This window comes from Tasmannia lanceolata, unplaced genomic scaffold, assembly GCF_043159265.1.
Source record: "Tasmannia lanceolata isolate RefF3 unplaced genomic scaffold, GAP_Taslan_0.1 ptg000012l, whole genome shotgun sequence".
NCBI classification, from domain to species: Eukaryota; Viridiplantae; Streptophyta; class Magnoliopsida; order Canellales; family Winteraceae; genus Tasmannia; species Tasmannia lanceolata.
In genome coordinates this window covers 53,011,626-53,083,714 of record NW_027518689.1, presented here as the reverse complement: position 1 = coordinate 53,083,714, position 72,089 = coordinate 53,011,626, and the positions used below count along the sequence as shown (strand labels likewise).

At 38.4% G+C, this 72,089-nt stretch overlaps 2 protein-coding genes across 3 annotated transcripts; both read left to right on the top strand.

Moving 5' to 3' along the window:
* The first annotated feature begins 25,994 nt into the window (after nucleotides 1–25,994).
* LOC143888936 (uncharacterized) lies at nucleotides 25,995–58,500 on the top strand. The gene is made up of 3 exons (XM_077393316.1): nucleotides 25,995–26,054; nucleotides 56,111–58,419; nucleotides 58,491–58,500. The coding sequence occupies exons 1-3, from the start codon at nucleotides 25,995–25,997 to the stop codon at nucleotides 58,498–58,500; spliced, it is 2,379 nt and encodes a 792-aa protein (XP_077249431.1).
* A 6,077-nt stretch (nucleotides 58,501–64,577) lies between these two features.
* Nucleotides 64,578–69,276, top strand: LOC143887452 (co-chaperone protein p23-1-like). 2 transcript variants are annotated; one of them, XM_077391533.1, is made up of 6 exons: nucleotides 64,579–64,757; nucleotides 67,535–67,715; nucleotides 67,791–67,941; nucleotides 68,058–68,095; nucleotides 68,671–68,728; nucleotides 68,988–69,276. In XM_077391533.1, the coding sequence occupies exons 1-6, from the start codon at nucleotides 64,753–64,755 to the stop codon at nucleotides 69,065–69,067; spliced, it is 513 nt and encodes a 170-aa protein (XP_077247648.1). In that variant the 5' UTR covers nucleotides 64,579–64,752; the 3' UTR covers nucleotides 69,068–69,276. The 2 variants fall into 2 exon arrangements, with proteins under 2 accessions (XP_077247649.1, XP_077247648.1); XM_077391534.1 differs by lacking the exon at nucleotides 68,671–68,728 and having other exon boundaries at nucleotides 64,578–64,757.
* The last annotated feature ends 2,813 nt before the right edge of the window (nucleotides 69,277–72,089 follow it).

Here is a 72,089-nt window from a genome sequence, read left to right as displayed (position 1 = left end):
GGTGCACTTAAGCTAAGCTACTTATGCCTAACTCAACTAAGACACCGACCTAGACGAGATTGACTGTTTCAACAGTTTTAGGAGAAGTTATTTAATTCAAGTTGAGGATTTTATTATCCTAGGATTTCATCTAAGATGCTATATGATTCTTATCTAAATGCAAGTTATTCCTTAGACTAATGCAGGTTAGCCTACATCCTAGTTTACTAGGCTTGTCCTAGGGAAAGATTGGGCGACTAGTGTAACTAGACCTATGGTACGGTTGCTATCCATAGAAAGCGTCCGTGATGAGGCTGGACTCCTAACTCTAGGACTCCCTAAAACGTAAGACTCCCTAAAACCTAAGACACGACCTGACACCAATGTTCCTAAATTGGGCTCTAATTGTTCTTATATCGGAAACCATAATCCAATGGTTCCGAAAGACTCGAGACAAATCGATTCAAGTTCTTGAAGTTAATGAATTTCAAATTTCAAGGATTTTCAGTTTATGGACAATTAAGGAATACCAATGGTTCTAGGATTCACCAATTTCGGCCCAGAATGGCATCCAATGGAGGGAATCGTGCACTCTTTCCTTGCGCAATTTAATACTTAGGTTATAGCATCTTATTGCCTGTCATATCTCAAGATTTTCGTGGACAGTAACCTCGGAGCCAACAACATGCTATAGCTTAAATATTCAAATTGTCAAAGATCGAGTGCAATTGGGATACGATTATGGATGCGCTGGCCATTTTTCCAGGGAAATCTAAAGATCCTAAAATTTCTGTTTTAATGGATTAAGGAGTTAATATGTGACAGAGATTTAAGGTTCTTTAGAGATTTTCAGATGATTTTCAATTAATTTCGGATTTTCAATGAATTTTATCAATTTTAAACATATGAGTGATTTTACAAGTGAAACTGTTGCAAACGAATTCGAAATGAGTTGAAACTTCTACAGCAGCAAGATATGATGAGATGTAGCTTACTGGAAGATTTTTACATATTTTTACATTAAGGTCATATTTAATTTTGATTTAACAATTAATTGATCAGACTGCAAAAATAACACAGAAACTACTAGAAATAGGAATCTAAATTCAATGAAATTTCTACAGTAACAAGATATAAGTAAAACTAGCATTCTGTGAGATTTTCATGAATTCTGGAAATCATTTACTATCAGTTTCGGATTTTTTAATTTTCAGACAAGATTATGAATTAACAATACATCCCATATGAAACAAGATCTAAATCACTTGAAAATTTTACAGAAATTAGAAATATGGAATATAAGACTACTGTAATAATTTTGGGAATTTTACCTGTGATCTGATATCTGTAAAAATTCTCTCAAAATCTGATAATTTTCAAAGAAAGCATAAAATAATATACCAACCCAATTCCAAAAATTCTCAAAAATTTATGGTAGAATGTATCAGCAATATCTTATTTTTCTATGAAATTTCATTAATTTTGGAATTTTTTTAGTATATATTTTATTTTTCTTTGTCGAAGAGATATTTTTAAAGAGTTTTCTATTTCTAAAACACGATTTTCGAGAAAATTACGATTCCGGAAAACGTCCTCCAACCTTGTGCTGATGTGATGAACACAAGAAAAATTTTAAATTCCAAAAAATAGATCATCCTGAGATGGCTATTTTTTCGAATTTCGTAATTACTCAGCCAATATTTTAAATAAAATACTACTCTTCACTCATATTCTAAAAAACCGTTGATCCAATGTCCAATCTGATCCGATAGTTATTTTACTCTATTTAGATAGATCGTTGTATTAAATTTCGGGACGAAACGGAATTGAAACACCCATGTAGATCATGATTTTAAGCACACACATTTAATATTTAATTAAATTCATTTAAATGCTTAAAAATCATGCAAAAATCCGAAAATATACCAAATAATTCTGAAAAATTCCGAGAACAGTGTACCTACCTACGGTGAAGATCCTCGCCGAATCCGAGAGCCGCAGAGTCCGAAAATCCCGCCGAAGCTCGATCCGACCTCCCGCTTTCTTTCTTTCTTTCTTCGTTTTTTTTTTCTTTTATTTTGCTTGTTGCCGAGAGAGAGATTGATAGAGAATGAGAGAGAGGCCGAGAGAATGATAGAGGGAGACAAGGAGCGTATAAAAGAGATAGAGAGGGAGTTGGAAAGAGAAACAGAGAGAATGAGAATGGGTGAGAATGGGATAACAGAAAGGGTGGTGGGGAAGGTAAAGAAAAATGGAGGCTGGTGTGGGAGAGGGACGAAAGAATAAGGAGAAATGGAGAGAGATGGTAAAAGAGAGTGGGGTAAATGGTGAGAAAAAAACAGAGACAAGGGATCAAGAGAAAAAAACGCAGGTGAATGAGGAAGAAAAGAAAAGAAAACAAAGGGTGATGGGGAGCGAAAAACGATACTTTGCTCTTGGTGTGGAGAGAGCCCAGGTCACAGAAACCGATCCTCTGCTTTCTTCTTTTCTCAAACAAAACCAAAAAAAAACCCCCTCTTATTGTAACGATCCTTCCTTTTCACAGAGAGAGGAGAGAGAGCTTTTAGAGAGTGAGGAAGATGGAGGGAATAAGCGAGAGAGAAGAAAAAACCGAAAAACAGAGCCTCTTTCCTTCGGCCAACAAACCAGAGCTCTTTTTTCTTTTTTTCGTTTTTTTCCTTCTGTTTTAGAGGAAATATGGATGAGAAAGATGAGAGATCGGGAACGTGAGAATGGAGAACAAGTTCCCAGAGAAATCAAAACCGAGGGAATAATACTGTCCCCTTCCCTTGAGCCAGCAGATCCTCTCTTATGTAAACCTTCAAATTTATCAACATGCCATCTTGGTTGAAGCATTCCTAATTGTTATTACCCCGTATCCCATGCGAGAATAGCTTCGGCTCATGAGAAACTGGCAATTCCTCCTTCCATTCGGCAGCTTTTTTAAAAAAACATTGGGAGGAATTAACAATTGCCATTTCTGCTAAGTTGCCGAATGCAATAACTCTAATTAAAGAAACGCATGATCATCCCTCCGATTAGCCAGCCTCTCAAGCAATGTAACTATGGAAATTAGTCCATACCTTAGAAATAACATAGCAGCAGATCTTCACATAGGAAATTTATTTCCAAGTGAGAAATAACTCTAAGGCCCACACGTCCAAATTGTTGGAGGTTCTCAATTCTACATGACCGAGATCGAATTCACCGTGCCCTTAAGATTAGAAAACTTCAAACACCAATCCCCCCTACCAAGTTGGTCACACCCCATTCGAAATTTAAATTTCCGACAATGGCGGGCCTCTTTCCCGATGGCCCAAAAATCCTTGGAAATAAACTTCAACAATTAATATGGCGAGCCTCATTTAATGTGGACAAATATCCCAACACATTTAATCAAAAAACTTTTTTAATTGCAAATGATCCCCAATGTTGACCGAATTAACACTCCCCTAATAATTGAATTTCCCGCGGAAAAGTGAGGGAAACAAAAGTGCAGGAAAATTAATGGAATTGTCTACGAAACCGACTCAACATGATGAAAACTAATGGAACTCTTTGTTGGATCAAGCAAAGCAAAATGGGGGTGTCTACAGATGCCCCTCTCTGGTAGAGATGACGTAGTCATCGAATACCAAAGCAAAAGTGGCAGTGCCATTTTGTGTAGCTTTGATCGACAAAGGACTCCCTAGACACAATGCAACCTAACTTAATGCAAAACCCTAGATGAAATCCTAGAATTCGAACATATAGCAAAATCATTTGCTCTAAACACCGTGACATGGCAGTTTAGAATAACGGAGAACCTGATTTGCTCTGGGTGCAAAGATCTTGCAATCCAAAACAAAAGATGGATATAATGCGGCGCCGTTTTTGAACGGGCAATGAAGGAATGGGATACCATTTTCAAACGAATTTTCGGAGGGAAAGGAATGCCGTTTTTGAACGGTTTCTGAGGAAATGAGACACCATTTTCAAATGGTCTTAGAGGGAATAATGGATGGCTTTCGAAAGATTTTTAAAGAAAACGAAGTTTCATTTTTGAATGGGCTTGGATAAGATGAAATACCGTATTTATGCGGATTCCAAGGAAATGAGACATCACATTTGTGTGATGCTCAAAAGGAATAAGAGACCATAGTAGTATGGTCTCGAAGAGAATGGAATACCATATTTATACGGATTCCAAGGAAATGAGATATCACATTTGTGTGATGCTCAAAGAGAATAAGAGACCATAATTGTATGGACTCGAAGAGAATGAAATATCGTATTTGTACGGATTCCAAGGAAATGAGACATCATAGTTGTATGATGTTCAAAGAGAATAAGAGACCATAGTTGTATAGACTCGAAGAGAATGAAATACCGTATTTGTACGGATTCCAAGGAAATGAGACATCATAGTTGTATGATGTTCAAAGGGAATAAAAGACCATAGTTGTATAGACTTGAAGAGAATAAAATATCATATTTATACGGATTCCAAGGAAATGACACATCATATTTGTATGATGCTCACAGAGAATAAGAGACCATAGTTGTATGGACTCGAAGAGAATGAAATACCGTATTTATACGGATTCCAAAGAACTGAGACATCATAGTTGTATGATGCTCACAGAGAATAAGAGACTATAGTTGTATGGACTCGAAGAGAATAAAATACCGTATTTGTACGGATTCCAAGAAAATGAGATTTCATAGTTGTATGATGTTCAAAGGGGATAAGAGACCATAGTTGTATGGACTCGAAGATAATGAAATACTGTATTTATACGGATTCCAAGGAAATGAGACATCATAGTTGTATGATGTTCAAAGGGTATAAGAGACCATAGAGTTGTATGGACTCGAAGAGAATGAAATACCGTATTTGTACGGATTCCAAGGAAATGAGACATCATAGTTGTATGATGTTCAAAGGGTATAAGAGACTATAGTTGTATGGACTCGAAGAGAATGAAATACCGTATTTGTACGGATTCCAAGGAAATGAGACATCATAGTTGTATGATGTTCAAAGAGAATAAGAGACCATAGTTGTATGGACTCGAAGAGAATGAAATACCGTATTTGTACGGATTCCAAGGAAATGAGACATCATAGTTGTATGATGTTCAAAGGGAATAAAAGACCATAGTTGTATGGGCTTGAAGAGAATGAAATAACGTATTTATACGCATTCCAAGGAAATGAGACATCATAGTTGTATGATGCTCACAGAGAATAAGAGACCATAGTTGTATGGACTTGAAGAGAATGAAATACCGTATTTATACGGATTCCAAGGAAATAAGACATCATAGTTGTATGATGCTCACAGAGAATAAGAGACCATAGTTGTATGGACTCGAAGAGAATGAAATACCGTATTTATACGGATTCCAAAGAAATGAGACATCATAGTTGTATGATGCTCACAGAGAATAAGAGACTATAGTTGTATGGACTCGAAGAGAATGAAATACCGTATTTGTACGGATTACAAGGAAATGAGATATCACATTTGTGTGATGCTCAAAGAGAATAAGAGACCATAGTTGTATGGACTCGAAGAGAATGAAATACCGTATTTGTACGGATTCTAAGGAAATGAGACATCATAGCTGTATGATGTTCAAAGAGAACAAGAGACCATAGTTGTATGGACTCGAAGAGAATGAAATACCGTATTTGTACGGATTCCAAGGAAAATGAAACATCGCATTTGTGTGATGCTCAAAGAGGTAATATCATTTTCAAATGGATTCAAAGAGATATGATGATTTGAGCTTTGAGAGAAATCGAAATTTCCAATTAACAACTTTAGAAGCAAAGAATTTAATAACACCATGCAGCACAGGACTTTCAGGGCTTAAATATGGGATGCCACTTCATTAGCAACCTGCCCCAGTTTGAGGCATTCTAACCTCCTTCTATTCATTGACTAGAGATCATTCTTGAAAGATTTTTCGCCATTCACAACAGTGTCACTTTTTCCCAGTTTCTCAGAACCTGTTAATGAACCTGCCGTCAGAGTGATTGCACCCTACAACAATTCTAAAAAAAGAGTTCGTAAATTTTTCTTAAAAAATTGAACCACAGACATTTGTAATAGTAAAAAAAATAAAATAAGAAAGATTACTCCAGTAATCTCGTGATGCTTCTGACTTATCAGTATTTTCTTTTGGGGTAGGCTGGCCTCTTTAAAAGAATATTTCTCCATTGATCCAATGTCCGATCCGATCCGATAGTTATTTTACTCTATTTAGATAGATCGTTGTATTAAATTTCGGGACGAAACGGTATTGAAACACCCATGTAGATCATGATTTTAAGCACACATATTTAATATTTAATTAAATTCATTTAAATGCTTAAAAATCGTGCAAAAATCCGAAAATATACCAAATAATTCTGAAAAATTCCGAGAACAGTGTACCTACCTACGGTGAAGATCCTCGCCGAATCCGAGAGCCACAGAGTCCGAAAATCCCGTGAAGCTCGATCCGACCTCCCGCTTTCTTTCTTTCTATCTTCGTTTTTTTTCTTTTATTTTGCTTGTTGCCGAGAGAGAGATTGATGGAGAATGAGAGAGAGGCCGAGAGAATGATAGAGGTAGAAACCGAGGGAGACAAGGAGATTATAAAAGAGATAGAGAGGGAGTTGGAAAGAGAAACAGAGAGAATGAGAATGGGTGAGAATGGGATAACAGAAAGGGTGGTGGGGAAGGTAAAGAAAAATGGAGGCTGGTGTGGGAGAGGGACGAAAGAATAAGGAGAAATGGAGAGAGATGGTTAAAGAGAGTGGGGTAAATGGTGAGAAAAAAACAGAGACAGGGGATCAAGAGAAAAAATAGCAGGTGAATGAGGAAGAAAAGAAAAAAAAAACAAAGGGTGATGGGGAGCGAAAAACGATACTCTGCTCTTGGTGTGGAGAGAGCCCAGGTCACAGAAACCGATCCTCTGCTTTCTTCTTTTCTCAAACAAAACAAGAAAAAAAACCCCCTCTTATTGTAACGATCCTTCCTTTTCACAGAGAGAGGAGAGAGAGCTTTTAGAGAGTGAGGAAGATGGAGGGAATAAGCGAGAGAGAAGAAAAAACCGAAAAACAGAGCCTCTTTCCTTCGGCCAACAAACTAGAGCTCTTTTTTCTTTTTTTCATTTTTTTCCTTCTGTTTTAGAGGAAATATGGATGAGAAACATGAGAGATCGGGAACGTGAGAATGGAGAACAAGTTCCCAGAGAAATAAAAACCGAGGGAATAATATCGTCCCCTTCGCTTGAGCCAGCAGATCCTCTCTTATGTAAACCTTCAAATTTATCAACATGCCATCTTGGTTGAAGCATTCCTAATTGTTATTACCCCGTATCCCATGCGAGAATAGCTTCGGCTCATGAGAAACTGGCAATTCCTCCTTCCATTCGGCAGCTTTCTTAAAAAAATATTGGGAGGAATTAACAATTGCCATTTCTGCTAAGTTGCCGAATGCAATAACTCTAATTAAAGAAACGCATGATCATCCCTCCGATTAGCCAGCCTCTCAAGCAATGTAACTATGGAAATTAGTCCATACCTTAGAAATTTCTTTGAAGGCAACAACTAATACAATTGATTGAGACAAAGAGCATCTTCCCTATATAGGACCATCCAACACCCTTGAGGTAACATAGCAGCAGATCTTCACATAGGAAATTTATTTCCAAGTGAGAAATAACTCTAAGGCCCACACGTCCAAATTGTTGGAGGTTCTCAATTTTACATGACCGAGATCGAATTCACCGTGCCCTTAAGATTAGAAAACTTCAAACACCAATCCCCCCTACCAAGTTGGTCACACCCCATTCGAAATTTAAATTTCCGACAATGGCGGGCCTCTTTCCCGATGGCCCAAAAATCCTTGGAAATAAACTTCAACAATTAATATGACGGGCCTCATTTAATGTGGACAAATATCCCAACACATTTAATCAAAAAACTTTTTTAATTGCAAATGATCCCCAATGTTGACCGAATTAACACTCCCCTAATAATTGAATTTCCCGCGGAAAAGTGAGGGAAACGAAAGTGCAGGAAAATTAATGGAATTGTCTACGAAACCGACTCAACATGATGAAAACTAATGGAACTCTTTGTTGGATCAAGCAAAGCAAAATGGGGGTGTCTACAACCGCTACTAGCACATCTTCACGGTCTGTATCTTCTTGTTCTTCAAAATGGTCTAAAACTAGCAACTCCTGCCAAGCTACATCAGGCTCATCTTCTTCAAACAAGGACTCCAACATATCTGGCTCAAGAAAGACTAGCCAGTCTTCAACAATTTTCTCAACATAATGCACCGGCGGTTCTGTTTCTGGGAGAGCAAGGCCACTAAATATTTCAAAGCCAGGTTGATTGATTCCTGTCACCGAGTCATACCATGGTTCGAAAAACCCATAGTATGGTGAAGTCTCGCCTTCCCTGACAAAGTGTCCATTCATCGATAAGGAGTATGGAGCCATTGGGAGTACCCTTCCAGTGCGGCGGATTTCTTCCCTCAATTTCAACAATTCTTCCATGCTTCTTCCTCTTCCTCAGTAGGTACATATCCAAGACCAAAAGCTCCATGGTTTGCTTTGATTGGGCACCAGTGAGACGCCTTGCTTGGATCACAGCCCAAATTCATGCCAGGAAAGTAATTCATTTTCTCATTATCTTGGCAACCATAGGACTGATGGCAAAAGGTAAACACAACTCCTCCTGAGAGGCCTCTTCATAGGAAATAGCAGCAACGTCGAACGCGAAACCATTCAAGTTGTAGTCTTCTGCTTTTGCAACTGGGAGGATCAGAGTTTCTCCTGTTATTTGTCCTATTTCTGGCTCTCCATCACCTCTGATAATGATCAACTTTCTGATTTTAATGAACTTCAATTTTTGATGAAGGGTTGAAGCAACAACGCCTTCCTTATGCAACCAGGGACGTCCCAGAAGCATATTAAACGAGGCCTTGATATCAATAACTTGAAACTCAACTTCAAATTCTTGACCACCTACAACAATCTTGGTGGTAAGGACCCCGACTACATTTCTGCGGGTATTGTCATATGCGAGGATTCCAAGGGTTGATTCGGTAAAATCAGTGGGGCCAAAACCCAAGGTAATGGCAGTTCTCAACGGACACACATTCAACGCAGATCCGTTATCTACTAACACAGATGGTACTTTCTTGCCTTTACAGACAATGGTGACATGAAGAGCTCTAGCATGATTCCGACCTTGAGGAGGCAGCTCCTGATCTGAGAAACTGATGACTCTGGCGGCCTGGGTTAGAGCAACAACTTCAGCCAGTTGCTCTGGAGATATTTCCGAGGATACCTGTGTAGTATTCATTCCTTTAACACGGCTTCTCTGTGTTTCTTTGATGCTATCAATAATCCCCAAACAGATATAATAGCCTGAGTTTTCTTCAACTGCTGCACAACCTCATCATCTGGGTCTTTCACATATTATGGCTCTTCTCCTCGAGCCAATGCCCCTGGATTTTTGACTCTCAGTTCAGCAGGTTTGAAGATCCTTCCTCCCCTAGTAACATGTCTGACCTCTTCTAGCTCCGGCTCGTCATAAGTAATAACTTGAGGAACTTGTGGCTCAAATGTGATCACCAAGGGAGAAACACTCTCTTAGGTATGACTCATCACAGAAGATGATTTGAGGTTCAGAAACGGGTTCTAAGGCACAGATGAGGGTGAGAGGGTCAAACTCAGAATCTCCTATGGTTATGGCATTAACGGCAGCAGGAGGATTGGCATGACCAGGTAGCGAGTTTTGGGTAACATTGGGTCTTGGCTGGAATGCAATGCCTTTCTCATCAATGAGTTTCTGAATTCTAAATTTCAAGGCAATGCAGTTGTCAGTAAGATGACCAAGACCCCTGTGATACTCACAGTGTTGGTCAGCTCGCCAATTTGCAGGTAGAGGATTGGGGGGAGGCCGGATGGCGGGTAGGGTTATGCGACCTGAGGCAAGACACTGCTTAAGTACCTCTGAAGATGAAATAGGGAGAGGGGTAAATTCTACCTGGGTTCGTTGTCGAGGTGCAGCCGCGGGTTGGGCATAGTCCATCACTAGAGGTTCCTGGGACCTAGATGACTAAGCATTGGAACGAGAAATATTACTAACTTGGGCTGGGGGGAGACTTTTTGAAATCCCTGGTGTTTGGGTTACTACGGTTGAATACACCTTGAGCCATAGCCTCCTCTATTTGGGTGCCTGCCACGATGAAATGTTTGAAATCCGGATAATACTGTAAAGACATGTGATACTGGAGTTGGGGGGAAATATTCTTCATAATTATTTGGACCTGCTCTTCCTCAGAAGGGCGCTCCATCATTTGCGCTGCTAGTCTCCTCCATCTTTTCACAAAGGTTAGAAAAGATTCCTTTGAGTCTTGCTTGGTTCTCTCCAAATCCTTTCTAGTGATTTCCGTCTCATCATCATATTTGAACTGCTTGATGAATTGTTCACCGATGTCTTTCCATGTCTTATAACGGGTTTTGTCTAGGACCATGAACTATCTCCTAGCAACTTTAGTGAGCGAAACAGGGAATAATTGGGCCATTTGCTCAGGAGATAAGCCTTGAGGCTAACACATAATGGTAAACATCTGTAAATGGGTGATTGGACAACCCACACCATCATATTTAGGCAATCCTCTAACAATGTCTTTTGAGGAGAGGGTTGAAATGAGATCCATTCCGGCATGACCCAACCTCCTATGCCACAACCAAGAATCTTCACCAATGGCATTAAGACAAGTCACATTTTGGAGTCTAAGGTCATCTAGTCCAATAGTGTAAATATTATTGTCTCTAGAACCTATGAATTTTACTTTTCCATCTATCTTATTTTTAACAATGCATTTGTCATGGTTGAAGACTACTTCAAAACCATTGTCACACAATTGACTAATGCTAATAAGATTATGGGATAAGCCATCAACAAAAAGTACATCATGAATGGGAGAGGTAGAGTTACCTATGGTGCCTTCTCCTTTGACCTTTCATTTCTTATCATCTCCAAAGGTAACGTCTCCACCATCCTTGAGTGATAGGGATGCAAATTAAGTGAGGTCTCCGGTCATGTGTCTAGAGCATCCACTATCAAGGTACCATGTGTTATTCTTGTTATGGCTTTTAAGGCATACCTACATATGAATAGGCAAGTGAGATCCTTTAGGTACCCAAATCTTCCTAATCTTGCTATGTTCATTTACTTTCACTTTAGAGTTCAATTTGATTTTATCTTGTTTAGCATGCATGCAAGCAACTTTATAATAACCTTCTAAACCACAATAAAAGTAAGTTTTGGTACTACTAGAAGAAGCCTTTAAAAGTTTGTTTTTATAGTTGGATATTGTAGTATTCCATTTATATCCAAGTCCACTTTTATCATGTGACATTCTTTGAATATTAACAAGCCTATCCAATTTCAATGAACTATGTTCAAATTTTTCAAAAAGTTTCTTTAGTTCATCATATTCAAAAGATAGTTTACTATTTTCATGCTTTAGCTTATTGTTTTCAATAGATAGTTCTTGTCGATTTTCATTTAAGATTTTGATAGTAGCATTTAAATCATGAATTTCAACTTTATATTTTTCATTTTCATCATCTAGAAATTCCTGGTCTTTCTTTAGCCAACCAAATTCTTTTGTCATGTTAGGAAGAGAATTTTCAAGTGATGCATTTTTCTCAAGTTCAATCTCAAGTTCATCATGTGCATTTTGCAAGGAATCTAGAACTTCTTTTAAAACAATGACATCATTTAAAGTATTTACCTCTTTATTGTCGTTTGTTGAGGCCATGAAGCAAACGTTTTTTGCTAACAAGCAATCTTCTCCATCATTTTGTTCGCCTTCACTTTCAATCTCCTCATCCCATGTGGCAGTCATTCATTTCTTGCCTTCTCTTCTCTTGAAGCGATTATTTGAGGTAGGCTCATTGTTGAGTGGACAATCCGGGCGAATGTGTCCTAGCTTCTTGCAACCGTAGCATCGGGGTTGAGAGGATCCGTCACCGAGCTCTTCTTTCTTCTTGAATGGAGGATTGGTTCTTCTATTTTTCATGCCTCCCATGTTCCTTTGCAAGAATTTGATCCTTCTTGTTAGGAGGGCAACTTCATCTTCCATGTCTTCCTTTGCATCTTCATTATCACTTACATTACAAGCAAATCCAACTCCTTTTTCTTTTTCAATTTTAGTTTCAATTTCGGGTGCTTTTATTTTGAAAATCATCTCATGGGTTATCAAGGACCCTATTAGTTCATCTAGGTTTAATGTATTCATGTCCTTGGCTTTGGTGATTGCGGAGGTTTTGGATTCCCATGACAAAGGTAGGGATCTAAGGATTTTGGTTACTAAATCTCTATTTGAAAATTGTTTTCCAAGTCCCCTTAATCCATTTACAAGGTTTGTGAATCTAGTGTACATGTCGGCAATAGTTTCATCGGGTGTCATTTGAAAGAGTTCATATTGCCTAAATAAGTGATTCATTTTAGATTCTTTAACTTGGTTGGTTCCCTCATGGGTGACTTCTAAGGTGTCCCAAATTTCCTTAGCCGAATTCAAATTTGACACTCTATTGAATTCTCCGGGTGATAAAGCACAAATTAGGAAATTCATGGCTTTGGCATTGTAGTTTGAGGCTTGTTGTTCGGCTTCGGTCTAATCGTTTAGATTTCTAGTGGGTAATATATATTCATTATTAATGGCTCTCCACATTTGGTAATCTTGGGTTAAAAAGATTTTCATTTTGGTTTTCCAAAATCCATAATTTGTTCCATCAAAGTAGGGTGGCCTAGTGTTTGAGTAACCTTCATGGTGTTGAGGGTAGTTTGCATTTTTAGAATCTTTACTCTAGACCGGTTAGGGTTTTTTTTTTAAAAAAAAATAGAGACGAGGCTCTAATACCAATTGAAATAAACAAGAAGGGGGGTGAATTGATTTTAACACTAAATTAGGCCTTTTGAAAATTAATTATGAAACCTAATTTGAATTTTCTTCTCTTGATTAGTTCAAATGAGATCAACACAAATAGAAACCAAACCAAAATTAAGAATGAAACTGCAAGAATAAGAAAGAACACACCGATATATAGTGGTTCGGGCAAAGCCCTACTCCACTCTTCTTAAGATCGTCCTTAAGGATTTCCACTATTGGAGACCTCCACGATGCCCGGCTCCGAGGCGATTACACTTCCAAGGGATATTAAATAAGGATGCCCTTACACCTTTACACCGACTCTCCTTCTTCGCCGAGTTCTAAGCGATGCTCCCTAGGTTATTAAGGTATGCTGCCCTAGCCACCTTTACAAGAAATTGAAGATAAATAGCTTGGCTTCTTCTTGAAAGCTTGATGCTCTTTGAAGTCCCTTGATTGCTCTTCAATAGTGATTGCAAGTGAATGCTCTAAATCCCAACTCAATAGATTTGCAAGTTGCAAGGTAAGTTTGGAAAAAACAAATTCTTAAGCTCAAATGGGTTGCAAATGTGTTTGAAGGCTTAAGGAAGTTTTCCAAATATTCAAGAGGGGAAAATAATCCTCTTGAAGGTGTATATATAACCTCTTGCTAAAATATGACCATTTGGGATTAAGAAAAAAAATAATAATTCAAAGCCCAACGGCTATTTTTTGATCTATCGCGAGGTTCTCGGAGTTCCGAGAACCATTCTCGGAGTTCCGAGAACCATTCTCGGAGCTCCAAGAAATTCTCGGAGCTCCGAGAAATTCTCGGAGCTCCGAGACAAATTCTCAGATTCCGAGAGAACAGCCAGAAGGTGGAAATATTCTACTGGACCATTTCTCGGAGTTCCGAGTATATTTCTCGGAGTTCCGAGAAAATGACCAGAGTATGAAAAATACTACTGGACCATTTCTCGGAGTTCCGAGCTCGGAGCTTCGAGAAAAATCTCGGAGTTCCGAGAAGCCTAAAAATCAGCAGACTTTTTATTTTTATTGCTTGTTTGATTTTTGGGCTTTTGGAACTCAATTCTTATGATAAATTTGGAATGTTTATGAGGGTCCCAACATGTTGGTCCACCACATAACCATTCACTAAACCATTTTAGTTCTTAAGTGGTTTTAGAAACTATTTTAAAAACCTTGCCTTGAACTTATAAATCTAAAGAGAAAGGATGTATATGTAACCTTCAACTTCTCTTTTGTCTTGGTCTTCAATTGATCTTCCATCTTGTGTATGCTTGCTTGAGAGATGATGTGAGCTCCACTTAGCTCCTTTGACTCTTGTGTTGGTACGTCTTCAAGCATGACCATGTAGTGTGTTAGTTTCTTCAATGATCAATCCTATCTTAAACACAACACTTCAAGGCAAATTGATTAGTATTCAATAACACAATCAATTATGTTTAGAATCATCAAAACAAGATAGGAGAGTAGACCCTTGGGCTTACACGGCCCTCAGGAGGTAAATCGTCATCAGCGAATGACAATGTTTTTGCTGCTCTGGCCATGGCTACGAGACTGACAAGCTCGTCAGGTGAGGTATTAACAGAAACTTGTGCTGCATTAAGCTCTTGAAGGACCAGCTTTCTGTGCTTTGATGAGGCCATGAGTAAACCCTAGACTGAGATATTGGACTGAGTCTTCTTCAGCTGCTTTAACAGGCTCTCATCTTCTTCATCTGTGCTCACTTTATTCTGCCTCTGGTTTCCTGCGTTTCGCGCAACCTCTGCCGGATTTTCTGCGCTCAACTCAAGAGGTTTGAATACACGCCCCCCTCTGGTCATGTGACGCATCTCGTCACATTGATCGTCTAGTAACAGCAGTTCGTCTTCCTCCATTCTACAAACATATGGTGCATTACTGACACCCTCTTCAAAGTCCTCAATCCTTAGGACATAGGTGGCTTTCTTTGCTTCTTCCAGACCAACACTCTGAAGCGCATACGACTGGGCTGAAGATGACTCAACGAGCTCAGCGTCATTGAATGACAGCACATAAGGCTCTTTTCCTTTGAATTCCTTGAGCTCTTCATCGTCAAACTTCAAAACGTATGTATTGTCTGACGTGATAGCACAAATGAGGGCAGAGGGATCAAGGATGGGCTCATCTATAAAGATGGAATTTGTAGTAGGAGGAGCAACAGCATGATGGTTGGGAAGAGGATTCTGCGTAGTATTCGGCCTTTCAACCGCAAGCTCATCTTTATCGATCATGTTCTGAATCACGTGCTTCAAAGCCAAACAGTTCTCAGTCAAATGCCCAGGGCCTCTGTGATATTCACAGTATTGATCCCTTCTCCAGCTTGCAGGCAGTGGATTAGGTGCAGGTCTAATGTCTGGAAGTCTGATCTTCCTGTCTCCGATCAATTTCTTTAATATCATGGGCAGCGGATACGGCAATGGGTCAAACTGTCTGAGCTGCTTCTTTACCACTGGTCTAACAGCTTCCGCCACAGGCTCGGCCACCGGTCTAGTATAACTGACGGCTTGTACTTCCTTCGGTTGGATCATAGGCCTCTTCCCTTCTCGGACATCAGATAGAGTCTTGGCTCTGAGGCCCTTAGCAATAGCATCCTCGATCTGGGTGCCAGTCTTAATCAAGTGATCGAAATTCTGAAAGTGCTGCGGCGCCATGAAGTGAAAGTACTGTGGAGACAAGCTCATGAGGACCAACTTTATCTGGTCTTCCTCTGTCATTCTCTGGCCCAGTTGAGCAGACTTGCGCCTCCAACGCCTGATGAATGATGTGAATGTCTCCTGAGGATTCTGCTTCAATTGCTTCAGGTCTCTTTTAGTGACCTCGATCCCCTCCTCCATGGAGAATTGCTCTACGAATTGGCTAGAGGTCTCTTCCAATGTCCTAATCTCTTCTGGTTTCAATCTCAAAAACCACCTTTTGGCCACCCGTATAAGAGACATGGGAAACAAATGGGCCATCTGCTCTCGATTTAGGCTGTAAGCCCTAGGGTTCCCCATGGGTTCAGTCAATCACCTTGTTTTGATGATTAACAAATACAAATTGATTAGTCGTTTATGGACTGATCAGTTGCCTTGAGTGTTGTGTCTTAGACAGGAACTTGACATGCTTGACATGTCATATCGCCATTACACAATGCAACACAACACATGCTTGAGGATCAACATGCAAAGGAGCTTGAACACATTGGTGGCATCATCATCCTTGGAAGATGTTAAAGCAAGGAGCTCAAGTGAAGATCCCACAAGCAATCCAAGAACCACATTGAAGATCAAATGAAGATTGGCTCAAGAGTTCATTCAAGAGAGTGTTCAAAAGGGTAGTATGTATCACCTTTCTCTCTTGTGTTTTCTCTTGATCAAGGCACATCTTAAAACCCCTAAAATATGTTTTTCAAAGAGACTAACACACCCTTTAAGGACTTAAATGGATAAGTGAATGGCCATGGTGGTGTACCAACATGTTGGGACCCATATGGCATTCAACACAAGAAAGAACAAAACAGAGTTCTGAAGCAACAACCTGGACCAGCAACTAAATCCTATCAAAACTTATTTAAAACATTTTCAAATATTTTTGAAAATATTTTTAACAGATAGCTCTCATTTTTCTCATATCCGTAGAGTATAGGAACGTCAAAATCCGAAGAGAAATGAGGGAGATATGAATTTTACAAGTTCGACACTGTTTGCTGGAAACCAGTCTCGGAACTCCGAGAATTATTCTCGGAGCTCCGAGCTCGGAACTCCGAGAAAATTCTCGGAGCTCCGAGAAATGCACCAGGTTCTTAAACTTAAATCTCTGTTTGGTTTCTCGGAACTCCGAGAAACCCTCGGAGCTCCGAGCTCGGAACTCCGAGAAAACTCTCGGAACTCCGAGAAGTGTATTTTCTCAAAAAATTATAGCCGTTGGAGGCCCAACGGCTAGTTGATTTTTTGACCCAGTTTTGACTGTTTTACCCCCCAAACGGTCTCATGGAGTTGGGACTTCATATATACCCATCTAATGGGTCTAAAACAAGAGAGGAACATTGTCCAACTTCAACAAACCATAGAAAATCATTTGTGAACTATTTTTGGTTAAATTCTCTCACCAACCAAACTCTTTGTGCCTTGATTTGAGAAAATCTTTTGAGATTGGTTTAGGCTTAAACTTGTTTATTCTTGAGAGCATCCTTGGAGCTTCAACTTGCATTGTAGCCTACATAGAGGCAAAGCTTTTATCTTCTTCTTTATTCGATCGGTGGCAAGGGCATCCGTGTTTAATTCCCTTGGGAGAAAGCGCTTAGAACTCGGCGGAGAAGGAGAGTCATTGTAAAGGTGGAAGGGCATCCTTATCTAATTCCCTTGGAGTGTAAAAGCCTCGGAGCCGGGCGTCGTGGAGGTCTCAATAGTGGAAATCCTCAAGTGCGACCTTGAGTAGAGTGGAGTAGGCCGTTTGCCGAACCACTATAAATCTTTGTGTCACTTGTGTTGGTATTTCTCTATCTTTCTCTCCCTCTCACTTTCTTATTTATTTGTGCTTGCATTCTTACATATTTGGAATTGAGTGAGTAGTTAGCATTTTGGTTTTGATTGAATATTGGTACCTTGCTAACTAGGCTATAAATCACCTAATTAAGTTTGCTAATCAACAAGGGTTTTTGAACTTATATTAATTTGTAATATTGTTTAAGTTCAACTATTTCAAACTTAATTAAACAAGGGATAAGTCTTGGGTGAAATCTTAGGAAAAGTTTTTAAAAGGTAAAGATTTTATAAACATCCTATTCACCCCCCCTCTAGGTTGCTAAACCAAGTCACTACTTGGATTTCATAGGCCATGTTGCTGAGAAAGGGTGATGAACCACCTGACGTGGTTTCTCAGACACCCAGTTCCATCATATTTATCGTAGTCTGGCGCCTTGAACTTAGGTGGGAATATGGCATTGGGGGACATCAAAAATTCAGAAATATCGAATCCTTTGGAGGCTTGAACCTTCATGCTCTCAATGTCACGAGCCATCTTCTCGTACATATCGAACAACTCATTTTCCTTGTTTACCTGAGGGACAAAATATTCCTCAGCATACTGCTCCTCTTCCAAATCGATCGCTACAAGAGAGATGACTGGTCTAGCGAGGTTAGGAGATATGGCCGGAGGAGGCTGAATGGTGGGATCTCTAGAAGTAGAGACCTTTTCAGTACCCTAGTTTTTCAGATGAGTCACTTCATCTTTCAATCCTGCTATATCTCGGCACATATTTCTCAACATCTCTTGTATAGTTATCATGGGGTCTACCGGGTCAATAGCCATTTGGTTTACTTCGAAAGAACCTGACGACTCCGGTGAAGAGGGTAAAGGTATTGTTGGTGACGCGGTGAGATCGAAGTGACGAACAAGTCTAGACATTGAGGTGGGTCTAGACCAGGTATGTAACGCCCCGGATTTTTTTTAAATACCAACTCGGTGCGTAGAAGAATATTACATCATCTTTCTCAAAAACTTTCATTATTCCCAAGATCTCAAATACAACAACTACGTTTAGAGGGTTTACAGAAATTAGGTCTAACTTATTACATCTTAATTCAAGACATAGTTGATACATATTTAAAACATATTTGTCCTTTAGAACAGTTCTGCATTCAACTCTAGCATTCCTCATCTTTCATCTATACTTCACCTGGGGGTTGGAACAATAAAACAAGAAAAAGAAAGGGGTGAGCTCAAATAGCTCAGTAGGGTATAAACAACAAGTGATGTAGAATTGTCAAGCTCATAAGAACATGATATTTTGCAGATAGGACATCTCACATTATAAACATGGAAAGAAAGAATAAGCACAACATACTTTCCAAACGTATAGAGAAAACTTACAGAACTTGATATCAAGAATTATATATATAGACTTCATTAAGCATAGATGCTTTCATTCATAGCCATATCTCGGCCCATTCATAGCCATACTTCGGCTCATAATCCTTTAGATTTACACTCTCTAGAGTCGTCTTTACCCACGTGCACATGGAGGACTATAACGCGTCCACCCGTCATCATATCATAATTCAGTCCATATTCAGAATTAGGGTATCACAAGATAAACCCTAACCATAAACATATCTCACGGAAACAAGTTTCGAGGATACAAATAGAATTATAGCTTTATCAGTAAAGTCATTTATCTGAAAGGAATGAGGTCTGAAAGAAAGGATCCTCCTTGGATTCTCATCAGTTGTGGATCTTAGAAGGATAGAAACTCTTATAGCAATTGCGTATAAAGAGAATCAAAGAATATGAAATATTCACATCCAGTATATCAAAAGAGAATCAATGGAGAAAACTCTTACATATAGCAAAAGAGATGGAAGAAAACCCTTACATATATTTTTCCAGTCACAGGTTTGTTTGAGCTTACACCTTGAAGTGGATAACCTGTAAATATATTCTAATTTTATCAAATTCATGTTTTAAGGCAGTGTCCTTTCTGTCCAGGTAATGTCCATCTATGTCCAAAATAATGTTCCCTGTGTTCAGTGTTCTTTCTATTAAATTTTTAAGATCATGGGGCCCAGTATGCACTATTCATATGGACCCCACATGTTACTATTCATGTGGACCCCACAGGTTACTATGCTCAGCAGTTCACCATTCTTTGATTTAGTTTATTTCTTGGCTACTATGCTCAGCAGTTCGCCTTTCTTTGATTAAAGTTTACTTTACGGTTACTATGCTAGCATTTCACCGTTCAAATAAGATGGGCTACTATGCTCAGCAGTTCGCCTTTCTTTGATTAAAGTTTACTTTACGGTTACTCTGCTAGCATTTCACCGTTCAAATAAGATGATAAAACTTGCATAATCTATAGCGAGTTATCGCCTCTTATGCATGCTTTATCCTAATATTTACATAGGTGGTAGAGCCAACCATATTACCCATAATAAATACTTTAACTATCTATATGAAAGACTTACCTTGGTAGTGATGAAGTGGATTTTCTTTTCCTTCTCCTCTCTCTCTTTTTCCCTCTCTCTCTTACTCTTTCTTCTCTCTCGTTCTCTTTTCTCTCTCTCTCTCTTTTTTTATTTTTCTTCTTCTTCTCTTCCTCTATTTATAGGTATTTTTTTTAACTACAGTCTTAAATTCACAACTACTCTCTTAAATGCTTTTACAAAAATATAGGAATAGTAAAGGTATAACTAAATGAATAGTAAAGGCTGCTTGAATAGTAACAGGATGATTAATATTATTTAATTATTATTTTCGTCGGTGAAGCGCAACTACTCATTAATGATAGTGGTTGTGGAGTGACCCGCTTAACCAATGAGTTAATGAAAGTGGTTGCAGTGTGTCCTTCTGGTAGTGGTTCCCACTAGTGATGGGTCCCGCTGGCGTTGGGTCCCGCTATTTGTGGGTCCTGCTGGTTGTGGGTCCCACTGGTGGTAGGACTCGCTTGTGTGGGGCCCGCTGATGTGGGACCCACTGTTGGTGGGACCCGCTTGTGAATAGTACTCGGTGGGTCCTACTGTGAATAGTAATTTTGAATCGTTTATCTCAATAGTGAACTTGCATAGTATTTATGCATAGTAATCTTACGTAGTATTTCTGCATAGTAATCTTGCATAGTGACTATTGTGAATAGTAATTATGAATAGTGACTATTGGTAATTTTTAATATGTGTAAGTATCTACTCATTTTTAGTTGACATCTGGGGCCGTGGTTTAGTGGTAGGAAGCCTTTCAATCCTCGCTCAGCGTTGGGTTCGAATCGCGTACGCCCTATTATGCCAGATGTCCTCATGCCCGATTAACTCGGGGAAAAATGAGTAATGGCCGATGATTACCCACCTATGAGGCCTTTTTTATTTATTTGTATATATATATATATATATATATATATATATATATATATTACCGGTTATTACATTCTACCCCCCTTAAAAAAAATTTCGTCCTCAAAATTTTACGTACCTTAAGAAGTAAATAGATGAGGATACTTTTGTTTCATCTCCTCCTCCGGTTCCCATGTTGCTTCCTCGGTGGCTTGGCTCCTCCACAGAATCTTCACCAGTGATATTCTTTTTGTCCGAAGAATTTGTTCCTTTCGATCAAGGATTTGTACTGGTTGCTCTTCATAAGACAAATCTTGTTCCAACTGCATTGGTTCTGTTTGCAGTACATGTGATGGGTCCGCCAAGTATTTCCTTAAAAGTGAGACGTGAAACACATTGTGAACATGTGACAAGGCTGGTGGCAAAGCTACACGGTATGCTACTGGTCCAATTCGTTCTAGTATTTCGTATGGTCCAATATATCTGGGACTGAGCTTCCCTTTCTCTCCGAACCTTATCACACCCTTCCAAGGTGATACTTATAAGAATACACGGTCACCCACTGCAAACTCCAGGTCTCGACGTCGATGATAGGCGTAGCTCTTCTGTCTGCTTTGAGCCGTCCTCATATGTTGTTGGATCATACGTACTTTGTCAGTAGTTTCTTGTACTAACTCTGGGCCTAGAAGTTTTCTTCCTCCGACCTCATCCCAACACGTCGGTGTTCTACACCTCTTACCATAGAGAGCTTCATAGGGTGCACTCTCTATACTAGAGTGATAACTGTTATTATAAGAAAATTCAACCAATGGTAAGTGTTGGTCCCAATTACCTTGGAAGTCTATTATGCAAGCTCTAAGCATATCCTCCAGTGTCTGAATTGTCCGTTCGGATTGACCATCTGTTTGAGGATGAAAGGCAGTGCTGAAGTTCAACTTTGTCCCCCAATGCTTTTGTATACTCCTCCAAAAATTAGATGTTAAGCGCGGGTCACGATCAGACACAATGGATGCTGGTATGCCGTGTAACCTGACTACTTCTTTGATGTAGAGCTTCGCCAATTGATCTAAGGAAAAATTTTCTAGTATTGGGATAAAATGAGCTACCTTCGTCAGTCGATCAATGATGACCCATATTGCGTCATTTCCTTTCGTAGTCCTCGGCAGTCCCGTAACGAAATCCATTGCTATCATATCCCACTTCCATATAGGCACCTCTAGTGGTTGTAAGGCTCCCTTTGGTAGCTGTCGTTCTGCTTTAACTTGTTGGCAAACCAAGCATGTAGACACGAACTCAGCAATCTCTCTCTTCATATTATTCCACCAATAATGGGTTCGAAGATCTCGATACATCTTCGTACTCCCTGGGTGTATGGAGAATGCCGAACTATGTGCCTCAGTTAGCAACTTCCTTCTTAATTCTGGATCGGAGGGCACACACAGTCTTGTGTTGAATCTTAAGATGTCATCTTTATCAACATTGAATTCGGAAAGTTTGCCTTTCCGAACTGCTTCGATCTTTCCTTGTAATTCAGGATCGTCGACTTGAGTGGCCTTGATTTTCTCCAATAGTGATGGTTGAGCAACCATCTGTGCTATGTAGCCCTTGGTTCGCGGTTCTACTATTTCCATATCCAGTTTTCTCAGATCTTGGAGTAAATGCTTTTGAGTGGTTAGCATTCTTGCCAAGGTTCCGGAAGTTTTTCCACTCAATGCATCTGCCACTACATTCGCCTTTCCAGGATGATAATGAATGGTGCAATCATAATCCTTTAGTAACTCTAGCCACCTTCTTTGTCTCATATTCAGCTCCTTCTGGGAAAATATGTATTTGAGACTCTTGTGATCAGTATAAATTTCACACTTTTCCCCGTAGAGATAATGTCGCCAGATCTTACACGTTGTTGGCTGGTGCAGTCAATCACCGAAAAGATCTTTTCGATGGAGTGAATCCATCTTTCAGCTTCTAAGGGATCTGCAGTTCCCGAGAAGGCAGCAGGATGTTGCCTTATAAACTGTTCCAGTATAGCTCCTTCGTTTTGAAGTGGAGCAGATGGGGCTCGTTGTTGGTTCATGTTTGCTGTCATTGCTTGGGCTAGCTGTGCTAATGCAGTGGCAATGGCATCATTTCCTGCGTTGTTGTTTCTAGCGTTGGCTGTAGGTTGTTCGTTTCTTGCTTGCCTTTCTCTGCGTGGCCTGCCACGTCCGCTCCTTGCCTCAGCCTCGATTGTAAAAATATGTTCCTGATTGTCCGCCATCTTCATATCATAGTATCACATTAGTAATCTAAATTATAACTCATATTTAAAAGCATTTATATACAGAAGTATCACAGAAGTCATAAATAGCACATAAGTTCTATATTAACCAACGACTAGCGGTATAGTTAACATATTCTAACTTAACATTTAGATAGGGTAAATTCTAATCCTATCTTTTTGAATCCTAATTTCCAAAACCTACTAAACTTCGCTTTGATACCAAATGTAACGCCCCAGATTTTTTTTTAAATACCAACTCGGTGAGTAGAAGAATATTACATCATCTTTCTCAAAAACTTTCATTATTCCCAAGATCTCAAATACAACAACTACGTTTAGAGGGTTTACAGAAATTAGGTCTAACTTATTACATCTTAATTCAAGACATAGTTGATACATATTTAAAACATATTTGTCCTTTAGAACAGTTCTGCATTCAACTCTAGCATTCCTCATCTTTCATCTATACTTCACCTAGGGGTTGGAACAATAAAACAAGAAAAAGAAAGGGGTGAGCTCAAATAGCCCAGTAGGGTATAAACAACAAGTGATGTAGAATTGTCAAGCTCATAAGAACATGATATTTTGCAGATAGGACATCTCACATTATAAACATGGAAAGAAAGAATAAGCACAACATACTTTCCAAACGTATAGAGAAAACTTACAGAACTTGATATCAAGAATTATATATATATAATTATATATATAGACTTCATTAAGCATAGATGCTTTCATTCATAGCCATATCTCGGCCCATTCATAGCCATACTTCGGCTCATAATCCTCTAGATTTACACTCTCTAGAGTCGTCTTTACCCACGTGCACATGGAGGACTATAACGCGTCCACCCGTCATCATATCATAATTCAGTCCATATTCAGAATTAGGGTATCACAAGATAAACCCTAACCATAAACATATCTCACGGAAACAAGTTTCGAGGATACAAATAAAATTATAGCTTTATCAGTAAAGTCATTTATCTGAAAGGAATGAGGTCTAAAAGAAAGGATCCCCCTTGGATTCTCATCAGTTGTGGATCTTAGAAGGATAGAAACTCTTTTAGCAATTGCGTATAAAGAGAATCAAAGAATATGAAATATTCACATCCAGTATAGCAAAAGAGAACCAATGGAAGAAAATCCTTACATATAGCAAAAGAGAATCAATGGAAGAAAACCCTTACATATAGCAAAAGAGAATCAATGGAAGAAAATCCTTACATATAGCAAAAGAGAATCAATGGAAGAAAACCCTTACATATAGCAAAAGAGAATCAATGGAAGAAAATCCTTACATATAACAAAAGAGAATCAATGGAAGAAAACCCTTACATATATTTTTCCGGTCACAGGTTTGTTTGAGCTTACACCTTGGAGTGGATAACCTGTAAATATATTCTAATTTTATCAAATTCATGTTTTAAGGCAGTGTCCTTTCTGTCCAGGTAATGTCCATCTATGTCCAAAATAATGTTCCCTGTGTTCAGTGTTCTTTCTATTAAATTTTTAAGATCATGGGGCCCAGCATGCACTATTCATATAGACCCCACATGTTACTATTCATGTGGACCCCACAGGTTACTATGCTCAGCAGTTCACCATTCTTTGATTTAGTTTATTTCTTGGCTACTATGCTCAGCAGTTCGCCTTTCTTTGATTAAAGTTTACTTTACGGTTACTATGCTAGCATTTCACCGTTCAAATAAGATGGGCTACTATGCTCAGCAGTTCGCCTTTCTTTGATTAAAGTTTACTTTACGGTTACTCTGCTAGCATTTCACCGTTCAAATAAGATGATAAAACTTGCATAATCTATAGCGAGTTATCGCCTCTTATGCATGCTTTATCCTAATATTTACATAGGTGGTAGAGCCAACCATATTACCCATAATAAATACTTTAACTATCTATATGAAAGACTTACCTTGGTAGTGATGAAGTGGATTTCCTTTTCCTTCTCCTCTCTCTCTCTTTTTCCCTCTCTCGCTTACTCTTTCTTCTCTCTCGTTCGCTTTTCTCTCTCTCTCTTTTTTTTTATTTTTCTTCTTCTTCTCTTCCTCTATTTATAGGTTTTTTTTTTTAACTACAGTCTTAAATTCACAACTACTCTCTTAAATGCTTTTACAAAAATATAGGAATAGTAAAGGTATAACTAAATGAATAGTAAAGGCTGCTTGAATAGTGACAGGATGATTAATATTATTTAATTATTATTTCCGTCGGTGAAGCGCAACTACTCATTAATGATAGTGGTTGTGGAGTGACCCGCTTAACCAATGAGTTAATGAAAGTGGTTGCGGTGTGTCCTTTTGGTAGTGGTTCCCACTAGTGATGGGTCCCGCTGGCGTTGGGTCCCGCTATTTGTGGGTCCTGCTTGTTGTGGGTCCCACTGGTGGTAGGACTCGCTTGTGTGGGGCCCGCTGATGTGGGACCCACTGTTGGTGGGACCCGCTTGTGAATAGTACTCAGTGGGTCCTACTGTGAATAGTAATTTTGAATCGTTTATCTCAATAGTGAACTTGCATAGTGACTATTGTGAATAGTAATTATGAATAGTGACTATTGGTAATTTTTAATATGTGTAAGTATCTACTCATTTTTAGTTGACATCTGGGGCGGTGGTTTAGTGGTAGGAAGCCGTTCAATCCTCGCTCAGCGTTGGGTTCGAATCGCGTACGCCCCATTATGCCAGATGTCGTCATGCCCGATGAACTCGGGGAAAATAAGTAATGGCCGATGATTACCCACCTATGAGGCCATTTTTATTTATTTGTATATATATATATATATATTTTACCGGTTATTACAAGGTAGGTTTAGCTTGGGTGTCTTTTTTCGGAGCGATGGTTGCTATCTTTCAGAATTCTGATTGGAAGTTAACAAACTAGATTAAATGATTGACAAATGAAATCAGGTAGCTTCCACAAATAGAGAGAAAAGAAAACAAACACACTTTGTATTGATTATATCAAAACAGGTTACAACGATGGCGATTAGCAATATGAAAATTGATGTTGAATTGCCGACTGTTTATAACATGTATCAAGTAAAACTCTTTTCTTTATATTTTCATCTATAATGAGACTGGAATTACAATCTTTGACTCTGATTATATTCAAGTAAAACAAATGAAGATAGTAAAGAAATGATAATCTCATGCCGAAGATCCTCAAAGCTCTGCGATCCGAGCCCTTTTGCTTGCGGGCTTTCCCGGTAACTCCCCACGCCGGACTTTAGATGTTAAGGAAAACCTTTTTTCCACAACCTTATTCCTCCAAGCAGCTACAATGGACTGAACGAGATCAGGAGACAGTTTTTCACAAGAAGGAGGCACTACAGCCCCGGGAAGACATGGACATCCCGTGATCTGATGAAGCAAACGGGTTGGTGCATAAAAGGTTGATTTTTCCAAACCCATAAGATACACAAATGGATGCGGGTAAGTGCTAGTGATAACGTGTAAGCATGAATGACTCACCCAGTGAAATTGATCCTTCTCCACGTGCTGCAACCAATGATGGCACTCATCAATGGATTGGGGTTTATTGGCCATTGGTTGCCACGAAAGGTGATCCTTGAGGGTGTACTGAAGGGAGCTCCGTGGCTGAAGGATGGTGAGTTTTTCACAAAGCCACAAATAAAGCAGTTTGACACACCCATGGAAATTATCCTTAACCTCTCGTTGAGCAATAAGATCCAGCCCAGAGAAGGTTTCCGCTAGAATGATTGGGACAGGATTCCTTCCTTCGCTAATTTGATCGGCTACACTCAGTAAGGTCACAGGAGCAATACTGGAGTCTTCACGGATAACGTGACGTGCAAGGACAGCAAAGATTAAGGCATTGCGACGGCAACTTTGAAAACGGGAATCGACAGGGTCAACGTTTTTAGAAAAACGCTCAATGAGGTCATCGAATTGCACGTACGTGCCTTTGAAATAGGGCATAGCATCAACAGTTTTGTTCTCGAAAAGCTTACAGAAAAGGAAACGAGGAGACGCTACACTTGAAGGTTGGATCCAGAGTCCCTCAAGTGGGAGTTCTAATAGGGCGCACCAATCCTCGAATATAGGACATATTTCAAAGGGACCAAATTGAAAAACATGAAGAATAGGATCCCAAAGTCTTGCAGCTGCTTGAAGAAATTGCCAATTCACACCGGATGCGCTGAAATGATTAAACGTGCTGATGAACCTGTCGGCCATACTCCACTCTGCACGCTCGCGCGGGAGAGCTCTAATTGACTCAATTATCCAATCCCTCATCACCTTGTTCGACATGATTTAACCTAATCACAGATAGGATAAAATCAGAAGAGAGTGAAGATAACCTTGAATAACGAAATAATAGGGATAAATTTGATCAACCATATGGGAAGGATACGACTGGTGACACTCATTTTGTTCATCAATAATCATGGATGATCAATAGATCAGAAAGGTAGACCACGGCCACAAAATGACAGAAGTAGGTCATAGACTAGATCTCAAATCTGATGATGGACATTGACAACTGTATGATCAAGAGGATCGATAATGATAGATCATGGTCACAAAGACAGCGGACAAGCCATCAACCACATCTAAGACAGAGCATGTAAATAGCAAAACCTAACCCAATGAGTAACATCTATACACAGCATGGATCTATGGCATATCAAAAGAATGGGTACACAGTCGAAGGGCAACATACATATATGACATGGATCTGTGTACACAACATGAATGAACTCACGATCAAAGGGCAATGCATAGACCATGGCCACGAGAGTGACGAGTATAGACCATTAATCAGGTGACTCTGAAAGACTGTATATATGATCGATTAAACCAGGAATCCCTCACTGGAAAAGAGGGTTCTAATCTAACCAACCGACAAAACTGAGTATGCACATGAGATTCGTACAACCTGAAGACAAAATGACAGATATAGCCCCAACAACGGTAAAAGAAATACTATCGACTGCATCGAATGAATGCAAATAGGATGAATCAGACCTGGAACACCTACTGCAAAAGGGGTCCTGATCTGAACGACCGACTTGACAAATAGGGTATGTACAAGAAGATGGCAAAATTGTACATCGACTCAGCGAGTAAGACATGTACGATGGAATAACACAAATGTACACTTAGAAGACAGACCATAGCCCATGATCAGGATAAAGACCAGGGAAAATGATTAACCATTTTGAAGACTGGAGAATGAAACTATGTAGCTGATAGCTAGACTAGAAAATTCTATTGACAGACAGACCCTGGTCTAACAGGTTAGCACAAAGACCGATCAGGTCAATAAGGAATCAAGGACTGGACCATGGCCACGAAAGGTGGTGAACAGAACCATCGGCTAGACCCAAAACTGAAAGAAGGAACAAACTCCACCTGATGATAATAGTTCAGAAAAACTCACAAACATGGACCTAAGACACCGGAACCACCATATGATAAGAGATCACAGGATAAATCATGATCTAGCTGACAACCGAGCAAGAGTAAGGGTCATCGATCAGGTCTAAAGGAATGCACAACCGCGATAGATACAGAAACCTAATCTAAGAGACAGGTCCTAATCTAAGAATAAATATAATACATGCACGTACATATATACATACATACCCTAACCAGGGGTACCAGCCCTAACCTGATCTAGCGGAGCCAAGAAAATCTCGACTCGAAAGTGTCTGTGAGTGTACTAGATAACGCGGCGGGTAATTACAGTGTGACTTACCTTTCTACACTACATGGGTAGGCTGACTTCTATCCTAGGCTCACATATGCTGGTCGCACATGTTCGTCCTATATGAGTACATATAGATAGTGTCCTAGCAAGGGTTTCCTAATTTTGGTTCTAAAGGGAGCAGCTAATATACATATATATATATATATATACATAATATAATGAAATAAAAGTAGGGCCCAGGCATTTCTGCAGGGTACTATGCTTATGACCATACCCTTGATGTATAATGCCAGCACACCCAGCATTATACAGAGTATGTTCACCGCTCATCGGCTGCTGTAGAACACCAGCACACCCAGTGTCTACGGCTGCAGCTTCGGCGCATAGCTTGGAAATAGATACAACGGTTCCCTCAAGGTCATAATTACCCGTCTGGTACGCGTCATATCTATTCCCTGGGGCCGATAATGAAAACAATGAAAGAAATAAAGAATATGCCAATGTATGATGTACAGTGTGTGAATCCCTCGTTTTAATTATGCACCTATCTGGTGCCCCTGGATTCTAACGATAGAATTCCCATTTAAAATGATTTTAGCCCAAATTTCTCCAAAGTTAGTAAAAATGGCATTTTTAAAGAGTTAGGCAATGTTTCAAGAATCTCCCCAGCAGAGTCGCCAGCCTGTGGACCCCGATCCTGAGAAGGACGAGTGCGGCGAGGGACGCGAGGTCCCCCCTGCAATCCTCAAAGATCTCCACATGTGAAGGAGAGCTCTACCAAGGAACTCTCAAAATAGGTGTCACTCTCACAGCATATCATGAGTGGCGATATAAAATGAAAGAGATACATCTTGATCCAAGGATGAATCCCCGAACCAAGGCGTACCTAAAAATAACTCAGAGTCACCATCCATGAATACGCCATGGAACCAAAACAAATGCTCTGTCTGCAACGGATAACCAGAGATACAAAAGGTCCGTGCCTGATTACGAATAAGGAAGGTCCGAAGAGCACCCCCAATTCGTCCGAGTGCAATCACTTGGTCTCTTATGCCATTTATTATTAACCTCGAAGAGTTTTGGGCGAAAATCATGTGAAATGAGAACAAATATCCCTGAGTGGACGTCTAACTAATCATGCATGACTTGGGGATGAAATAATAAGTAAACACAGCATAAATGAAAAAAGTGTGTCACCTAAGCATTGCTAGGTTATGTGTGACATGCCTAATGGGTGTCTAAGTTCTGGTGGGCAAACACATGCATGCTACAGCTAAAGGTATAAGGTCTGTGCATGAAAGTAAGAAAACATAGCAAAACACACAACATAACAAAACAACAAATCCTAAGACTCTAAACGATTTAGCCCGAGTCCTCGGATGGTCTGATGTTCATCCAAGAAAGCCTACGTATCCCCGCCTCCACGAGAATCAAGGCAACGTAGTTCTTCGCACCTAATCTAAACTATGATGCCTAAGACACCTAGACCTCTATCTTAGACTCGATCTAAAAGACCGGACTAGTTCTTAAAGCTTCTTGTGCGATTATTTAAATTCCAATGGATTGTAGATTTTAGGACACCCTATATGCCCTAACTAGATGCAGGTTAGCCCTAAGCTAATGCAGGTGGTTCCTACGACCTATGTGTAACCAGGCTGTGTTTCTTAAGAAAACAAAGGGGGGACTAACGCATCCTATTCTAGTCATCAGTCGGCGATGTGGATTGCCAGCTGACCGGACTCTATCTAAGACAAAGTCCTAACTCTAGAGGAAGATTTTTTCGAAATCAATGTTTTGGAAGATTTTTGGTATTTTTAAAAGGGTTAAATGATTCATTTACAAAGTTTGGCTGGACCTGAGATAAGAATCTCAAGCTGCACTACGTACCTCGTGGAAGAGGATCAAGCCAACGTAGTTCGAAAATCGAACTCTCCTACTACACTCCTAAAACTACTCAATACCTTAGATGATTTTGGATTTTTCTGTTTGTTAAATGTTTTTGATATTTTTTAAAGTTTTCAAATGTTTTTTTTTAGTTTTAAATTTCTAATGTTTTTTGGATTTTAAAGCTTTTCCAATGTTTCGGACCTTTAAATGCTTTCACTCTGAAAAGGAACACGCAAGTACAACCACAAGCTAGGGCAAAGCCCTAAAGCTAAAGGGGAAATCCCGAACAAGCAACTAGCGTCTCAAAGAGACAAACCACAACAAGAAAGTTAGTGTCCCAAGAATAGAGAAAACAATCTAAGATCCCAAGCAGGGAAGGCTCTATATGACTGAGTTAGTGTCTAATGGAAAAACTCCTAACTAATAACACTAGGGAGGGAGTACAAATGAGTCAGAGACTCTCTAATAACACTACCAAGTCAAAGACTCGCTCTAAAAGAGGAGGCCACTCTAACATGAGGCTAGGTAAGCCTCCTAAAGGGGAAACTCTCTATATGAGACAATGCTTGTCTCTGAGACACAAATGACGTAAACAAAGGTTCTGATGAGACTGGGCAAGTCTCCTATATACAAAAGAGGGGTATGCTACTTGGACTGAGCAAGTCCCTTAAGGATGGGCTTGGGCTAGCGCCTTCATCGCCCGGGTAAAAGCCAATAAAGACATCATACACGTAACTTAGTCCTCATGACTAATTACACTACCACAACACAATGCCTTCGCTTCTATTAAAATTACGACCATTTCTAAGGCACCTGTCTAAGTAAACAAGAAGTACCAAAATAAATTTTGGACACATTCACTTTACCATACACAAACACATGTGCTCTAGTCAGCGCAAAACCCAAAGGTAAAAGAATTACAAACATGTAATACCCTTACACTTCAGGGATATCCTCATCTGATTCAATAAGACTGAGGGTAAAACCTTTTATTGCCCTAATAAGAAAAGGTAGAAACAACGCAAAAGGAAACTCGGTAAGATGAAGGAATAAGCTGATCTAACTCTTACAGATCACGACAATCCTCATGAAGAACTTATTGACGTAATTTAACCCATAGATCATTAGCAGGATTTTAAAGATCTAAGACAGGGCCGAAGCCCTTGGGGACATTAATGATAGGACCAAGGGGATATCCAAGACAGAGTCATGACTTTGGGTTAGCGACAAAACTGGGCAGCCATTAGGTGAGTACGATTGGGCTGACTCCATAAGTTAAATTTACATGCAAAATTGATAATTTCTTAACCCACCAAAAATGGCCCCAACTCAAACTAAGAAAACAAGCTGGGGAACCCAAAACCCAAAATCCAATTTCTAACTACCAATATCACCTCAATTCCATGGTCATAACCCATTGATTTCCACAATTTATCACTTCCATACGCATAACATGTCCTCATCAGCAAGACATAACCTATAATCACTTGCTCATGACCATGATATCAACACTTCCCTATCTTAGTATCTTTCGTCTTTACAAGAACATCTAAAGACTGCTATAGCTTCCAACAGATTCATAAGCCCCTTAAAAAAAACAAGAGAAAGAAGGGCTGCGCATATATATGATAGAGGAGCGCACAAAGCGAGAATTGGACTACAAATATACTAGCTGTATACAAAACAGGCACTGAACTATAAATAAAATGAATATAGAATACAAGCACAAGACTCACAGAATGACACATATGAAGAGTGCTTAGACATGTTCACACACTCACAGACAAGCACAAGACTGAGCCAAAATGCAGAAGTGGATGAGCTGAAACAGGGAAGTAAATCATAGCATTTTCTAACATATGCCTGAACTGATATCACTTCCAAATGACTGATTTAAACGTACGTAACTATTCAAACATCATCCCATGAATAACACATATGAAGAGTACTTAGAGCCATCTGTATCTCATCCTATCCTTTTATGACAAAATCAGTATAAATTTTAATTCCATAGATAAATTAAAATCATAAACAACAATATCAGCAGTCGATATACAAAAATTCTGAAATGTAATCAAAGCTTATAATTATTTAGACTGGTATCCACTTGAGATTGAAATTTGGGCTTAAATATAAAGAAACTCAAATAAACTTCTTTCATAGCTAATGACCATGAAAATCAACTACTAGAACTTAAATTGCCCAAATCAAATAATTATGATCGATTCCACAGTCCTTTTCAAGGCCAGCTCACAGGAAAAAATCTGAATTGTAAAACTTGCAGAGATTCTATACTCAAAAGAGATTGCAATCAAATATTCAAAATATATATATATATATATATATATATATATATATATAATCAACGAGTAGTTAAACGTATTAATCAACTATAAGCCTCAATCCGTGAATTTGAAGGAAGAAAATATTACCTGTGCAGTTGATGAAGAGAAGACCAAATGACCAAATTATTTCTCACCCTTCTCTTGATGCTTTTCTACTTGGTTGCAAAAGGGGATATGCCGATCTTGATCAAAATTGACCAAAATTGATGGAGATGAATAGGCCTGTACCGAGATGAGGGTTGCTAATGGAGATAATTCAAGTGGGTTTGACGAAAATTGTAGATTCTAATAATGGCTGAGAAGGAAAAACGAAATGGGTTTTGGAATGGGTTGAGTAGAGAAGAGGGATGGGTTAGAAATGGGAAAAGGGTAAAAACAGGGGAGGTTGAAGATGGTGATTGAGAAGATGGATTTGAGAAATCCGGTGGAAAAAAGGGGGTTGTGGCCGGATTCCGGCGAAATCCGACCGGAGAAGGAGTTGGTGGCTGTAAATTGAGAGGTGGGAGAGATGGTGATGGTGGCTGGGGTGTGGGTGTGGGTGAAATGCAGAAAAAAAAAGAAGAAGAAAAGGGGTGGCTCGAGAATGGCCGGCTAGATGGTTGGAGAAAAGGGAATCCGAGATGGGTTAATGGAAAAGAAGATGGAGGAGGTTACAGTGGTTCGTGGTGGAGTGAAGAAGAAGGTGGAGGAGATGGTGGTAATCGGATTTGGGTCGGAGAAGGCCGGATTCCGATGATGATGGCCAGGGAAGACGACCGGAGATGGTGAAGAAAATGGCGGATTTGCAAAAAATCAGAGACTGAATGGGTTTGGATGGAGATTAATAGAGAGGGGTTTCCATGGGGATCAAGATAGCAAAGATTTGAGGGTGAGGGTGAGGGTGAAAGAGGATTAGCGGCTTTAATGGAGTTCTTGGTCGGAGTGAGGTGGGCTCGCCGGAATCCGGCCGGAGGAGGCGAAGATGGCAACTCCTCCTTTTTCTCTTCTCTCTCTCTCTGCTGTTCGCTCCCTCCCTCTCTCTGATTCTTTTTAGATAGAGGATAAATCTAAGATATGGTGGCGATGGTAGTAACGGAGACGGGGTGGTCGAAGCTCGGGTCACCGGAATCGATGGTATTTGCCGGGGTTAGGGTTTGGGTTAAAAGAAAAATGGTGGTGGTAAGGGTATTGGCTGGAGAAATGGTTTTAGAGAGATGGTGGTGGGATTCGGCCGGAGCTCTGGCGGAAATGGAATCGGAGAGGATGGAATCGGTGGCTCTCTCTCTCTCTCTCCCCTTGCTCTTGCTCTGTCTCTCTCTTGGTGGCTGATATAGGGTTCAGATTAGGGTAAAGGGAGATGATGATGGTGGCTTATGGTAGGGTTGGTGGCTGAGAAGGTGGAGGTTGCCAGCCGGAGAAGATGGTCTTGCTGGATTTTCTATGGGTTTGAAGGTGGAAATGAAAATGGAAATGGGTTTAAGAGGCTAGAATGATGGAAGAGAGGGGTTTGGGGTGAGGGAGAAGAAGAGAATGGAGGTGGAGATGGAGAAGTGGTGGCTGCGAGGATGATGAGGCCGGAGATGGATGGGCTTTGCCGGATTTTCGGCGGGAAATGGGGTCGGAGAATATGGTTTTTCTCCTGCTCTTCTTCCTCTATGTGTTTTTCTCCTCCTCCTCTGTTTTGATCCCCTCTTCTTTTTTTTCATTTCCACCTTTATTCGTTTCTTAATGGCTAAGAAAACAAAAAAAATTTGCCCCCTCCCTTGCTCCAAGGACAGCCAACCTAGTGCATTTATAACTACTTTTTACCAACAGGGGGGGATCAAGCAGAAACAGGGAGAAATATTTTTGAGAAAATATCTTCTCCTCCCTTTTGATCCTAGCCCTTCAAATCAGCTTTTTGTTCAAGGACTGGGATCAAAAGAAGCATAACCAACTAAGATTCCCTTTAACTAATCCTAGTCTTAAGCATCTCACTAACCTAGCTTAGGGCTTAATGGTGACTTGGAGGGGAAGAAAAGCATCTTTGCAAATTACGAAAGTGCCCTGGTTCAGGATAATACACCCCCTAATTTTATTACACACTAATCCACACACCCCTATATCTCCCTGGACAACTCATTACGGAAAATTTGAACTGGTTTTCTAAGCTCCTGCGCACCCCTATTTCTGGCTAAGTCGCCACCCTTATTCCTACACTACACTACTCTACAAACATCGTCCGTTTGCTAGGCAAACCGCGACGGATTCGGACGAAAATTTACGGGGACCTAAATGAGACCCTAACCTATTATAGGAACAAATTTGGGACATTAAAACACTAGTTTGATAGGGTTTCTACCCTAACGACTCTATTAGGGTCCGGTCAAAATGGGGTGTCTACAGTACCCAAGCCTCACTAGGATCAGAGTCGACGTAGTTCGGTGCACCTAAGCTAAGCTACTTATGCCTAACTCATCTAAGACACCGATCTAGACTGAATTGACTGTTTCAACAGTTTTAAGAGAAGTTATTTAATTCAAGTTGAAGCTTTTATTATCCTAGGACTTCATCTAAGATGCTATATGATCTTATCTAAGTCCAAGTTGTCCCTTAGACTAATAAAGGTTAACCTACATCCTAGGTAACTAAGTTAGTCCTAAGGGAAAATTGGGTGACTAGTGTAACTAGATCTATGACTCAATTGCTAATAATAGCAATCGGTCGTGATGAGGCTGAACTCCCTAACTCTAGGACACCCTAAAACCTAGAATACAACAAGACACGAGTGTTCCTAAATGGGGCTCTAATGGTTCCTACAATGGGAAGCCGTAATCCAACGGTTCCAAAGACATGGAGTGAGTTAGTTCAATTTGTTAAAGTTGATGATTTTCGATTTCAAGGCTTTTCGATTCCTAAACATCTAAGGAATACCAAAGGCTCTATGGTTCGCAAGTTTCAGTCTTGAATCGCAACCATGGAAGGGAATCGTGCTCTCGACCCTCGTATAATTTAGCACGTAAGTTATAGTATATTATTGCCTGGCATATTTCTCAGGATTTCCGTGGACAGTGGACCTCGGAGCCAATAACATACTATAATTTACCCACTCCAATTATGCTAGATCAATCACAATTACTATACAATTATGGTTACGATCTCGGCATCTAAATTATCCTAGCATGTTATTTTACAAGGGAAATCTATTACTCCTAAGATTTCTGTTTCACATAGCTTAGTGATTGAATACATTAAGAAAAGTTAGAGTTCTCTGAAAATTTTCAAGGTGCGTTGAATTAATTTGGATTTTTAAATGAATTTATCACAATTGGATCAGATTAATGATTTTACAAAGAAGCCTATAGCTAATTAAGTTATCTGTTCCAGAAATTTTAGGATATGATGTTTTCTTGAAAAATATATTCTGGTTTAATTTGTTATGATTTTAAAGATTGAAATTCTATTTTTAATTGATTTTCCACTTTCGGGTCAGATTGATGACATTACACTAACAAATATAACAAATTAATTCCAAATTCAAACAAACTTTTACTAGACTATTTTCAGATAAATAGAAAATTATGAGAAAACATTCAGACATTATTTCGATAATTGTCTATTTTTAACAAATATATTCATGTTCTGGTCGGAGCAATTAAAAATCAATAAATAATATTACAATATACCCACAATTTCTGATAAACTCACAATATGATTATGACTAGTTATTTTATTTTGCTACCAAATTTCAGCTTTTAAGGAGTTCGTTTAATGATATGTCCTTCATATATATGAAAATCATTGATTTTATCAAAACAATTTCAGTAAAAATAATAAATATAGTCCAAATCTTTTGAAAATTTTTATATGATATTTAAACATTGAAAATCTACTGCGGACCAAATTTCAATTAGTTTTGAATTGTTTTGTAATATGAACAATTTTTAGAACTATCAAAATCTTATTTTCGGGTATTATTTAAACGAATTTTTGAGCCATCAAAACAAATGAAATCTACCAGAATTTTTAGATTTTTGGTGCTATTTTAACCACATTAAAACTCAGAAAACATATCTTCACGAAAAACCCTTGATTTTAAAACACTCACTTTGTAAAAACGATTTAAAAGCCACTAGATATCCCAATCGGTTAAACGCCCAATTTTCTCATATAATGATTCCTTTTTTTACCAAAATTGATAATTAAATAAACTGACCCATCATAATCATGCATGGTAGCTTTTACAAAAATCATGAAGAAAACGAAGAAGAAACGGCCCTAAGCATGCTTTTCAACCTTTGATATTATAAAGATAGAGGAACCTACCGTTGATCGCACTCCTTGTCTCTAGGGTGCGTAAATCCGAGGTATACTCTTTGACACACCCTTATATACGCAAGAGAAAATCCAAAGTTGGAGGAGATGAACCGCTTTGATGAAGAATCTCAATCCTACTTGTTTGGAGCTAATTCGGCCCAGCGCAGCGAGAGATAAGGAAGTAAGTGCTTGAAGACCACCAAGAGAGAGGTAGAAGTGCACGGCCAGCGGGTTGACGGATTGTGGAATAGCCGCCTCAATGCCGCCTCGGGTTCGATCTTGGATAGTTGGTTCACCAAAGAAAACATAAAATGCCTCCAAGTAATTGAAAGAGAGAGAGTTGGGCGGAAAAAAATAGAGAGAGAGAGAGAGAGTTGCCCCGTTCCTATCTGTCCTTGAAAAGAGAAGGTTAGGCCAAAATCTAAAGGGATGAGAGAGAGTCTTTTTTTTTCTAAAGAGTTCCTCCCCCTAAAAAAAACAACCGTCCTCTCTTTTTAATTAAACAACTCAGAGAATCCTTTTTTACCCATAAGAGAGAGATATGTGTCCTCTTAAACTTAGTAACACGCTAAAAAAAAACCACACGCCTCCTCATGAAATTTAGCAACCCACGTTTCCAATTTTCATTGAAACCAATTGAGATTGAAAAGTGATACCCACACAACCCCCTTCACATAGCAGACACATTTTGGCAATTAAGAAAACGTGTAATATTCTTGGTGTCTTTTAAATAAAGAGGCAAGTTATAAGATTGATTTTCAATCTCTTATTCTCCTCCTTTAAAAAATAATATATTTGGAATCCTTGCAAGCTGGGTGTATTTCCCAATTAAAAGCATTTTCCTTCTTTAATTAGGAAACTAGTTTACTAATTTGGATGGCTCTCACTTGCTTACTATTTTCTTTCTTCCTTTGTTTCCTTTATTTTTACTATTAAATTAGTAGCAAATGTCCAAAGAAAAACATGGTCAATTATCTCATAATGCCCACGTCCTCTTCTTTCTATTTCTTGAATTAACCGAATCTCCTCTTCCTCTTTCTATTTGTACTGGGCCCTACTCCGAATTCCCAAAAAAAAAAAAAAAAAAAAAACACAACATATCCTTCTGCCGAATTACACTTCTCAAAAAAAAAATTGGTTTCTTCAAAATATTGCGGGTCCCACTTGTTGGGCTAAAACACACATCGGAGGATGATCCAAACCGTCCACTTAATGGGCCATAAAGATTGCATCCCAAAATATCATTTCCATTAGTGGGGCCCACATATCGACCTTAATGTTATTGTACTACCCTCACCATAGATGATCTAAGTTGTTCGATTGATGGGCCCCAACATGCACATTGGTTGCGCCCCCCTCACTTATTTCCAGGGATGATCATGGTGTAAATTGGTTATACATCCAAAGCCGCTTCTATAGGTTAATTCGAGCTATCAAATTAATGGGGCCGTGGCGCAAACAAATTGTACCTCTAAATCCCCCAAATCTTTTTTTTTATGAATATCAATGCAGGGCACACCTGCTTGATCCCATTCCTATTGAAATATTCAATGCAGGCTCATCCAGTGGGTCCAAATTCTCTCTTGTTTTGATTCTTGCAAATAACCCTCTCAACAATTAGCAGGAAAACGTAAAACATGACGGAAATGACCAAAAAGATTTAAAAATGTAAGAGACGAACGCGGAAAGGAGAGACACTAGAAAACCGATAGAAAAAAATATTAAAAAAATGACTTCTTTGTTGATTAAAGCGGAGCAAAATGAGGGTGTCTACAGTGCCCATCAAGTAGTTGTGCCAATATCATTTTACCTTTTTGACTATAAATATGAACTTAAGTTCTTTTTTTTTTTAAAGAATTTTTGTTTTTCTTCCTTTTTTAGAGAGAGAAAATAAAGAGAGAGAAAGTAGATTTGCCATCTTCTCCGGCGAGCCTCCGACAAGTTTTCTGGCCGGATTTACGCTCCGATCATCTTGTTTTCCTTATTTGTTAACTTCAATTGTTGTCATTGTTGCTTTTCTTTCACCATATCAATTACAAACCCTAACCTTCGTGGCTTTCTTTTCCCAATCATCTTCTCCGGCTCATGCTCCGGCCAGCTCCGATCAATTCTGGCCGTTCATCTCGCTATCAGCAAGCGTTCTAATACATCGTTTCTGCTTTGTTATATCATAAGTTCTTCATTCTTCTAGCTATCAAACCCTAGATTAGAAGCCCTAACCTTTAGATCCATCAAAGATTTAGCCTAAAACCTTGGTCTGTATTTTCTTCTTTGCTAAATCTAGGCTTGAAACCTGAAATTATTAGATCCAATCCCTTTTCTTCATGGATCAGGCCATAAAAATCCTAACACAAACCTCACAATCTTAGATCTACTTTGATTAGAATCCCTAACCTAGTCATCCAAACTCTAGCAGAGCAATAAAAAAAAAAATCTTTGAACTCTAATCTCTTCTCCTTTCTCATCTCCGATCTTCTTCCTTCTTTTCTCTGGTTGACCTCTGGCGGATTCTCTGGCCAACACTTTTTCTGTCGAGCATCATCTTATCCGGCCAAGTTCTTCGTGGATTCAATTTTGTTCTCTTGTAATAATCTTGTCCTTGAGTTGGATCTGAACTTATTTGGAGGTCAATTCAAAGGAGCTGATCTGAAGGACATAGAATTAATATTCATTCAATAGAATAAGGAAAGAGGGGCTGATCTTCTTTCCTGGTAAGCTTACTTGAGCTCCGGTCAATCCATAGAGGTAAATTTTATTTTATTTGATCAGTTAAATTCCAATTTACTTTCAACTTGTATAAAGAATGGTGTGAATAATTTGATGTTCGATCTGTTTCTTTTGGCATTCGTTTCTTGCATTCTACCTCTTATTTTGCTTGAATTGTAGGTTCCTATTGTCTCATTTGGAAAAAAGAAAAGAGTGATGTTCTCTTCTCAGTTCTAATTCTTTGTTAACTTCTTCTTTTTTCTTTTTCTTTTTGTGTATGCTAAGAAGGTGTAGTAGTGGCGACAAATTTTAATCCATGCTTATACTGATTATTTTTGAGATAAAATGATTATTTTTGCATTATCAGTAGGTTGTTCAAAATGATAGAATGAGATAAACACATTGTATTTTTTTATTTTAGTTTGTTCATGTAATTCACTTTGACCATTTTAGTTTTGTATATCTTAAAATAATGCTGCCTTTATTTGGTTCAGAGGACTGTAATGTATTAATTTCTCTTATCTAGTTCAATCAATACTTAATAATATTTTGGGTCATAGTAACCTTTAGTGTATAAACTCAGTACCAAGAAAAATAGTTTTTTTTTATATAGCCTCATTTCCTTATCTTTTGTGCTAATGCCTTCGAGACTCTGAACCAAGACCCTTATGTAAAACCTGAGATTCAGTTTTATTGTCTTGGCCTTTGATGTTTACACTCAAAAATCTGAAGTTATAAAGTATACTTAGAATGTTGTCCTGGAATGTGTAATCTAATTTTGTCATGAATGTGTCTTTGGGAAAAGTAAGGAGGAGAATCATCAGGACTTCTTTTGATCTCTATTATATGTTCACAGGCAGCACAATATTAGGTTTTGACATTTTGGGTTACATTTCTCGATTGGATCTAAAGGTATCTTGATGGCATAGATTTATAATATAAGCTTTTAGCAAAATCATGTGAATGTTTAAGGTTAACTCATTCGAATTTTCTCTATTGGTTAGATGTAAAGTACTGTATCATCTTCCTCATTTTCATTTAGAGTCTAATCTTTTGTGGGTAAATGCAATGGTTTTGTTTCTTATTTGGATAAAGATCCTTTTTGAATAATTTCTTATTTGGAGTAATTTCATTAGAAAGATCCTTTTTTAATGTAGCACTTATGTCTTTAAATTGTCAAGAAAATTATTTTTGCAAATAAAGTAAAGGATCGCTTCTTTCACATTTATATGCAGGTGAGGTAACAGTGTGAATGTTTGGTTCATGGGGGCATGATGTTATACACATTTTTTTGTTTTTATTCTATCTATGTTCATTCCCAAATTCTATCCGAAAGCCTCTCTTGCACCATCCTTTTCAGCCCATTGTCACTGATTTTAACACCTTCAAATCCTTCCCAAAACAGCCCCTATTTTGGCACAGTTTAATCCTTGTTTTGGCGTAGAACAGCCCTTGTTTTGCATCGGTTCAGTCCCTATATTACACTAGTTCAACCCTCCCATTTGTTAGCATGTCGTTTCTTTTGAAGGAAACAGGGTATTATCTTCATATGTACCTGAAATGAAAACTATGATAGTTTTCTATCATTGTGCTGAACAGAAAACTATTGTAGTTCATTTTATGGTGTCAGAGCATTGTAGTTCATGTTGTGGTGCCTGAACTAAAAGTATACATAGCTTATTTTTATTTTTTCATTATGTAAAAAAATGAAAATCTTTGTAGTTCATTTTCATCATGTTCAAATTGTCATTGTAATATCCTTACATGCCCATTCCAGGTCTTGCTCACACATATTTAATGACAGACATTATTGAAATGAAGATGAATTGTTTTGATATAAGAATTTAATGCTATATATGCATGCATTCACATTATACTTCACTTTACCAATTCTTGGGGATTTCTAGCATCAAAATCCATTTAGTAAAACTTCAGTACTTCTCATGGATTGTTTAGCACACCTAAGAGCTTGTACATTATTCTACATGCCCAGTTCTTTGTAGTAAATGGTTAATGTTTCTAACCTTATTCTGAGTCAAGAATGTTAGTCAAATTCTATGCAAAGATTGTGTTACTCTTTAGTTGACTTTTAATTTCTTGAGGCCAATTTTCTATTCAGTTTGAACTTATACTTCTTTACATATGTAAGATGAATTGTAATGACTGATTTGTAATATGGGTTGAGTTACTATCTAGGTGAATATTAAAAGATAAGAAAGTGTCCATAATTGCTCTCATTAGAATTTTAGAATTGACATTGCTCATTATTAATGACTGCACAGCTCCATGCCTAGTGTTTTTTAAACCTTTTAGCCCCTCCTTTGCCAAGACATGATAGTATATAGTACAGCTTATGTTTGTCTGTAATTGTGTTCCTTGAAGATAATTGGCATAGGCTTTACTATAATTTGTAATCATATTTCTTAACTGTGCTAAATTACCTTCTCTGATATTAAATAAGGTGAATTTGTATAATTATCAAAATCAAGTAGTGTTAAAATACTTAGTCTAAGAATCCATTTCAGCCCTGAAATTTTGATTTTATACTCTTAAAGAATTATGACAGAAGGCAGGTTTATGATTTTGTATTGGGTCATAATTCTATCTAATTCGTTCAAGTGTTAGCAGGTCTTGTATGGAAAATAAGTAGAAATTCTCATTAGAAATGATATGAACTTGGGAGGTGCTTTTGGTCATAATTGTTTATACTATTAGGTTCAGTTGTAAACTGTTTATTCTAATTGCCATAACTACTATTTATAAGTATTATAAACCATAGTTTTTCTTAATAAATTTTAGTTGTAAAGATAAAGAAAGAAGGAACTGAGATTCTTTAAATAAAACATCTGAATTAGCATCTTATAAAGGTGATATTCTTAATGGGTTAAAGCTCGCAATTGTGGTATGTTTCATCATGAACATATATTTGTCGTGTGTAGCATGTTTATGGTTCTGTAGTTGGGTATAAGAATGGTTTCCTTTTCATTATGATAAAAAGGGGGGGTTTATTATGTATTATGCTTTAATTTGTACTGTATTCTTTAAGATTTTCAATCCTTAAATCATAGTTTAAAAGATAAATGTTGCTTTAAAGCAATATCTCGCTCATCCTTTAGGGGGCTAGCCTAGTCTGTATAGGATTCCCCCTCTTTTTCTTCTCTTTAGAGGACATTCCAAGTCTTTAGGTATGAAACTAAGACATTAGTAGCCCATTCATTGTAGGGGCGATGAAGGCGATAGCCCAAGCCCATTCTTAGAGGGATTTATTGGATCATGATAGTACCCTCTCCCCTCTTCTTTCCTCTTATTTAGGTAAAGAATCCTCAGTCTTTTAGATACCCTGAAACCTTTAGTTCTTCATTGCAAGGGCAATGAAAGAGTTATCTAGAGCCTTCTTAGGTAGACAAGCTATGTCTCAGCATGAAATATCTTACCCTTTTAAGAGACAAGCTATGTCTCAGAAGAGAAAGTCGTATCCTTTAGAGACAGGTTTTTGTCTCATGAGTGAGTCAACCCTTTAGAAAACTACCCAAGTCTCATGAGTTGTCCCCCTATTAATTGAAGATCAACTCAGTCCATTAGTTGCCTAATCAAATCTATCATTGCAGGGGCAATAATAAGGTTATTTGGAGCTCTTCTAAGAGACATTCGGTGTCTCATTAGGGATAGTTGTTCCCCTATAGGAGACAAGCTTTGTCTCATTGGTCATAGTTGTCCCCTCTGTTAGGAGACTTGCCTAGTCTCACCAACATCCCTCTTTATCTTCTTTTCTTCTAAGAGACATACCTTGTCTCATTAGCACCTCCTCTTAGAGTCACTAGTCTGAGAGCCAGTCCATTAGCATAGGAATCTCTCCTTAGCTAGAGAGTTAGTCCTTCAGTTTCAGGAGTCAGTCCTATCACCATAGGGGTTAGGATTCTTTCCAACCTCTCATCAAATCATGTGATTTTTATCCACTCTTGCAAGGTATAGGATGCTGTCCAACCTTTGCGGGATATCAGGAGTCTGTCATACTCTTATGATGATAGGAATTTGTCCTCTTGAGTCAAAAGCACTTGAAAATTCAAAAAACATTTAAAAACCAAAAATCTCAAAAATCAAGAGTCATTAGGAGTAGTTAGGAAATTTTGTTTCGAACTACGTTGGCTTGATCCATTTCCACGGGGTACGTAGTGCAGCTTGAAATTCATATCCCAAGTCCAGCCAAACCTTTAAAAATAAACTTTTTCAAAGTTTTCCAAAAATACAAAACTTCTTCAAAACCTTTTTCAAAAAGATCTTCCCCTAGAGTTAGGAGTCTGTCCTAGCTGTTTGGGGGTGTTTTAGAGTTAGGAGTCTGTCTTGTTTGTGTTGATTTGGTGTGTCTTGTCGTGTGAGTGTCCCTAGAGTTAGGAGGCCTCGAGTCCTGGTCGGTTAGACATTTAGTCGAACCGATGACTAGACTAAGAAGCATATAGTCAGCCCATGGTTTTCTTTAGGATGCACAGCCTAGTTACACATAGGATGTAGGGCCCACCTGCATTAGCTTAAGGCTAATCAACTTGCATTAGTTATGGCATATTGAGAGTCCTAAAAATTACAATTCACATGAACTTAAGCAATTATACAAAAAGCTTTAAAAATCAGTCGAGTCTAGTGGATTGAGTCTAGGATAGCGGTTCTAGATGGATAAGCATCGTAGTTTAGAATAGGTCATCGAACTACGTTGATTCTGATTCTTCCCGAGGCCGGGATACGTAGAGTAGCCAGGGTGGATGGCCATTCTGGTCCGAGTAAAGTATTGCATTGGAGTTTTAAGATTTGTCTTGTCAAGTTGTGTATAGAGTTGATTTGTGTTGTGTGTTATGTTATGTTTTCTTACTTTCATGTACAGACCCTATATCTTTAGCTGTAGCATGCATGTGCTTGGACACCAGAATTTAGACACCAATTAGGTATGACACTCATAACCTAGTTATTCTTAGGTAACACTTATTTCATTTCTTTTATGTGTGCTTACTTTTCATCTCCGAGACATGCATGATTAGGTAGACGTCTTCTCGGAGATATGTGTTACCATTTCACATGACTTTCACCCAAAACTCTTCAAAATCAATAATTAAATGGCATAAGAGACCAGGTGTTTGCACTTGGGCGAATGAGGTGCTCTTCGGACCTTCCAAATTCGTAACCAGGCACGAACCTTATTTTATATCTCTGGTTATCCGTTGCAACAGAGTATAGTATTGGATCAAAGGCCCAATTCCTTGGATGGCGACTCTTCTTCGTTTAAGATACGCCTTGAATCTGGGCTGGTCCCCAAATCGAGAGGTATCTCACCTTACATCGCCACTCATGCTATGAGATGCATTCTTCTTTCGAGAGTTCCTTGGTAGAGCTCTCCATTCACGTGGATGATTCCAAAGAGACTGTTAGTGTGGGGCTCGTCCCCGCCTCTCTCGGATCGGGGTCCACACTATGCTGTGAGAGTGGCACTTATTTTGAGAGTTCCTTGGTAGAGCTCTCCTTCACATGTGAAGATCCTTGAGGATTGCAGGGGGATCTCGCATCCCTCGCCGCACTCGTCCTCTCGGATCGGAGTCTACAGTCTCCTAGATACAAAGATGGACTCCAAGTAACCTTATCATTGCCCTTGCAATGATAAATAAGAGTGCTTATCTAAAAGGCTTGGTTAGCCTATAATGAGTAGGGGGTGTTCTAATGTGAGGCTGAGCAAGTCTCCCTAATGTGACTCACTATTGAGACCAAAGTAGTCTCCTAAAGGGATGACTTTCTTGTGAGACAAAATATGTTTCCTAAAGGGACTTTTTTTTTACTAAGACAAAGCATGTCTCCTAAAGGTGGAGGCTCTGAATAGCTCCATCAAAGCCATTACAATGACAGACATAAAAGAATAACTTCCTAATTACATGTCTATCAATTTCCAAAACTTTATGGATAATAAACCTAAAATATTCTAAGAAAACAAAATAAATGTAGGCCAAATTATCCTACTATTCTAGAATTTAGAAAGATTTTGAACTTTAAATATTTCAAAGGAAATTCATATCATCAAAACAATATTACTAAAAACCCATGCTTAACCCTCATAGATAAAAAATTGTTTAAGTCTTATTCTAGCAGTCATTTATAAACTTTCTTATATAAAACTTAAATAAAGAAGCAACTAATGGAATATGACAACTGAACTTTGAATAATAAGAATATAAAATCAGATTTAGGTGATAGATAAACAGGTGAAATATTTTATTCTCGAAGTTAATCTATTTCAATACCTTTACCTCAACTTCATATTACTTATACAATATAAAACTATTTATTTCAATATTTCATCAAACTCTAATAAACACGAGTTATACTGCTTGTTATGATAAAAGTAATTTCATTTAATCTTATACCATTATAAGATTGGAATAAGATGAACATCAATAAAACATTGCATACACCATCAAAACTGTTCATGAAACAAATTATATATCCCCAGTAGAACGATCATCAAGCAACACTCAGGCACACCCGTATTGAATGTTAAATATATAAAAGAAATATTTAAATCCTATTAATACAAAATCAATAAAAAGAACTTTCACCTCAGCATTTGTGTAAACAATCATAGAAACACGTGCACATGTGCTTTTCTTTTACAATTAAACAAAGCTAAACCAAACAAGTATTAGAAGTTGATTTAAAAAAAAAAAAAACTTTGTTGTCATGTAAACAATACTGAAATATGTAATCAAGTGTCTTTCTATCTTTACTAGATTAAACATGACTAATCTAAACAAATTCAAAATACGTGACAACTTATTGAACTAGTAAACCAAATTATCTTAGCAATTCCATCAAATTCAATTCAGAAAAAAAAACATGTAGAATCAAAACACAATCCATTTGATTCAATCATCAGATCATAAAATTCTCGCCACAAGACCAATGAAATTGTTGGATCTTAGTTATAAATTTCATAAAAGGTGAAACTATAATTTTCATAAAAGAAGAGATTAATAAAGGCCATATATACGAACTCAATCTTCATTTAGCTTATTTAAAATGCTATAAGAATCATCCAAAACAAATTCTAAAATACAATCATAGTTCATAACAATTTGGGACCTAAAACAGTTTAATTTTGAAATTCAGCAAATATTACTTAAAGCACTTCTTTTTCTTTCTTTTTTCTTCTAGCGTGTAATAATCTAAACTCCTTTCTTATCATGAAACTATGTCCTTAATTTTGAAACTTAAATGACTACAATCATGAACTACAGTCCAAGAGGCATAAAAAAATAACCACTGACAGTATGAAAATACTATTATCAACAAAATAAAAGAAAGAACAGAGTACTATTAAGGTCATATATTTCTTTCAGTCAAGTTTTCATGAAAAAGTGAACATTAAAAAAATAAACTAAGAAATACCCCATTAGATTTGTCATAATAATTATCATTCAGCAATGCACCTCAGAATTAACTTCTTAAAATCATGTAAGTTATCTTAAGAATACAAATTTTTAGAAACTGAATAAATAGGATCTTCATAATAATACTCATTTCTTCTGTTTGCATAGTCAAACAATCAAATTCATCCTATTCTTTCAAAGAAGTTTTCTCAAAAGGATAATTACCATTTTCCAGAGGACATGAAAATTAATAAAACAGGGTCAAATAAAGATTGTGGACACAATTTATAGCATTATGAAAATTTGAAAAATGATTTTCTTTGTCAAATGTAAAACCTGATATGATGAGATTAACCAATTCTTCATTTGTATTAACAATTTGTTCATATTATTAAAATATTCTATGCCTTTTGGACAATCGACATCAAAACTCACAACTTACATATTCATTTACTTGATAATAACTTTAAAATTTTCAATCTAATCATTGGTGATTCTTCTTAAAACCACACCACAATTAAATCAGTGAAATCATGGGAAAACTGTTTCTAGGTACTCAAACTGAAACTCTAACACAAATCATGTCCTCCCATCTTAACAAAACACAAGCCTTCAACTGTTTCATAATATACATGTCAGTAATAGAAAACGAAACATTTTCTATACTCCAACTTATCATAGAAACTTCACTTGAACTAACATATTCATCAAACTTCACTAATCATAATATTACCTAGTCAAATCTCATGGAAATAAGATGATTTATTATAATTCCTGCACATCTGTGTCCTTGGACAAAAGTATTTAACACAGAATATCTCAACTAAAGAATATGTACAATAAAGATGTAAATTTAATTAACAATTTCAATGATTCCAAACATCATACAGTATAAGACATATGTATGAAGTACATTATGCAAACTTAAACATCATTCAACCTTCTGAAAACTATCTAATATAAAGGAAGCAGACCAGCTTATTTATGACAATCATGCTAATATTACCTTAATCTAAACATAATAATGCTATTTTTAACAAATTAAACGTGAATAGATTAAATGCCATACACAAATATCATTGACCAAAACGCCTTTTATCAAAAGCATCCGAGCCCCAAAGCTCATCCCAACCTCTAAAACCTTCGTATGCAGAGTGGACCACGTACAAGTAGATGCAGGGCCCATGTACGAGATTGTATCTTTTTCCAAATTTGGCAAAGGTGAATAGTCTCACATCAACCAAAATAAAAGATTACTTTGTTCCGTAAGTCTATAAATGCATTTACTTCTCCCGATAATGGATCTGGACTTTTAGAAGGTTTCCTAATAGTAAGAGTCCTCAAGAAGGATGTACCACAAGTGGAAATCCCAAAAGAGGAAGATTCCCACAAGGGGCCCACATAAGGGGAGTTTTCATGACCAAACTCCTTTGTGGCCCTAAAAAGGTAGAGATTCATGCTTAAATTTTGCTAATCTCGCATGGTGATTCCATATTGGGGTAGCTCGGATCTGCACCAATTGAGGCATTGGACCGTTAGAAAGCTTGGACTGCTTGAGGGAACACCACCACGCCCGATTACTGCATCAACCACGCTACAAGGATATTCCCTTCACTTAAGCTCTAATTGTCTATTAATTAAAACAAGGGATTAATCAATTAGACTTAATTAGTATAACGAATAAAGATCCAAGAACCTTGGCCCACCCATAGATTGGGGTAGAGCGGCCTTTGGACTTGGGTCCATTTATGGCCCAAATCCCAACACCCCAGCCCACATCCATGGGGCCCATAATCCATGAATTAGGATTAGGTTAATTAGGAGTAAAAGATGCCAAATTATCATTAGGATTTAAGTTAATTCGAATTAAATGAGGCAAATAGGGCTTTCAGGCAGTGGGTTAGCCCATGCCCCAATTCCTTAGGCTTAGGCCTACATACTCTCTCTCTCTCTCTCTTGAAGTTTAATGAAAAAATCTATGAGGAAAATGGATTAAATCATATGGATCAGATGGAAGAAGAAGGGAAGAAGGGGAAACAAGGTTAAGGTATGCAAACTAGAAACTGAGAGCATAGACACCCCTTTTTTACTTGCTCCTACTCAACATGGATTTGGCGCTCCATCCTGTGGAGGCTAAGTTACAGGTGCAAGCCCCGAAAGATTCTCCTGTGCAGGAAGGATGGTTGCGGTCCACATTTATAAGTATAGGTCAATAGACAAGTGCAGCTTGTTGGAGATGTCTCAAGTTAGAGATGGTTGCGGTCCACATTTATAGGTAAAGGTCAATCTAAGGGAAAAGCTTCAGTGCCTACAAGTTGGAGATGTTGCACCCGAAAGGAATTACAAGATAGCAACAATTCTCTGGTTCCCCTTGAGGATCAAACAACTCGAATAGAGAACTTGTAGATTAGAAAAGCCAATAGATTGGGGTTTCAAACTAAACATCGACTCAGGCCTTGAGAAAAACAACAAAGCAATGGGAGGCATTATCAGGGATACTTATGGCTTTATTCGAGGTATCTTTTCCATAAACACAAACATTGAAGAAATCTTTGCTTTGAAGTTTAGGGAAATTAATCAAGGGGTCTTGTCTAAGCGAAATACATGGAGGGTGCAGACCTATGGATTGAATCGGATTCACTCCATTTAGCGAATGTCATTAAAGGAAGCTACAAATTCCCCTAGAAAATGGTCCCAATCCTTTCCAAAAAAGTATTGCATGCATGGAGAAAAGCCAATTCAACAACATATTTTTATCCAAAATTTATTATTCATGTAAAGGGGATGACATCCCACTCCCTATCATCCCCCCATGCATTTTAGATATTGTAATAGATGATAAATTATGGATCCTTGTACGAGAATGTAAAATTTTCATTTTTTTCATGATTAATACAATGGTGGGGTCCGGCCAAATCCCATCTTGCCCATAAAAAAAGGTTGGTCAGAATATGGAAAAAGATTTAAATTCCTTTGAACCTGAAGATGATGTTGCGAATATAGATGATCTGCACAATGTGCATGGTGCCTAAAATATAATTGTAGATTAGATCAGATCAGATCAGATCTTGGTGCTTAGAATAACGCAACATATGAGTGCTTGATCGAATTGACAATGGATGTTGTTTTGCCAGGTTGTTAATTGAATCAGAATCTAATGGTTGACAATTTTGAACCTGTTCCCAAAAAAATGGAATTGGATATTTGTTCGGATACGTGTGGGTGATGGTGCAGACTGCATTTCCCAATGGGATATCATAGATCATTATCATGTAGAAGAATCTGTGGTTGTGAATACTAATGAAGGTGTTATTCATGAATTTGGAATAATTTTGAGCAGAACTGGCATATAATTATCCTATTGCATCAAGATGTGGAAGCATAAGTAATCCGAGGGGTGGAGTTCAAGTTGGAAGGGTTGTAACTCCCGGGACATGAAATCACGTAGAACAAAAATTTTCTTGTCAATTTTGCCTAGACCGGGCAAAATGGTACCTGTACCCACGGGTACACCTGGCCTATAGCAAAATTTGCGGGTACGGGTACCAATTTTGTTACCCGTCAAAAAAAAAATACTCGCACTCGGCCCGTACCCATGACCAGCGGGTGGGTCTGGGTCAGGCCCTACTACCCGCGGGCTACCCGTAAAACTAGGGTTAGGTTTTTTCTTTACTTTTCAACTTTTCATTCTTTAGTTTTCAACAGAAGAATCAATTCTTTTTTTTTCTACTGTAGCACAAAATGAAACCCTAGCCCAACCTCTCGAGATAGCATTCCCTCTCTGACCACAGTCGATCGCCGACCACCGGCCACCACCTCTCCCATCACCTTTCGTATCTCCGTCCTCTTTAAAACTAAACCTCTGCAACGAAATCCCTACAAAACGAAACCCTAGCCCAACCTCCTCACCGTCCATTCTGGAAATTCTTTGTGAGCTTTTTTTTTCCCAATTCATGGTATTGGAGGATGAAACCCACTCGTATTGTAGGGATTAGGGTTTAGCTAAATGTATGCTCCTCATCTTTGTTATTTCTGATAAATGTATGCTCCTCTTGGTGAGCTTTTTTTCCAAGTATTGGGGGATGAAACCCACTTATATTTTAGATTTTAGGGTTTAAGTAAATGCATGCTCCTCATCTTTGTTCTTTCTGATAAATATATGCTCATCTTGGTGAGTTGCTTTTCTTTTTCTTTTTTCATTCCAGGTATATGGGGATGAAACCAACTTATATTTTAGGGTTTAGGTAGATGATGTATGCTCATCCTTTTGGTGAGGGGTTATTATTATTTTTTAGCCCTTAATTTTGTGATTGCAGGTATTGGGAGCTGAAACCTACTTCGGTTTTATATTGGGTTTTTTATTAATGCATTCTGCTATCCTGTTAAGGTGTTTTTTTCCTTAATTTTTGCCTTTCTTTGTCATTGCAGGTATTGGGGGCTGAAACCCACTCCAACGGACCAGATCCAATAACTTCCACAGCATTTAGTGGGTTACGCGCGGGTTTACCCAACCCACGCGGGTTGGGTACGGGTACATGAAAAACCTACCCGTAGAATCTCGCGTATTTTTTACCCGTACCCACGGGTATGGTACCCGCACGGGTCATACTCGTACACGCGCGGGTTACCCGTTTGCCGGGTCTAATTTCACCCATTAAACCAGGAACCTAGGGTCTAGATGATCTGATGGTGATTCAAATAATAATATAAGACATAAATATACCTTTGTGGCTGACCGTAATATCAGCCTTTGCTTGATCTACTCCTCAAACTGCCACGAACGATCTGATCGCCGCGGATCCGCAAGTTGAATCGATGGATTCCTTTAAATTACTCGTAGGGAAGGAGAATAACTTTTATTCTATGATGTGGACTAATTAAATTAGTAAGAAGGATGGCAATATGAAATTCCATTGGAGGAGCTTTAATGGTTTTCCAAAAACCTTGAAGTAAGAGAAGATAACTACAAGAGAAAATTAGAAGAGAGAGAAGAATTTTTGGACGTTCTCCCAATTAGGGGAGAACGTTTTTCTAGCTTCTCAAATCAGTCCCAAACGTCCACCTGTTTATGTTTATATAGCTTGTATTCCCTTTTTTCAAGTTTCCTAAACTTTTTCCTTAAAAATAGGAAACTAGTCTTATTTTACTTTTATGAAAAATAGCACTAAAAGCATAACAATGTGTCATACATTTTCTCCTAACAATATGGGCGTGAACTTCAGCCCAAGTTGGGCGCGAATTCCACTTTGGAAAAGTGGGTTGCTTTGTTTAATATTGTATGCTATTTTTCCTCCAAAAAATCTCCTTAGAAATTTCCAATATTCTCTCTTTGTTACTTTTCCTATCTTTTCTCCTAAATAGAAGGAAAGAAGTTTTTGAAATCAATTTAGAATATAAAATAAAAGTGAAAAACATGTAGCTCTTCCATATGGGGCGTTTTTGCATTGTAGGCCCACCCTAATGCAGGTGGATTCCTACTATAATGATGCTGGCCAATTTTCGACTCCATTTGGACTATTAAATGGTTGAATTAGAAAAAATCATAAACTACAAAGTTGTATCCCTTTAAAAGTTCTTCAAAGTGAGTACTTACACACTCAATTTGGCTAAGAGATTAGAGAGTCATGACTGTTTTAGTAAAACGAGTTTATAAGCTTGTTATTTAAATTTTCTAATTAAATAAATCTATTTCCTCCCATCCAATGGGATAAAAGCTCCATCCATAATATTCTATAATACCCCTAAGTTAAAATTTAACTCTTTGGGTTTTTCAAATGCGTCCTACAGTGTGTACACACTAAAGGAACTACGCAAATATTCTCCCTCGCATCAAATGCGACAAATCTAGTCCGTCCGTGCAATCTAGTAAATGCGAGACCCTTATCCAAAGGATATAAATGGGTCATTCGAGCTGTGAGTAGGATCATTACAGGGATCCGACAGTCGATCCTGTAAAACCCAATAATGGGCCTCACTGCAATCTTGCTCTGTAGTTAACAACTACAATCGCATTGGACCAGTGGCCTCCATCGAGACGTAACCCTAAAGATGACCGTCAAATCATCATACTCCTAATCACAGCTAATATGTGCAAGTCCTTTCTCTATTCCTCATATACTAAGTTGGGTCCTACGAGGGGTGGACAACTACTACCCATGGACCCACTCATGGTATACCTTCCAGTCAAACAGTTAGAGCCCACAAATGCATTAGATGTCATGAAATTAAACCTTTATTAATATTAATGTGATAAGATATACGAAATGTATTGGCTTTTAGGGCACTAGCTCTAACAGTTCAACATGGCGGCCTACATCATAATGATTCAAGTAAGAAGATTCATAGAGTTCAAGGATTATTGAAACACGCTTTCAGAGATAGTGAGGTGAACCAATGGAGAGATATTGCCAAACAGTGACAAGTATTTAAAAAAAAGGAACCAATATTGAACATCTTGCCTATGGTACGGGTCTAGTACGAACTATCATGTCTCCTCGATTTACACTGCCATCTTATTTTATTTTTTTTTAAATTCATTTTTCTCAAAAATCATCTTACAATACAAATGTATTCCACGTCATTTTTTGCAATCATATATTTAGTTCATTTAATCTTACATAGTACAAATTATACCCTAATATACTTATTTATCTTTTCATGACTAATAATTTTCACCTCTCAATCTCTCATGTCATTTGGGGCAATCCCATTGTAATATTTTTTTCCTATTTATTTAGTTTTAAGTACTTTTTCACACTTTTTCTCACTATGTACTGGCACTCTTCAATTTAACTCTTTACTTCACTTATTCACCCATTAAACTTTTCATCATATGCTAAGATAATTTTGTATTTTCATACTTAAAATTCTTCAATTTCTTATCTATCAACTTTTGGTACTTATTTTCTCATTATCCATGGCATTTATAAGGAAAGTACAAAAGAACGAGACAACTCTCATAATTGTTCTCACCATTAATGCTTGTCAAATCAACTGAAGATCCCAATTCACCGGATTTTAATTGATGTTGTTACCTCATATCCTTCTGTAACAACCCTAAAAAAAAAAAAAAAAAAAAAAAAAAAAAAAAAAAAAACTCGGAATTCCGAGAATTTCCGAGAACTACTGGAGAGATCTCGGAACTCCGAGAAAATAACCTCGGAATTCCGAGAAATCGGACAGTAGTTTTGGAATCCGGTTCTCGGAACTCCGAGAGCATTTCTCGGAACTCCGAGAAAATGCCTCGGAACTCCGAGAATGTCGCGGATTGAGAATCCGAGAGTTTCCAAACTCTCTATGAAGTGCCGATTTCCATCCTTTTTGGGTGAGTTAACACCCAAACAAACCCTAAAAAGATTCATGACCATATATATACACTATCATAACCTAATGTTCTTCATAAATCAAAACCCTAAAACCTAAGGAGAGTAAGAAAAGGAGAATTCAAGGAAAGGGAGAAGAAGGAAGGGCTTTCAACTCCAAGATCCATCAAGCTTCATTCAATTCTCTCAATTCAAGTAATCAATCACATCAATCAAACCAATCCATTCAAAGGCAAAGGCAAGATTTCGGATTATGTTTTGTAATCTACACTATAACTAGAGTTCTTGAAAATTTAGATAAAACCTCTTATGTTTTTGTTTCTTGATTCTTGAATCCAATTCATGGCTTTCATTGAAAACCCACAACCCTATGATGGAGATGATTTAAAGGCCATAGTTTCATATACCCTTGATACCATTTCCCTCGTACCCAAAAAGGGGCGAGAAGGTCAAAAGAACTACGTGAACTCCTCGTACAAAAACAGTGCGAAAGGTATCCTCGTACAAAAACAGTTCGAAGGTTATAATTCTACATGGGTATCATTGTGTATAGAAATTAATGGGGAAGGAAAGGGAAGAGCATAGTCTCTAAACGATTTTAGAACCTTAGATTCTAATGACTAGAGCAATAGTCTCTAATGAACAATCATATTGAACAAAGAGTCCTATTTTGCAAATTCAAAGGTGCTATCAGAAAAACCTCTATATTATTGCTTATTGTTGCACCAAATACCATGTCTTTCTTGATATGCTAAATTTCTTTGATATGCCTCTAATATGAGATGATTATATCTTTACATCTTCAATTGCCTAAGTTAAGTTTTATTACTCTGCATAACCGTTATTCTTGCATCCTGACCTTTAAAACTTTTCAACAGACTTTAATGGCGAAAATCCAGAAAACCAGCAAATCGATCAAAACGAAGGAGCATTTGCTGATGAGATGACCTAGGCAATGGGATGGGGAGAGATGGCATAGTTTAGGCAGTTATTTATTTCTTTTAGTTTTCTTTCCAAAGTCCTTTGGGGCATGGATATTTAAATTTGGCAAATTTGTGGAGTTATTATTGAAAGTATTGGAATAAAATTCTCTTCCCTTATTTTTGTCTCTATTTCATTAAATAAATGATTTGTTTTTAACTAAGACTTCCGCTGTATGAAAGAATGAATGTGTTTTGTGCCTCTTTTATTTTTTTTGAGAGGCGTAGCAATCCGGATTTTCGGGGCTCGTTTGCTCTGTTTTATAAAGAGCTAGGCTCAGAATTGCCTCAAAATTTAGCCTGAGAATCCGGGTCGTTACAGAGGTGGTATCAGAGCTTATCTAGGTTAGTCAGTGAGGAACCTAGTGCGAGTCTGGGTATATGTCTAAGGTTGAGTAGTTGAACCTAATTAGCTAAAGTACAACCTAACCACAATTTACATGATCATAATTAAATTAAGTAAATTAGAATTTTTATGAACTAACAATTGTGTGTTCTTTTGACAGATGGATCAAAGAGAGTTGCGAGGTAATGCTAGGAGAGGTCGTGGTGGTGCCCATGTTGGTGAAGGAGAAGATCCTTTACTCATGATTGCTGATCTCCTTAGAGGTCAAGCTCAGGCACAGGCTGCTAACCAAGCAGCTAATCAGGCCGCTTTGCAGAGCATTGCAACCACTCTAGCAGCTCGCCATGCGCCTGCAGCAGATCCGACTAAGCTGCACAGGCAGTTCAGGGACTACAGGCCATCGGAGTTTACAGGAGTGGGAGACCCTTTGGTTGCAGACCACTGGATTTTGGAAGTGGAAAGCATATTTGAAGTAATGGAGTGCAGCGATATTCAGAAAATCCGTTTGGCTACCTTTTTACTAAAGGACCAAGCAGGAGTGTGGTGGAGATCCTTACTGCAAAATTATCCTTATGCTAAGAATGAGACGTGGACCGAATTCAAAGTACGATTCAACAACCAATTCTTTCCTAACCATGTTAAGAGGGAATTGGCATCTCAGTTTGCGTCTCTGAAGCAGGGATCTTTGACTGTGGCTCAGTATGGAGCCAAGTTTAGGCAGTTGTCGAGGTATGCACCTGGCTATGCCTCTACAGAGGAGGATAAAGTTTCGAAGTTTGTTGACAACCTTCGCCCATCTCTTATGGCGAAAGTTGTTCTTCATGAACCTCAGACTTTGGTAGAAGCTTGCGCGAAAGCCGAGATGGCTGAGCGTAGTGAGAAAGTGATTATGGCCGCCAGAATGCCGCCATCAGGGAGCAGGAATCAAGTGCCGCCGCCTAAGAGACAGAGAATGGAAGATGGAGTTCCTGCAAGGGTTCCTTGTGCTATTTGCGGAAAATTTCATGCTGGAAGGTGTTGGAAGACGATGAATGTCTGCCACAACTGTGGAGACCCGAGTCACAAGATTTTGGAGTGTCCTAAGCCTACATTTAGGGACACGAGACCTCAAAGGCAGCAGCAGAATTTTCAGCCAGCAATGAATCAGGGGAACCGAATTAATAATAATCAGCAGCAGCAGAAACCCCCAGCGCAGCAGCAGCAGCAGAATCAGTGGAAAGGGTATCAGAATCGCCAGCAGAATCTGGAGAAGAGTGCATCTCAAGCACCTGTCAACCGAGTCTATGCGCTTAATCAACAAGACGCTGATGCCTCCGACGCAGTCATTGAAGGTCAGCTTTTTGTTAATAATACATCTGTGCATATTCTTGTAGATTCTGGCTCTACCTTGTCATTCATATCGCCAATTTTTGCGAAAGAACTGAATTTGACCCCTATTACTCTAAATTTCCCTTTGAGAATTATTACTCCTTTAGGAGATGATGTAATTACAAATTTAGTGTGTAAGGGATGTATTATAAAGATAGGTGGTAGAGAGCTTTTGGCTGATTTAGTGCTATTGGAGATGAACGATTTTAGAGTTATCCTTGGTATGGATTGGCTAGCAGCTTATCATGCTAATGTGGATTGCTTTCATAAAATCGTGAAATTTGCAATTCCTGGAGAAGAAGAAATCATTTTTGAGGGAGTGAAGCGCCCTATGAAGAAGATTAAAGTAATTGCAGCTGTGAAAGCTCAGAAGTTGATCAATAAAGGATGTGAATGCTTTCTGGCTTTCATGGAGAAGGAAGAAGTCGGTATTGAGTTGTCTGTTTCAGACATCCCTGTGGTGAGGGAGTTTCTGGATGTCTTTCCAGAAGACTTTGAATTACCTCCCCACCGAGAGATCGACTTTACTATCGATCTTGTGCCAGGGACCGAGCCTATTTCTAAAACACCTTACAGAATGGCCCCGGCTGAATTGAAAGAATTGAAGGAGCAGTTATCAGAATTGTTGGAGAAGGGATTTATTAGACCCAGTTCATCCCCATGGGGAGCTCCTGTGCTATTTGTGAAGAAGAAGGATGGTAGTCTTCGCTTGTGCATTGACTACAGGCAGTTGAATAAGGTGACTATCAAGAATCGTTATCCTCTTCCTCGGATAGACGATCTCTTTGACCAGTTGCAAGGAGCTACTCATTTCTCGAAGATTGATTTGAGATCTGGATATCATCAGTTGCGTATCAGAGACGAGGACATTTCAAAGTCAGCTTTTCGTACTCGATACGGTCACTATGAATTTGTCGTAATGCCGTTTGGATTGACAAATGCACCAGCCATATTTATGGACTTGATGAATAGAGTATTCAAGCCATTTTTGGATCAGTTCGTGGTGGTATTCATAGATGACATCCTTGTTTACTCGAAATTTGAAGAGGAGCATGCTAAGCATTTGGGACTTGCATTGGAGACTTTGAGAAAGAATCAGTTGTATGCAAAATTCTCTAAATGTGAGTTTTGGCTCGAGCGTGTTACATTTTTGGGTCATGTGATATCAAAAGAAGGAATTGAAGTGGATCCTACTAAGATTCAAGCAGTTACTTCTTGGAAGCAGCCTACCAATGTTACTGAGATCAGAAGTTTCTTGGGTCTGGCCGGGTATTACAGGAAGTTTGTTGAAGGCTTTTCAATTTTAGCTGGACCTTTGACTAAATTGACCAGGAAGAATGTTAAATATGTTTGGAATGAAGAATGTGAAAGCAGTTTTCAAGAATTGAAGAAAATATTGACATCAGCTCCAGTTTTGATACTTCCTACCGCAGAAGGAGATTTTGTGGTGTATAGTGATGCATCATTTCGAGGTTTGGGTTGCGTGCTCATGCAATCAGGCAAGGTCATTGCCTATGGTTCGAGGCAGTTGAAGAAGCACGAAGTGAATTACCCAACTCATGATCTGGAATTAGCAGCAGTGGTTTTCGCTTTGAGGATATGGCGACACTACTTGTATGGTGTCAAGTTTGAGGTTTTTACAGATCATAAGAGCCTCAAGTATCTTTTTGATCAGAAAGAGCTGAATATGAGACAGAGAAGATGGGTTGAATTTTTGAAGGATTATGACTTCACCTTGAGTTATCATCCAGGCAAGGCTAATGTAGTGGCTGACGCTCTTAGCCGACAAGAACACCCTATGATGGCCTGTTTGATGATGGAAGAATGGGAATTGCTTGAGCGGTTCAGAGATTTAGATTTGGGAACTTGCGAAATTGGCGATAAATCCTTTATTGCTAATATTCGAGTTCGGTCGAATATCATAGAAACTGTTAAAGCAGCTCAGATAGATGATGAAGGAATTTTGAAATTAAAGGCTGAAGTTGATTCTAAACCAAAGTTTTCAGTAGGAGAGGATGGATGTTTGTTCTTTAAAGACAGAATTTGTGTGCCAGCTAAGGAAGAAATCAGAAAGGACATTTTGGATGAGGCACATAAGTCTCGTTACACCATCCATCCAGGTAACACAAAGATGTACCAAGACTTGAAGAGGAATCTTTGGTGGAGTGGAATGAAAAGGGACATTGCTGAGTATGTTTCTAAATGCCTAACTTGTCAGAAAGTAAAGGCAGAGCATCAGAAACCTGGAGGTACATTGGACCCTTTGGAGATTCCCATGTGGAAATGGGATAGCTTGTCCATGGATTTTATCATGGGTTTACCCAAATCGAAGAGCAATTGTGATGGTATTTGGGTGATTGTGGACCGTCTTTCTAAATCGGCTCATTTCATTCCGATTAAGAAAGATTGGAAGTTGGAAAAGCTTGCTGAAACATATGTGGCTCAGATCGTTAGGTATCATGGTGTGCCCTCGACCATAATCTCTGACCGAGACTCTCGTTTCACTTCGGGATTCTGGAAGAGCTTACATTCTGCTTTGGGTTCGAAGTTGAGTTTCAGTACAGCATATCATCCTCAGACTGATGGTCAGACTGAAAGAGTAAATCAGATCCTTGAAGATTTGTTGAGAGCTTGTGTTCTAGATTTTGGTGGAGATTGGGAGAAGCATTTGCCTCTATGTGAATTTGCTTACAACAACAGCTACCAGCAGAGTATTCAGATGGCTCCATTCGAAGCTCTATATGGCCGTGCCTGCAGATCACCTTTGTGCTGGGCTGAAGTTGGTGAGAAGCAATTGCTTGGATCAAAGTTGGTTCGAGAGTCGACTGAAAAAGTTGCATTGATTAAGGATCGTTTGAAGATCGCGCAGAGTCGACAGAAGAGTTATGCCGATCAGCGGAGGAGAGATTTAGAATTCGCTGAAGGCGATATGGTTTTTGTGAAGATTTCGCCGTTCAGGGCAGTAATGCGTTTTGGAAAGAAAGGGAAGTTGACTCCTCGTTTTATTGGACCCTACCGAATTGTGAAAAGGATTGGGGCAAGAGCTTATAAATTGAAATTGCCTTCTAATTTGGAGCGGATGCATGATGTTTTTCATGTATCGATGCTTCGATTGTATCATCCCGACCCTTCACATGTTTTGGCCGAGGATGATGTCGAGCTTCAAGAAGATTGGTCTTTTTCTGAAGGACCTGTGAAGATTTTAGATCGAGAAGAGCGAGCTTTGCGAAATAAGACGATTTCGTTGGTCAAGGTTCTTTGGCGACATCATGGCGTTGAAGAAGCAACTTGGGAGCGCGAATCGGAAATCTTGAAGAAATATCCGCATTTGCTCGGAGGTATATTCCTTACTTCTCATTTATAATCTGTTGTATAATAATCGGTTGTTTTCGGTTTACCCTATGAGAGAGATCAAATTTCGAGGACGAAATTCCTCTAAGGGGGGTAGAGTGTAACAACCCTAAAAAAAAAAAAAAAAAAAACTCGGAACTCCGAGAACTACTGGAGAGATCTCGGAACTCCGAGAAAATAACCTCGGAATTCCGAGAAATCGGACAGTAGTTTTGGAATCCGGTTCTCGGAACTCCGAGAGCATTTCTCGGAACTCCGAGAAAATGCCTCGGAACTCCGAGAATGTCGCGGATTGAGAATCCGAGAGTTTCCAAACTCTCTATGAAGTGCCGATTTCCATCCTTTTTGGGTGAGTTAACACCCAAACAAACCCTAAAAAGATTCATGACCATATATATACACTATCATAACCTAATGTTCTTCATAAATCAAAACCCTAAAACCTAAGGAGAGTAAGAAAAGGAGAATTCAAGGAAAGGGAGAAGAAGGAAGGGCTTTCAACTCCAAGATCCATCAAGCTTCATTCAATTCTCTCAATTCAAGTAATCAATCACATCAATCAAACCAATCCATTCAAAGGCAAAGGCAAGATTTCGGATTATGTTTTGTAATCTACACTATAACTAGAGTTCTTGAAAATTTAGATAAAACCTCTTATGTTTTTGTTTCTTGATTCTTGAATCCAATTCATGGCTTTCATTGAAAACCCACAACCCTATGATGGAGATGATTTAAAGGCCATAGTTTCATATACCCTTGATACCATTTCCCTCGTACCCAAAAAGGGGCGAGAAGGTCAAAAGAACTACGTGAACTCCTCGTACAAAAACAGTGCGAAAGGTATCCTCGTACAAAAACAGTTCGAAGGTTATAATTCTACATGGGTATCATTGTGTATAGAAATTAATGGGGAAGGAAAGGGAAGAGCATAGTCTCTAAACGATTTTAGAACCTTAGATTCTAATGACTAGAGCAATAGTCTCTAATGAACAATCATATTGAACAAAGAGTCCTATTTTGCAAATTCAAAGGTGCTATCAGAAAAACCTCTATATTATTGCTTATTGTTGCACCAAATACCATGTCTTTCTTGATATGCTAAATTTCTTTGATATGCCTCTAATATGAGATGATTATATCTTTACATCTTCAATTGCCTAAGTTAAGTTTTATTACTCTGCATAACCGTTATTCTTGCATCCTGACCTTTAAAACTTTTCAACAGACTTTAATGGCGAAAATCCAGAAAACCAGCAAATCGATCAAAACGAAGGAGCATTTGCTGATGAGATGACCTAGGCAATGGGATGGGGAGAGATGGCATAGTTTAGGCAGTTATTTATTTCTTTTAGTTTTCTTTCCAAAGTCCTTTGGGGCATGGATATTTAAATTTGGCAAATTTGTGGAGTTATTATTGAAAGTATTGGAATAAAATTCTCTTCCCTTATTTTTGTCTCTATTTCATTAAATAAATGATTTGTTTTTAACTAAGACTTCCGCTGTATGAAAGAATGAATGTGTTTTGTGCCTCTTTTATTTTTTTTGAGAGGCGTAGCAATCCGGATTTTCGGGGCTCGTTTGCTCTGTTTTATAAAGAGCTAGGCTCAGAATTGCCTCAAAATTTAGCCTGAGAATCCGGGTCGTTACACCTTCCAATTTCCTTGTCCACTCCTCATTCGTTATTCTTTTCTCTTTTTTTTGCGCCTATCTATAATTGGTAGGTCAGGCGCAAATGCCCCACCTATGATGTCTACGTAAACTTGTTCTTTCGCTTCCGAAGGTCGTAGACAAATCCTTCTTTCTTGGATACCTTAAGTCGTCACAAGTGGCATCTGAGCTGATAATTATACATGTGCCATTTTCTTCTAATTACATCCTATTCAAATTCAAGATATGATTTGGCCATATGTTTACTTCTTTGCTACTTGTTGCATACAACAACTGCCAAAGAGAGACAAATGTAAACACATAAATTTTTAAGAAAAGTTTATTTAAATAAAAAAATTAAAAAGTCTATCAAAACCACTCCCATAATAAACATAGCACTTTAAGATTCTCTTTTTCAAAATATCCCATCTACCCATATCCCACATTTTCAAATACTTTAAAGTCTAATTTCTTATTATACCTAGAGACCCTTAAATGTTAAATTTCTTATTTAAGCTCTCTCTCTCTAAAAGGAAAAGACATGCACACAAAATGCTTAAAAAGATATCTTTCCCTTAATTTTGGGTAATCCCAAACGTCTCTCTCTCTCTCTCTCTCTCTCTCTCTCTCTCTCTCAAATAATGAAAAACGGCTCTTATTCTCTTACACATACAATTACTACAAGACAAAAACTTTTTCATCAAGCTCCCTCCATGAACATTCATTTAGACGAATTTCAAACCATATTGTACATGATCTTTACACAATCTTTTTAAGCATTTTATTTTCATCACTTGATGTCACACACTGGGACACTGCATCAACTTATAGCATCCGTCCTGATCTTCACACAGGGCCTCTACGGCCACCTCCCTTCTTCCGTCCTGATCTTCACACAGGGCCTCTACAGCCACCTCCCATCTTTGTTTGCTCGAGAAGTATAGGCCATCGACGACCGAATAGATAAATCACATGTATTGGGGAAGATCTAATCCTTTCTTTTATTATTTTCATGCTTACTCATTTTATTCATTAAATCCATACTTGAATTTCAAGTAGACCATTATACATGCATGTATTAAAATATGTTCAATATATACCTTTGATTTATTAATCCATTTTGAGTTTATTGATTATGTTCATGTTTAATTATTTTAAATCTCTAGATCAAGTTTGATTAACTAAATATATTTGTTAGATTTAATCACTCAATTCAATCATCGTTGTTACGTGCAATATTTCATTTGCTCACATTGTCAAGTTTTTATAAAAATCATTGATTTACCATCTACATATCACACATTCACTTGAATTTAATTTAACTCATGTTATTTATACCACTAAAATACCTTGAATCTTCATAAACATCACCTTTTATATTTTCATTGTTTTCAGCCGTGTAAATGTTGGGTCGTGTTGGGAAAGTGGGGTTGTGTCTGGACAAATAGGGTTGTGTTGGGAAACATGAGCTCCGCACGATCCTAATTTTTTTTTTTGAGTCAACTCTAAATTTCACCATTTTTACAGCACATTGACTAATTCGTCCGAAATTTTTGCATTAAAACTATTTTTGACCATCCATTCAGTTCATTTCTGGAAACATTGAAATAAAGCAATAGTCTGAACGGCTTGGAAGCACGCAATGGACTGAAAGGTAGATTGTCGGGAAGATGATGGCCGAACATGAGAAAAGGCAATTCCAAAATGTGAGAATTTAGGAAGAAAGGCGTAAAACCACCTCAAAACGTATTTTTGTCTTTTTCTCGTAAGCACTATTCTAAACCATCTTAACATTGAAATCAAAATGTGCCACCATTCAGCTGTAATTTCATAAATAAAATGCATTTTTTTTGGTCTTTCTCCTCTTAGTTTAGGCCCATATTACGTCTCTAAGCCTGAGATTTTATATTATGTGTGGCGGCAGAAACCCCTCCTTTTTTCTCAAAAAGTACGGTACGGCCCAGAACATAGGATGATCCAAGCCGTCCCTTTGTTGGGCCAGATGGTAAATAGGTTTATCCGGCCACACATCATATAAAATTACCTCAAAACATAGCAGTAGTGACCCCACCCCCCCCCCCCCCCCCCCCCCCCAAACAGAAATCTGACAACTTTGAATCTTTTATGCTTTTGGAGTTAACGGTTGCTTCTCCACCCATTCATAAAAGTTGTGAAAAAACTCTTTACAATGTTGTTGCAAATGACTAAATTGCCCTTCTCCCTGTTTTTAATGATTTGAAAAGCTCGTCTTTCTGGAACATTCCAGTTCATTCTTAGTTGCCGCTGTTTTCTTCATAAATGGAAAATTCCCCCGTTGGGATAATCGAAGCTTGAACTGATTTCTGTCATCTTAACAGAATCATCCGTTCCTAACATCTAATTTTCCAATTGTGGTCTTTCAATCTCATTATAGCAGGGTTCTTTCTCTCTTCAAAGATGAGGTGAGCTATTGATTCTTGCAAAATACTCCACTCTCATATCTCTCTCCTTTAATCAATAAAATGGGTTTTGATTAGAATGTTAGACTTTTGATTTATATCTTTCAATTTCTCCATGTCTCTCTTCATCTTGGAAAACGAATAATAGTTGATATGCTACTTGGTATGATTCTTGAAATTTTACATGATTTTCTTGATTTCTTTACATGGTTTTATATTGGCTTCATAGAAAAACACTTCTCATTGCATCTTCCCATTTCATGGAATTATCTATAATGCTTTGTTTTGGTGGGCAAGCTGCGGTTTGGAAGGACCCTCTATCAGTATATTGAATCAAAATAATTATTACAATCTAGAGGAGTCATTTTTTACAATCTCAGAGAGTGGAGGAGGGGTGGGATGGGGAGGAATATGCTCTCCTTTGCACGGGCAGTCGGGTTTTGACAATAAATCCGCAGCCATATTAGCTTTTAGCATGAACCCGAATATGCTCTCCTTTACAGGGGCAGTCGGGTTTTGACAAGAAATCCGCAGCCATATTAGCTTTTAGCATGAGCCCCAATATGCTCTCCTTTACAGGGGCAGTCGGGTTTTGACAAGAAATCCGCAGCCATATTAGCTTTTAGGATGAGCCCTTGGTGTATTGCCTCAATTTCTAGTTCTTGGATGTCTTTGGGTTTTTCATTCTTTGAGAACATGCAAACAGGGGTTCCTGTTGTATCCCGAAGAATCCCTCCAATTGCTGCATTGTGCTTGGTCCTAGAGGCATCAGAGTTGATCTTGTATGAACCTTCAGCTAGGGGGATCCATCTGCATAATTTTGGATTTGGGGCTTGATGAAAATGGGGGAGATCAAGATTATGTTCAATCTGTATGTATTGATCATCCGGTGGGTCATCAAGTTGAAGATACAACATCCTTTCTCTTATTGGGAGAGAATCGTTCTTAGAACCATCTGCTTGTGGCTTGTTGAGTTTCCATGAATTTGTTTGTTTCTCTCAAGCCAAATGTTATAGATCGCAGCCGTGAAAGCTACACTGATTTCAATTCCGGTTTGGCTTTTCCCAAGGAAAAATTTACGAATCCATTCTTCTTACTTTGATAGCCCCGCCCCTATGGCTTTCTTCGACAAGAGAATCTCCGTAGTATGGATCTTCATATCTATGTCGAATAGGAACATTGAAAGAACAAGTGATCATGATTTTCTTGATCTACCCTGCATAGTGGACAGATTGTATCACGATTTGTTCCCGGGAAAATTAGCTGATCCGGGATGCTTAACTTGCATTGAAGAGCTTGCCAGGTGATGAAGCAGTGTCTGGGAACATGATCTGGATGCCCGAGTGTTATGCTGTGTTGCATGGATTCGGATTTGCATGTCGGGATCCAACACATATTCGAGGTGTCGGATTTGGACGAGCTAGCTTGCCCAATCACATGGGGGCCCACTTTGTTAGGATGATCCAAACCATTCATTTGAAAGTCCCTTACATAGATGGGGGGTGTACCAAAAATCAGCTCCATAGGATCATCCTAACCCCTCCATTTGTGGAGGACAAAAATGGACAGTCACAAGTTCCATGCTGATCGAGTAGTGAAATGGCCTTCTGTTTCAGGTTTCCACATAAGTCTGTCTTCCCCAACTGAATTGAACAATGCAGAGGAGATGATGTCCTTGAGTTCATATAGATACTTGCTATGGAAGATAGTGTCACAAGTTCCATTTGATCTCAGATCTTCAAGTGTGGCTTCTCTTGGATTCACGGCTAGAGCTCAACCAATGGATGTTTGAGAGTCGATTAAGCCCTTGGGATGTCATGGTTGCATCCAAAAATTATCTATAATGCAATCTGTTGGTACTGTTGATCTCCGAATATTTCCAAGTTTTTATTGATTTTGGGCAGTGGGTCATGGTGGTATTACTGCCGTCACATTGCTTGTGAATTTTTTTCTCATTTATTCTTTTCTTGATCTTTGGCATGGGTTTTTGCAAAGCATATACTTTTATTGATCCCAGAAAATGGACATTAGTTTAGAATCTGTTTCTGTTCCTCAAGTTCTGCTCATATAATGCTATTAGTCATCAATATCTACAGCTTTTTTCTTTTATGATGAAGATGGATATCTTGGAAGTTGGGTTTTTAAACAGGTCCTTTGTTGAACCGGACGATATATGTAGGCCCTGTTCTTTTTAGATTGTGGCAACCGATTGTGAGCCCTAAACTGATCATTGGACTCAAAAGTACGTTTAGTTCCTGTTCGTTTAAGATTATGACAACCGATTGAGTCCAATAATCAGTTTGGGACTCACAGTCGGTTGTCATAATCTTAAACGAACGGGAACTAAACGTACTTTTGAGTCCAATAATCGGTTTGGGGCTCACAATAGGTTTACACAATCTAAAACGAACAAAGCCTTAGTAATTAGTCGTATAGATCTTAAAACCAATGTGTAGTGTCATGATCAGTGACATTTTTCAACACTTGCCCATCCAAAGTTAGATATTCAATGGGACAACACAGATAAAGGGGATGTGCGCCGATTGGAAGACGATGGATGGCTGGTAGACCATGATGGATGGTGGAAGTTTACTTTATTCAAGAGCTCAGTATGTATATATTACAAGAAAGTAACACAGAGAGCCATATGATTTACATTAAATCTGTCCCCTCTTCTTAAGTCCTTAGATAATTGATCTCCATTTTTTCAAGACCTTAGTTCTAGACAAGATACAGCTAGGTCCAGATATATAACCTGATAAATAGTTTCCTCTTTACAGTCGTCATCCAACTGTGAAATGGGCACAGAGTTCGGACAAGATTTACCTAACAGTTGAGTTACCTGATGCAAAGGATATTAACGTCAAACTTGAGCCTGAAGGGAAATTCATCTTTTCTGCGTCAAAGGGTGGTACTCTCTATGAAGTAGACATCGAATTGTATGATAAAATCAATATCGAGGTATGGTGCATTTACCCATCGAACTTTACCTTTCATATCTCTCGTTATCGTTGCATAACCTTCTTCGAGTTACAGGAGAGCAAGGCTAGTATTGGACCGAGGAACATTGTCTATGTTATAAAGAAGACAGAGAAAAAATCGTGGAGCAGGCTCCTTAAGCAAGAAGGAAAGTCGCCAGTGTTCCTGAAAGTGGATTGGGATAAATGGGTTGATGAGGAGGATGAGGGTGAGTGGCTGTCTTGGCTCTGATTTAGAAGCCAAAATCTAATTATGATCTTTCATTTTCTTCCTTAATAATGTGTCTAGCTTTGCTAACATAGATGTCTCTCCCTTTCTTAACAGAAAGAGGTGGCATCGATTTGGATGACATGGATTTCTCGGTATGTTCTGAATGTTCTGAGCCTTGTGTTTCATGGAATTGCATGAATCTCTCAGTTTTTTAACTCCATGATTTAAAGGTTTTAAAGAAGTATGTTTTCAATTTACTTATGAGTGTTTCAGTATTCTAGAGTTGTAAGATTAGGGCTACGATGGTTGGGGTGGACTAGTACCCATATAAAATTTCAGGCTTCATTAGTTGAAATTGAACCACCAAAGTTTTAGGAGAATGTTTATGACATGTGTTTATGACATGGGTTTGCTAGAACTGTCGAAATTCTACGAAGTGATTGTTCCAAACTTGGCCCTGCTGGTCCGATATACTGACATTCATCAGGGCAGAAAGAACATGATACATTGACTTGATTTTGGTGTTATCATCAAAGGCAGGAATGAAATGGTTGTCTTAATTTAGATTTTTGCATGTATCACTTGCATAAAAAGCATTCAGTCAATAATAGCTAAAAGGGCGTTTTAGGCTATAGAGTCCAAGAATGTGCAGCTAAGATTTCATAGTAGGGTTACATTTCAGTAGAATTTGTGTTTAAAGTGCTGAATAAAATGAAATATTGTGCAGAAGTTAGACATGGGTGAGGATGATTTTGATATGGATGATGATCCTAATGATGAGGAAGGTTAGAAACTATTAACAACCTTTTGGCATTTTATTTGATAAAATACTATTACACATTTCATGCAATCATTTTGGCAATTTTGTTCACCAAAACAAAAGGAAAAACTAGGGGTCTGTCTGTTGATAAGAACTGAATTTCTGCATGTGTTCCTACTTTATTGATAGATTTATAATGTTAAAAAAAAAACTTGCTGTTATTCTGCCATCTCTAAAAGATTCTCTGAGTTGGAAGTTGCATGTGATGATTGATCAATTTACAGAAGGGATCCAAGCAAAAGAAGAGGACCAAGTCGAGAAGCAAGAATCCATTGCAGTGGATGCTGAGAAGATTGAGGCTTGACTGTGTTTGCATGAGATGAGCTTGAGCTTCTTTTGTCTAATCTTGGTATTTTGATCCTGCCAGTTTCAATCTGGAAAAAGAATGTGGTCGTGTTACGTTAAATGTTATGAAGTTTGCCTCTGTCCATGTTACAATGTGAGATATATGATGCCATATATTGTATCAGTCTTGAACTAAGAAGGAGAAGTAAATGTTCTTTTTGTTGGTAAGCTGAATAATTTTACTCAGCATGTGGCTAAATCTCCATGGCCACCTCATTCTCCAGCTAATTGTGTTATTCAAAACCCTTTCCACACACAGTTTGCCTCCCAGATTTTCTTTTACCAGCCTCAGCCCATAAGCATTGCAATCTCAGCTTCTAATAAATCTACAGTCCCAAAATGACCTGAATAAGGTAAGATAATCTTAGGCTGTATCATACAGGAGGGCTGTATCATACAGGAGAAAACGGCCAACTCCTGTAGGGCCCGGATGGCCATTGAGACACGATACAAGTACGTGGATATGTGATTTTTTTTAAAAATACGGGTACGTTGGGGTCCGATGAATATAATATATTTTTATATTTTATTATATATTTATAAAAATTAAAAATTAAATAGAGAAATTTAATTGTCAGTCTCCTTCTTCTCTTGTCTCCCAACTACGATTTTGTCAGTCTCCTCCGGAGAAGAGATACGGTCGGTCTCCTTCTCTCGTCTCCCAACTACGATTTTGAGGAAATTCAAGATTCTAAAATCCGTGTATCCAAACGGCCCATAAATGATCTTATCTCCATGTTGAAGATGATCAACATTGAGGATTATATAAATAAGATACGGGTACGTTGGGCCTTCGGAAAGTCCGGGTGGGCCCGAGTACGCCCTCATCCTCTTGATGATAATTGGGTGCTTACCCAGGGAGTACCCGGGCGCACCCGCACCCAATACGCACCCGACATGGGTGCGTGGCCTCTGGAGAGTACCCGTGCTTCATAGGATATAATCAATGGCCCCTTTAAGCCCAACACTGGTCCGAGAAATGATGGGGGAAGAGAAGAACTGGTGAGATAATCGAGATGAGTAACTTCAAGGTGCGTTACATACATCACTTTCTTAAGATAATATTCGCCCCCACCAATTGTAAAATTGATGTGCATAGGACAATCGTGAGCTCACCTCTCAATTAAGCCTGATGAAAATCCACCTATGTTTGTTGACATAATGTATAAGTGGCAACACACCTGAACGGCTGAACCACCTTTGAATTTATCAACTAAGAAATGCTTTAGAAATTCTAAATTTGTAAGTCTTCACTCACAAATTTGAATGGCAAGGTGAAAAGTGCGCCAAAAAGCGCTACTAACACCCTACAACCCACTGTCCACACCACATCGTCATATTGGTCCCACCGCTGCAAAACCATTTGAATTTTAAAACAAGAGAGAAGAGTGGAGAAATACTTATTAACCCCATGTCTACTCTTCTTACCTTCAAAATGGGACTAAAGTTTTAGTCTTCCCACATGTACTTTTCACCTCTTTCAAAAAGCACCTATTTTCCCAACTAAAAACAACCTTTTATTTTCATATTTTCCCCAAAACTAATTTTACATTTAAAATCTCTATCAAAACCACTCATCGGGATGTAGATGAACGGTTAAGAGGGTTGTTGATGGAATCTTAAGAGACGAATATTGAGCTATGATTCACAGTTAAGATTGGGTGGGAGATTTGAGTATTACCTTCCAGCATGTCAGGAGATCCACCAATGGTGGAGCCAAAAGGCTAGCCAGGGATGGCATCTTGATTGAGGGTTTGGAGATGTTTGACTTCCTCTTTGATTTTCATCTTCGATTTATCTTCCCTCCGCCATGGAGGAAAGTTAGGCTTGCCTCTTCTTCTATTTTCTTCTTTTAATTTTCTTTTCCATTTGTATCTCTTCTCGAACTTTTTCTTCTATTTAATGAAATTTGCTGCCTTTCAAAAAAATATTAGGGTTTTCTATTGTAATTTTCGGGTAATGCTACGAGATGAACGGCCTAGTCCCAATGAAGAAAATCCATGTGAATTGTCTAGTTCATCTTTGATTTGCACATCTTTGATTAACATGTCTTTGGTTTATCTAAAACCATCTTTCAATGAATGCAAATGTTGGAGTTACGTGGGGTCCAACCCCAAGAGGAAGGAGGAATTCAAATCTGTCAGCCCAGAAGGAAATAGTTTAAAGTGCTTTGCGAGAAGTCTTTTAGCTAAAAAAAACTCTCGTTTCTGCCAAAAGTGAAACCACGAAAAGGGAAATCAGTGGAGAAAAGATACTTTCCCTTGTACATCGAAATTGGAACACGTAAAGGAAGCTGTTGCACATGAAAGAGGCGGGAAATTAGGAAGGCTAATGCAAAAAAGGGATGCCTTACCGCAGAAAATGCAAAAGGGGATGTTTCAAGTATAAAAGGGTTTGAGAACCCTATTGCGGTGTTGATTTGAAGGTCTTTGGAGAATGGAGAGTAGAATAAGGAAGGGGAAGTTAAGAGCAGAGGTTCTTGAAGGTGCTCTTAGAGAAGAAGAAGAAGAAGAAGAAGAAGAAGGTGACTTCTCTGGTAAGGGGTACGTGAGATAAACTTGTATTTCCTCCAAGATTATTATTATTCTTTCACTCTTTTGTAATCCTCAAGTTTTGGGTAAAACTTTAGAAGAAAGATTTTTTTATCTCTCATTCCATATCAGTGAATTCTCTCAGAGTTGTCCCATGGTTTTTTCCTTTACATTGGAGGGTTTTCGATTTTAATTCTATGTTCTTATTTGTGCTTGGTGAATTCGATTGTATGCATTGTGGTTTCTTTTCTTAACTAGTTTCTTGATTCACAGATAGAGAGAGAGTTTATCTGTCGTGATCCATCTGTGTTCTCCCAAGAAGTATTAGAGCCTTGGTTGGTGTTTATATTCGTCTATGCATTAAATATGGAGGTAAGTACCTCGTCAAGGATAATTAGCCTAAATGGAAGAAATTGGTTAATCACGAAAGTCAAGATGGAAGACCTGCTC

Excerpts from the sequence above, each read along its gene's own strand:
- LOC143887452 (XM_077391533.1), top strand. Across the intron at positions 67,716-67,790 it reads ATGATAAAATCAATATCGAG|GAGAGCAAGGCTAGTATTGG; the intron begins GTATGGTGCATT and ends TTCGAGTTACAG. Across the intron at positions 67,942-68,057 it reads GGTTGATGAGGAGGATGAGG|AAAGAGGTGGCATCGATTTG; the intron begins GTGAGTGGCTGT and ends CTTTCTTAACAG.
- LOC143888936 (XM_077393316.1), top strand. The coding sequence starts at position 25,995 with ATGGCGATTAGCAATATGAAAATTGATGTTGAATTGCCGACTGTTTAT. Across the intron at positions 26,055-56,110 it reads CTGTTTATAACATGTATCAA|ATGGATCAAAGAGAGTTGCG; the intron begins GTAAAACTCTTT and ends TTCTTTTGACAG.